The sequence below is a fragment of the Macrotis lagotis genome, chromosome 1 (assembly GCF_037893015.1).
Source record: "Macrotis lagotis isolate mMagLag1 chromosome 1, bilby.v1.9.chrom.fasta, whole genome shotgun sequence".
Taxonomy (NCBI): Eukaryota; Metazoa; Chordata; class Mammalia; order Peramelemorphia; family Peramelidae; genus Macrotis; species Macrotis lagotis.
The window spans coordinates 843728396-843799468 of NC_133658.1; the positions used below are offsets into that span (position 1 = coordinate 843728396).

Below are 71073 nucleotides of genomic sequence, written 5' to 3' on the forward strand. Positions count from 1 at the left end.
GTTATGGGCATAAATAACAAATTTAGCAAACCATTTGACAAAGTCTATAATAGTCTCTAAGTCTCTAAGACTTTGTCTCTAATATTCTTATGACAGTGATATTATATAGAATAAAGTACAGATAGGTAAATTCATAATAGGTTGCATGGTAGACATGCTATAATCATTACAGAATCAATAGGGAAGAATTGTGGAATATCACAGGAATTTGTCCATGTCCCAAGCTATTTAATATTGTAATCAATATATCAATAAAAATAATAATAGCTAGTTTTTGTATAGCACTTTGAGATTTGGAGAGTGATTTACAATTATCTCATTTTATCCTCACAACTACCCTGGGACATGGGTGCTATTAGTAGCTCCATTTAACAAATGAGGAAACTGAGGCAAACTGTAGTATAGCTAGCAAGAATCTGTGATCACATTTGAACTCGGGTCTTCCTGAGTTCAATGATTGGATGATGATGTTTGTCTTTGATCTCAAAGAAGACTATGAATGACATCAGGGTGATGCCATTATTTGAGTGAGGGAATGCTGTACTAAGTCACTAGCCTCACTTTCTCCTCCAGAACTATCTAGATCCAGTGACCAAATATGAATCAGGACAACTAGAGATGTCCTGGGGACAATTAGAGATGCCCTGGAGAAGAGGCAATTAGTGTTAAGTGACTTGCCCAAGGTCACTCAGCTAATAAGTATCAGTTGTCTGAGGTTAGAGTCAAACTCCCATCCTCCTGACTCCAAAGCCAGAGCTCCATCCATTGTGCCACCTAGCTGCCCTTAATGATTTGGATAAAAGTATAGATGGAATGATAATGGATTTTCAGATTACACAAAATTAAGAAGAATAGCTAATATGTTGGATGACAAATTCAGGATCTAAAAAGGTCCAAATAGGCTAAATTTGAACCAAATATGATAAGATTAAATTTAATAGGTATTAATGCTAAGATTTCAATACTATTCCCTGTATGGAGGCATTGTGAAGCTGAAGTTTAAATACTTTAGTCATATAAATGAGAAGATGGGACTCATTGGAAAAGCTCCAGATGCTGAGAAAGATAGAAGGAAAAAGGAGAAGAGGATGGCACAGTTTGAGAAGAAAACTAGTAACATGGAAGCAACAAACATGAGCTTAGATAGACTTTGGAGAAATTGGAGGATAGAAGGATCCATGGGGTCACAATGAGTTGGAAATGACTGAACACATGTAAGGTCATTTGATTCAAAAGTTCACGTTAACAAGTACATGATGGGAGAAGCATAGCTAAATGGTGATTCGCCTGAAAAAATATTTGGTTGAATTAACTTCAGATTCAACAAAAACACTGTAATAAAAAAGTCTACTAAAAAAGCTAATGTGATCTTGGGCTGCATTGAGAGGCAGAGAAAAAAACAAAACATTAAAAAAGAGAGAGACAGAGACTCCAGAAAGAGGATGGAGATAGATGCATTGTCCTTTGTCCTGATCAGACTACATCTGGAGATTACCTCCTTCCTTCCCTCACTTTAGCAATGACACTGATAAACCCACAGAGCATGCAGAGGGTAACCAAACTGGACATTGGTCTTAAAGTTATGCCATAAGGAGCCACTAGGTGGCGGAATCCACAAAGTGCCAGACTTGAAAACAAGAACTGAGTGCATCTTACCTCAAATACTGTGTGACCCTGCATCTTTAACTTCTCTGTGCCTATGTTTCCCCTTCTTTAAAATGGGGATTAATATGAGTTTCCATTTTTCAGAGTTTTGTGAAGATCAAATGAGATGATATAAGTAAAGTGCTTTGCAAACCTTGCTACCTGTTGGCTCTTAAAATCATCTGAAGGAACTTAGACTGGTTAGCCTGGAGAAGAGATTTAAGGGGGGGGGGGGGGGGCACGGTAGCTGTCTTCAAGTATTGGAAGAGCTAGAATATGGAAGAGATATTACACTTGTTCTGCTTGGATCTAGAAAGGAACATTAGAAACAATGGGTAGAAAGTGCAGAGAGATAGATTCAGGATCAACAGAAGTACCCAATGGGTAGGGCTCCCCAAAAGTGAAATGGGCCACTTCAGGAGGGAGTAGATTTCCCCACACCAAAGAGGTCTTCAAACCCAGACTAGAATACTCCTTCTAAAGCATTTTTGTAAGGGTATTTCTTGTTCAGGTACAAGTAGGCATCCAAGGTCCTTTCCAATTCTAAAATTCTAATAATCCATGATACTATGTGAAATGTCCTGTACTAGTCAAGGGGAATACAAAAACAATGAAGACATAGTACTTGCTATTGAAGAACTTAGAACGCCACCCAATTAAATAAGAATCATTAAGCACTTAATTGTGTGAAATGCTGGTTCCTAAGGAAGGTCCAAAGACTAAATATGCCAGTTTCTATTTGTCTTGAAATTTAGAGGTTAAAAGAGAGGTGGGAAACATACAAAAATGAAATATAAATACAAAAGACATCAAAGTATGTGTTTTAGAGAGATGCAAACCAAGTGAAACTTGAATACAAGAGTTGGACAATCAGGAAAGACCTCTTGGAGAAGGTGGCAATTAAACTGGACTTTAACAAAGGGATTGGGGGATTTGCAGAAGAGAGAGTACATTAAAGCCCAGAGAAGAATATGAACCAGGGCATAGATGTGAAAGAGTGGGAGACAACTGAGTAAGCATTACAGTTTGGATAGAATATAAAAAGGGACTAGTGCAAGTCTAGAAAATTAGATGGCAATATTAGATTTTGAAGAGCCTTAAATATCACACCAAGGATACAAAACTTTATATTCAAAAGGAAGAAATTTGGTTAGTATGTGGAGTGTGGAGAGAAGAGGAGAAAGGGTGGGGGTGAGAATACTATTTAGGATGTTATTAAAATAGTCCAGACAGGTGAAAATAAGTATTTAAAATGAGTAGAGACATCAAGAGGAGTACAGAAAAAAGAAAATTCCATGTAGGCTTGGGATCAACAGGACTTTGTTAACTAATTCAGGATAAGAAGAAAAAAGGGTCAAAGTGAACACCAGTATTTCTAAAATGGGAAACTGAATTGATAGTGACCCATAAAGAAATAATGAAATCAGATGTTGGGGGGAGGGGGAAAAATAAATAAAACATTGATTTAAGTTGACACCACCAGAGAAGTGTTTTATCTATGATAGCATTTGCCCTTTATTTCAAGGCAGTTACTCAGGGTGCTATATCTAGGTATGCCACCAGGTGGTGATTTAGGCAAAAGCTGCCCTAGCACTCACTAGACTCATCTGAACAAGTAGTTATCTAGTAAATTACCCTGTAGGACTAAAGCCCCTATGATACTATTTAGTTCCCACATCTTGAGCTATATAATCTCATTCTTGGAACCTGTGGGAAAACATCAGATTTCTAAAGGTATGAATAGATCCCTGAACAATAATTCATCACTTATTAAATGTCTCAGCCCTGATTTCATTGAGATACTAATCTTCCCAATTTTCCATGATTCAAAAGGATTAATAATCATTGATGTGTGAACTAAGCATACTTAGCAGGTAGAAAACAAAATTAATAATGTTGACTTTAAAAGTCCTGAGGAGCCTAGGGTGCCTAGAAACTGAAATCTCAGCTTGCCCAACTCAGTCTTCTATGTCCTGCTAGATATATTCAAGGACTGAATTAATAGACTTTTGTTCCTCAAGCATCTTGATCTCAGAGATAAAGGGTACAGAGCACTCTCTGTCTCAATTCACTGTGCCAAAATCTGTCTTGACTTGTAGCAACTGTCTCTGGAAGCCTTTCATGAGCTCATTGGTCTTTGATGTCACATCATCATGTTCTCTATACCATAAACTCACTACCGGGAAACTCATCTTCATGCTATTGCAGGTTTGGAACTCACACTTCATCTGTACCCTCAATTGCTTCTGCCCCTCTGATTGTAGGGCTGGAGGACTGAGCAAAAAACTCCTCCAAAAGTCTCCCTTTACGATGGGCTCATCTTTTTATTTGCTACCAGTTGCTCTGCTTCCTTTGTACTCCACCACCACCATTCCCTTCCCACTGGACCTGATCCCCAGCTCTGTTCTATTCCTTTCTTTTCACCTCTCAGTGCACTTTTATGTATGGTCTTCCTGCATTAAATTGCAAGGTCGTCAAGGGCAAGGACAAACTTTTTCTTATTTGTATCCTCAGTACTTAGCACAGTATCTGGAACATAATAGGTATTTATTAAATATTTATTGTGCTTGTATAGATAAACAGCTAGATATGATCTAGGCTAGTCAACAAAGGAAAGGAAATCAAAATGTTCCTTGTTGTTCTCCTCTGGTATTTTCTGGCATTTTATTTCTAAAGCATGGTTATAGTCTGTTTTTAAATGTTCCCACTGCAGTAGAAAAATAGACAACTTTAAACAACTGATTTCTCATTAAATGACTAGGCTAATAAAATACCCTTCCACAGGATTGAACTTATATTTAACAATCAACTCCCCCCACAGGAAAAAAAAGGCAGATGCACACTTTTAAGTTTAATATACACTGTTGACATTTTATTCATCACATAAGTCTGGATAATAAAATGAAATAAAAATAAGCCCTTCTTTATAACATTTCTAAAGTTTAAATGTTCATGATGAAAAGTGAAAAATCAATTGACATAAGCTAGTGTAAACTGACTCCAGCATGATCCTGTGACTCCATTTTTCCTTTGGTACCTAAATACCTCAGAAAAATGCAGAGGGGAAAAAAGCCTAATGGAGAGGGGGAGGTATTACATTCACTCAATAAATTTTGGACATTTTGAGATGTGATGGTAGAAGTAAATGTGAGAGTTAAATGTTGACTTGCAAAGTCAACATTAAAATCTTTCATTGCCCAAAAGAGACTATAGATATGCATCTGAAGGTTTGGGGGTCTCCAGCTATGTTCAGCTGCTGATTATACCTCTCTTCTAGGAAATAGAAACTGTTCATATCATGAATAGGAAAGGTGTTAGCAGGAGGAATTTAGTCTCTGAGTGTGATGAAGCAAAGAGCTTGGACTGAAAGGAAGCATTATAGTGAGTATTTGAATAGGAACAGGGAACACTAGCTTGAAGTTTAGATTATTTAATGAGTGTCAAGTGGTCTGAGCTTGGTGGTTTAATGGAATAGGAACAATGAGTCTGCAACCAGAAAAGGAGAGAGCAGATATCTGAATACACAATGAGATCATAAGAGAGAAAGTGAAAGAGAATAAATGGACTAAAAATGTCAAGAAAACTTAAAAACTGAAAAGTTATACTTTATATATTGAAATTAATTCATTTAAATGTAAATAGTTGAACAAGGACAGCTGTTTGCATTGATATTCAATATTAAATGGTTAATGAAATGTCTATTTTTTATCCTGTGTTTTTCAGTCCAGAGAACTCAATTGCGAGTGAAGTTTTATGACAGTAGATTGTTCTGCATTTTGTATTCTAATGAACCATCATAGAAGGCAAGATGGAAGGAACAGATACATTTATTAGCTATGTGACCCTGGGCAAGTCATTTAACTCCTATATTTCTGTACACCTCAATTCCTATTTCCTCATCTGTAAAAAATATAATAGCACTTACCCTCCAAGCTTTTTGTGCAGATCAAAATTAATAAAATTTGCCAAGAATTTTGCAAACTTGAAAGAACATCTTGAGAGAAATTAGAGAGCTTTGATGAAGCTCAGTCAGATTATCTATTTGAAGAACAAGCTTCTGGGCTCTCTAAAGCCTCCCTGAAGGGTCTTGGGAGACAAATATGGAAGGAGAATGGCCAGGTGGGGAAAAAAAAACACTGGCTCTGGAGTCAGAGGATGTACCTCTGATGCTAACTGGCTAAATAAACTAGGCTAAATCCCTTCTGTACCCTCATCTATAAAATGAGGGTTGAGAATTGGATTACAGGACCTCAGAACTCTTTCAGCTCACAATCTACAATCCTATGGACTAGTGTAAGGGTTGGAAGGTATTGAAACAAACTATCATTCCCCACCCCCACCAAGTCCTGATATCTTTAACTGGTGAGATCCTAGCTATCATTGTTTAATAACCTCTGATAAAGTCTACCAGGACTAATTGGGAGTGGGGTGATGGGATTGATCGACTCATTGTTCCCTACTCTTACATCAGAAACCTTGCTTGTCATAAACCAATACTATTAATACATTCTAGAGTTTTTCCAGGAATCTAAAGTAAGCTCACTGAAGACTTCATCCTCTTCTTCATTTTGAAAATTGGAATATAATTTGCAGCACCTAGAAAGATATTTAATGAATGTTTCTTGAATTTTAAGTGATTTGCCCACTTCTTTTCCTGCAGCAAATCACTTGTTCTCCATAATTTTTCAACAATCTGGTAGTTAGGGACATCATAGAGATGAGTCATAATGGGTGATGACCACAGCCAACATTCTCACCACCCTTAACATCCCTTTAACAATGATCATTAGACTCAAACACTCAAATAGATCTGCAGTCTCATCTATCTGAATGTGCCCTCCAAGAAAGTAGATCACAATCTATCCATGTCTACTCAGTCCTTCTTACCCATCTCTTCCCTTTGAGTTCACCAAGTCAGATTTAGAGAAACAAATGTCATAGGCCAAGCCAAAGGTTCCCTTTTCATATCAAAATGCTTAAAGAATGATTCCCTTATCAATCCAGTCTTTGGATGCTTTCCAGGTGCAAACTACTGGGAGACAAGATTCAGATATCACTAGGAAACTTGACTTCTGTTTCTGCAGAATGGGCTGTCTCACAGGGACTGGAGTACCGCAGAAAGGAGTAAGCAGCCTCTGAGCAGGGTATGGGAGGAAGCTAAAAATATCAAGATCAAGGTCAAACACTGTTGAGCCTGAGTGCAGAGTAGAGGGTCTCCAAAGGCAGAATCAACATTAAATATAGACAAGAAGCAGTATCTAGAAAGTGATCCAGAGAGCAAGCACAGGTCTCCTCTGTGTTCAGACCAAACCATGGAAACATCAAAGAGCACAAGAGCAGGTCAGGCCCAAAAATCCTAGGGCGTCTTTAAAGGCCAGATGGAAAAGTTTATCATTCCCAGGATGTGAAAGAGCTCAGACAGGAACTCATAGAGTGAAGGTAGCAATAAAATGGAAGCACAGACAAAGATCAGAATGGATAAGGGTCATACTCAGATACACAGAGGAAGACTTTGAAGGGGACTGAAGATGTCTCACACATAAGCACACACACACACACACACACACACACACACACACACACACACACACCATACTTCATTGCAGTGACAAACCCAACTTCCCCCAGACCAGGAACTAAAGAGCTTAAAAGGAATCAATATCAGGGATGTGTTGGTAAATGTTTAACATACATTTTTTTCCAAGAAAAAAATTGTACACATATACACTCTTAACATAGGTGGTAAAGTACATAGAATCTGAAAGCCTCATCTCTCTGAATTCAAATGCAATCAGACACTTAGCAACTGGGTGACCCTATAAAAGTCATTTAACTCTGTTTGCTTCAGTTTCCTCATCTGTAAGATGAACTAGAGAAGGAAATGACAAACTATTGTAGTTAGTGTCATTGCCAAGAAGACCACAAATGAGGTCACACAATCACTCACAACTGAAAACAGACTGAATGCACACACTATCACTTTCTTAAGTCTAGACAACAAATCAATAAATCAAGTGATGATTTGTAAAGTTTCCGATTTCCAAGATATAAATGCTTACACTGAAAATTGAACTGACTCTCCTGTACTGGCTTCAGTACACCCTGTTGGATATTCATATCTGTGTTAGCCCAGGAAGGGAAAGATGAAGAACAGGAAGAGAGGAAGATTCAAGTTAAACAAAATGAGATTGGACAGATTTCCATAATGCTCCAGTGAAAATATCTAAGAACCAATAGACCAGTCCCACCGACTGGGTTCTGTGAAAACTAGGTTACCTGCTCCTGAGGACTTCTAAAGTTCATGTTGTTTTGTGTCTCTTTCTCCTTTGTTTCCTATTTTTTTTATAATTCTTTTTTTATTCTGAACTTAACAAACACCAAATAAAAATCATGTTTCCACATGCATATAAGAGGGATTGTGCATGAAACTACAAATTCTTTTCTGTAGACCAATGGTGCCCAATGCAAATAGAATCAGGGGTCACTGAACCATATATTAACTTAGAAAACTATTAATATTTTCTGTATTCAAGTATATTTTTATTTATTTTGTTAAATATTTCCCCTTGCTGCCAAGTGCAATGGACCATGGTTTGATAGTTCTGATGTAGAACTTGTTTTTATTTTTAAGTAAAAATTCAACAGGTAACTTTCAAAGTTGTTCAACTTATCTGAGATTCCTTTTTTTGGTTGTGTTTGTCTATTGGTCACCCAATAGCTAGCCCCACTCTCCTATCTACTTCCACATTTTAAAGGGAAAAAAATAAAATGCTTATAACAACTTATTGTCTAACAAAACAAATTTCCACACTGGCTACCAAAAATATATATTTCATTCTGTATTTTGAATCCATTCCCAGTCAGAACATGGATAGCATACATCATCGTAAGTTGTTTAGTGTTGTGGCTGGTTACTGTACTGATCAAAGGTCTTAAGTCCTTTCAAGTAGGTTTATTTTATGCTGTTAACTTTATAAAAAGTTCTTCTGGCAGTATTCACTTTACTCTCAATCAGTTTATATAAGCCTTTCTAGGTTTATCTAAAACATCCTTTTTATCATTTATTATGGTGCAATAATATTCCATTACATTCATATGGGTTGTTCAACCAAGAACCAAATGAGATGCTTACTTTCTTGTCCTTTTCTTCTGTTAAAAAAATGAATTGCTCTATATTTTTCCTTTTCTCTTTTTTTCAGATATAGACCTTGTAGTGGCCTTTGCTAGAACAAACATGTTTTCCAGATGACTGGACCAATTCACAAACCCAGCAACATGTCTTCCCTAGCCCTTCCAATAATTGTCATTTTCCTATTTTGTTATGATTGGAAACTAATCATTGCTTTTTTATTTACATTTTGCTAATTATTGGTGATTTATTTTGAATTTCTTCCCTTAAAAATTTCCTGGATTTGGGGGAAGATTTCTTCTTCCTTAAATTTCTGCCTTTTTGACAGTTTGTCTATTGAAAAATGGCTCTTACTGTTAAATTTTTGAATCAGTTCCTTATATATCTTGGACATTAGATCTTTATCAGACAAATTTACTGCAAAGATTTTTTTCCCTGTTAACTGTTTCCTTTCTAGTTTTATCTTCATTGGTTTTATTTGTGCAAAAATATTTTAATTTTATGCAATTAAAATTGTTTCACTTTATCTTCTCTCTTTGGTTATAAATTCATCTTCTATCCTTAGTTGTAAAAATATTTGTTTTCTAGTTCCTCTAATTTATTTATTTTTTTACCTTTAAATTTAAGTAATATCTTCACTTAAGAATTTTAGAATATGATTTGAATCGGATATTACACTATATCTAATTTCTACCTGATTGTATCCTAATTATCAGCCATTTTTGTCAAAAGTTGAGAACTTTGTATTTATCCAACACTGTTTTTTCTGATTTTTCCATATGCAAATACTTGATCTGCTTCATTGTTTGACCACTATATATATTTTAATCATTGTCAAATTATTATGTTAACTTAAAAATCTATGTGTCTCTTATAATTACTTGCAAGAAATTTCATAGCAGGACCTTAAGAACATGAGATTATTTTAGGGTCTGTTAACAGAGACCAGGAGAGGACCTCAGAAAGGGGGCTAATCTGACCAAAGGATCTGGAAGAAAAGCATCATAGCCTGAAGGGATAAAAGGTCATTCATGGGATGAAGGACTCTGGGACATTTAAGCAGTATGCCACACAATCTTCCATATACTCAAAGTTAAGCTGATGGAAGGGTCTCCCCAGGCAATATTTGATTAGTGTCTGATTTAGAATCCAAATCCTAAAAGTGGCTTCAGAACCGCCAAGATCAACTTTCTTCCCCCTCCCCAGGCAATAACCCCTCTACTTCTAGCATTCTTGGCTGTGTACCTCCAGCCTCTATTTGAAGATCTGCAATAAGAAGCCCATCACTCTTCCTAACTTCCTTTTTTCCATCTAAGGCACCACCATCTTTCCAGTCACTTAGGCTCCTAATCATCCTCAATTTTATAGTCTCCCTCTTCTAATATATTATATCAGCTGCCAATTGTAGCTTCGTGACATGTCTGCCATATTTCTACTCAGTCACCTTTCTAGTTCAAAACAAAATCATCCTTCACCTAAGACTGTTGCAATTGCCTCCTAATGGGTCTTATTGCCACTAGTCTCCCTCCTCACCAATCCACTTTCCACACAGGTATCAAATTAATATCCCTGAACAAATCATTCCTCTAAGAAGCATCAACTATTCCCAATGGCTTCTAGCATAAAGAACAAATTCCTATGTTTGGCTTTTAAAGCCCTTCATAATCTTATTCAAACCCATCTTGGCAGATTCATTTCATATCACTCCCCCTCATACACTCTACTTTCAAGCCAACTTGGCCTGCTTACTGTTCTCCATACAAAACATTCCACTCCCACATATTTAACTTTTTAAAGACTGTCCCTCATGACTGGAATGTCGTCCCTCTCTTCAAGGCTCAGTTCATGTGCCACATCTTATGTGAACATACATCCTGAGTCTCCAAATTGTTGTACTTGCACCTATCTTCCCACATGTATTTAAATATAATGTAGATACGAAAAAAAAATATATATATATATACACTCACACAGATATACACATGAGGGTAAATATGTATGCATGAATATATAGGGATGCATAAATATGTTGTAAACATGTGTTCATACATGTATATGAGATTCCCATATGTGCTATCTTCCTTTATATGCAACTTAAAAGTCTTTGAAAATTTTCTGGGGCACCAAGAGATTAAATACTGTATCAAAAATATGTATCAAAGCCTGGGATCATCCAGGTTTTCAGGACTTGGAAATCTGCTCTCTACACCCACATTTCCTCTGCTTCCGGGAGTATAAATTTTTATTCTATTAGTGACTCCCATATCATAACTTTAGCAATATATCTAAATCTGTCCTGACCTAATTCTATTCTTTGTAACAAAAATTTTAAAAGACACAGAAAAAATAGTTCAGCAAAGAGATCAACATGTCATTTGTCTCCTACAAAAAATGTTCATCAACATATCCACCAGGTGCCGCTGTCTCTTCAGTTGCAAACAGTAGGGGAGGGGTTCTCAAAGAAAAGTTCTTTTTCCAAGTCTGATGGGGTTCATTAGAAGTCATTTTATCCATTCCCCACCCCCTGCATCATAGCGGATGGCCCCTCCCTAATGCCTTTTCCTCTCCTGGGATCCCACAAGAACAAAAACACCTTGACTTATCCTTCTCAAAAATCCAATTCAACACACATTAAATACTTGCCATATGATATGCAAGGACTGTTCTACAACAAAGATATAAGTAAAATAGCCCCTGTCCTCAATGAATTTATAACCTAGGAGATGGCTAGTTTACATTCTGTTCTTTTTTTCAATACAACCTTCTTGTTTCAAATTCTGTGGGAACCATCAAGCAACTCACAGTGTCCACAGCAAAAGAGGTGATAAAAGATTATATGCATTTCTGTGTGTCTCCTACCTATGACAATACAGACAAACCTGAGATAAGGTGAGCAATTATCATTATGATGATTGGTACCTGGTAGGTGTACTCATGCCATTTGGAAGCTATGAAATTTGCATCCCAGAACCGAAGATTAAAGGGAGCATGGGTGATCTAGGACTGAAGCCACCATCTGGACAACCAGCCTCTCATTGGGGATGAGAGGAGGATTCTTCATATACAACCAACCTTTTCCATTATTTCCTCTTTTAAAAACTCTCTGATGGCTGCTGAGGGCCCACAGAACAGTCACCGAATCAGTGACTCAGAATTCAATGAAACAGAGACTATCAAATCCAATCTGAATATGAATAAAATATCATTTATAATATACCTGGAAAATGGGCATCCAACTTTTTATTAAAGGACTTCAATAAAAGAAAGTTCTGTTGCTCCCAAGGGAACAGCTTCTAATTTTGAACTCTAGATATTAGGATTTTTCTTTCTAATATCAAACTAAAACTGCTCCTCAGTCACTTCTACCCATTGTTTCTATTTCTGCTCTCTGGAGTCAGCAGCAGCAGCATCAAGCATTTATTATTAATAATAATAATAATAATGATAGCTAAAAATCATTCCTTTCCTATTCCTGTAAAGGGCAACACAACACCCCATCTCTCAGACTCACAACCTAGAAGTCATTTAACACTCTCTCACACATCCTCCCCTTAATTCCAGTGCCTTCCATCTGTTGATTATTTCCTATTTATTCTATTGTAAATTATTTCATATATATTTGTTTGCATGTCCCCCCACCACCACCACTGGATTGTAAGCTCCTTCAGAGTGGGACTGTCCTTGGCCTCTTTTTGTATCCCCAGCATTTAGTACAGTGTCTCACATAATGTTTAATAAATGTTTAGTGATTGACTTTTGCTTTGCCACTTGATTTTGATGACTCTAGAAGAGACAGTGAAACTAAATGACTTTGTGAAACTCATTCACTATCCAGTTCACTCAGATATCACCTTGTGATGTCATTAGTCCTCTTTGAAACAAAAAAGGAGCAAAAGAAAAACATGATATGCTAGGCACTGTGCTAAATACTTAACAAAACTCATTTGATCATCAAAACAACTCCAGGAGGTAGGTGCTATTATTTTCCAGATTTTATAGATCAGTAAACTGAGGCAGCAGAGGTTAAGTGACTTTCTCAGGGACACCCCTCTAGTTGTTAAATCCTTTGTTTTCACAGAGGGCTAATGATATCCCTGGGTGGTGTTGGGATTTGATCATGAGTTGGATTTATATAAATGAGGCCAAGTTGTACAGTCATCACCTTCACTCTCTCCTTGAGTCATCAAAAGACCAGTGGGAGGAAAAAAATGAAGATAACTAGGATGCAATGGATGACCTTGGTGTATTATATAACTAGTTTTCATGGTTGGGTATTTTGGAAATAAAACAAAAATTGATTTAAAAAGTTTACAAGAGATAGGGGGAGAGAGAGAGAGAGAGAGAGAGAGAGAGAGAGAGAGAGAGAGAGAGAGAGAGAGAGAAAAGAACAGTCAAGCAGTATTGGCTGCGCCACAGGTCAGAGAAGACTATGGCCCTCACTGAGCTCTAGTCCAACCCAGGTTTTTATATCTTGCCTCTCATCTAGAAGGCAAAAGGTGAACTCCCTTTCCCTATACTGGACCCGGAATTAGGTAGAGGATAAAGCCTAAGGAGATCAGGATACAAATTTTACATTAAACAATGAATCCATGGTAATGGTGATCACACAATTTGAGATTACAAATTGTTTCTGTTACAATTATAATTCTCTACTTCTAGTCAATTTACATAACCACCCAATTTCTACATTCATAATTCTCTTCTTCCCCTGCATCATCCCCCCCCCTTCAAAATTATTCAGGACCAGATTCTTCTGGGCCTTTCAGAGTTCATTTGGAGATGAGGGCTTGCAGCGAGAGCTTCGGTGAGGCAGGGTCCAGGGAACGATTGACTGGCACAACTGATTGGCATCCTGCAGAAAATGGTCTTGGAGCTATACAGCTAAGAGAAACAAAACTCAAGGGAAAAAATGAGCAAGTAAAAACCAGAGCTATTATAACAGAGAAGGCTATTTAACAGAGGTCCAATTATACTTTATGATCCTAAGCCAGTATCAAAATCTTTTTATAAGAACATGGGTTCCAATACAACACAGATTTGTTGATGAATGCCACATAAGTTATAAACAAAAGGTCAAAAATAGTATAAACATACTGAAAAGGCATTTTAAAAATTGCACATGTCCAAAAATTTGCAACAAAATTTTCTCTTAGCTTTCATGTGGTTGAAACAAATTGGTTTCATCCACCCATTCTACCAGTCAAAGTCTATACATGCTTAGGTTCATATCCAGAACTCATTGATAGGTCTGAAGTCTGTCAGTCATCCTCAGTCTGGCTTAACCCATTTACCTAGAAAATTTTACCAGGGTGTGACTATTGCACATCCTATTACTTCTTGGGGTCACAGATAAAAGTTGGATGAATCAGGTGGAAATCAAAGAAGGATGAGCAGCCCTGAAAAGGGCTCCGAAGCCCTCACACTCCTTTTGTGCTAAGCACCAGAAATACAAAGTATAAATATATCCCTGTCCTCAAGGAGCTTATTTGATCATAAACAGATTAAATATAATCTCTTTTGCCTATAACAGACCTTCAAATGCATCAAGATAGCTAGTCCATCCTCCCTAATTCAAGGCTAAAATTTGTTCCAATTGGAGGCCTTCAACAAATCCACAAATGGCAGGATCTCATTGGAAAGTATAAAACTTCAGGTTTCCAAAGTTTTCCCTGAATACAGTACCCAGAACACAATATTCCAGATAAATTTAGTCTCACCAGAGCAAGGGACAACAAAATTGTTGTCTCCTTGATTCTTGGTATAATGGATGTCTTCTCAGTGTAGTTTATGATTGCATTATCTTTTGGGGGGCTGCCATGTGTCATTTTTGACTCATATCAAGGTGTTTCCTCTTCCCCCCCCAACCTTCTTCCTCAGCCCAGGACATAAAATTAGAACCCTGAGGATGAAGAAGCAGAATGGGAGTATCTCAAATTAGTGAGGGAGAAATTTGTACTCCTGAAGCCAGAAAGGCTTAGGGTCCCACACTTAAGACAAAAATCACACAGTCCCAGAGATAATATGGAGCAGGGGAGAGTAGGCCTCAACTTTTTTGACCTGGGAGGAATCTCTGGTACTTGGATTCTAGCATTCCACTTCCCCAAACTCACAAGCCTCTGTGAGAAAAGCATGAGTATCAATTCAACAGATCTAATTTCCCCACTCAACACTAGTGTCTTAACATTATTCTGTGCTGTCCATTTTAGGATTACAGAATATTGCAAATTTCAATTCCAGGTAAAAGTGATCACTCCCTCCTCAAATTTCTCTCCGCATTTTGCCTAGACTGCATATTTCTCACTTTGTATCAATAATTGTTTACACACTTGTCCTTTAGACTGAAAGCACTTTGAGAATAACAGTTCTTCCTCAGAGTTATCTTTGTATTCCTGGCAAGAGCACAAGTCTTGGAACATAACAGGAACAAATAAATATTCTGCTCTTAAATTATCATAAGCAAATATTATTTTGTGAGCTCCGTAAAGACAGCAGTGCTATCAACTTGACTTTGAATCTCCTCTAGGCTACAGAAGAGTGAACTAAATACCAGTGATACTTAAAAAACTTTTTTTGATTATTAAAATGTACAAAGCACTTTGACAAACAACAGCAAGAACAGGCTTCAGGGAGTTCTTCTCTCCTACCCCCACCCCACTGTCCCGTTCCCACCAGGCAGTGTATGATTGCCAAGAGAAATGACAGTAAATAAATAGTACAGAGGAAGGGAAAAAACCAGGACAGAATCATGTGGGGTACCCACAATTAATATATATGACCTATATGAAGATCCAGCAAAATAAACTGAGGACTGGTTGGAGAGGTAAGATATGAACTAAAAGATAGTGTCACAGAAAATTATTGAAGACAGAATTTCAAGGAGAAGATAATGATTGATAGCATCAAAGACAGGAGAGAGGTTAGGAAGGATGAAGATTGAAAAGGGGCCATTAGATTTGGCAATTAAGAGATCATTAGTAACTTTGGAAAGAGCAGTTTTAATTGAATGATATGGTTGGTAGCCAAATTATAGAGAGTTGAAAGAGGAAAGGAAACAGAAGCATCAATTGTAGAAGTTCAGCTTTTCAAGGAGTTTAAAATCAAGGACTTTAGCCTCAAAAGGGAAATGTGATGTAGTATAATAGCTAGCAGGGATTATGGATCAAATAGAATTTTTTTGAAGAGGAGATGAAGGGGCAGCTAGTTGGAACAGTGGATAGAGCACCAGCCCTAAAGTCAGGAGGACCTGAGTTCAAATTGAACTCAAGACACTTAATAATTGCCTAGCCATTAACCCTATTGCCTTAAACAAATAATTTTTTTAAAGAGGAGATATGGCATATTTTGAAGAGAAGGCAATAGGGAGGAAAGCAGTATATAGGAAGAGACTGAAAGTAGAAGACAGTGTGGATGATGGAAGGGACAATCTGCCAGAGAAAAAGGATGGAATGGGATCACTTGTCTATGAAGAGTTATTTGCCTTGAAAAAGATAAGGACTGTTTGACCATGTGAAAAGAATAATGGAAGAGATAGTGGGGGATAGAAACAGAACAATGTGAGGTAAAGAATAGGAGAAAAAGGGAGCCTCGTGCAAATGGCCTTAATTTTTTCAATGAAATATGAGGCAAAGTTCTCAGTTGAGGATGTAGGTGGAAAGAGATTATAGGAGATTTGAAGAGAAATGAAAAGGTTTAGAAAAATTTCTATGATGAGATAGTAAATCAATTAGGGAGATAAAAAACTACAGTCTAGCTAAAAGGAGGGGCCCAGTTGAGATCATGTAATATGATCTGTAGTAGATATATAGTCTCTCCTCTCTCCTCTCTCCTCTCTCTCTCTCTCTCCTCCAGTCTGTAATGAGTGGTCAGTTGATGAGTCCAGTGTTTTATGAAATGATGACTCTTTCCCTCCCCTGAAGCCTTCACAATATTCCTCTTAAGGAGGTGCGTTTATTATTTATTTTTCCTCTTTACAGATGGGGAAATTGGGGCTCAGATTGCCTAAGTCATTTGCCAAAGGTTAAGTGGAAGATGACAGAGGGGATGGCTTGTTAGACTTAAGAATTCGAAGACCTGCATTTAAATCTGGACATTTAACTCATGTCAGCCCCAGTTTCCTCATCTGTAAAATGGGAGTAGTAATGCCACTCAACACCGGGGATCGCTAAAAGAAGTTAATATATTTGTTGAAACTTTGTGCCACCTGGTCATACCTACAATTATTATTTTCTTGGGGGGAGGGGGTATTATGTTCACTCTTAAGAATATTTTAGTAATGTATAAAAAAATTTGTACAAAATAAGAACAAATAAAGTATTAAAAATAATAAGAATAAAACATTGCAAACTTTAAAGTAGTATACAAATGCCAGCTGTCACCATCACAGACCCACACGGTTAATAAGTCTAAGTGAGAGTTGAAGCCGGTTCTCCTTCCCTGAACCAGAGCCGCTTTTGCCGAATCTCAGTCCCAATAAGTGGGCAGTCACAGACATTTACCATCCATCCTGCTACAAGACCTCCGAAGGGAGAGAATCCCTTCCTCCGGGGTACAACCTGTTCTCCTACACTGGTCCCCGGGAGAATGTCAGGTCCTTGAGCGCAGGGCCTCCTCCTTTTTGTGTCTGTTCCTCCGCCTCTCCCCCACCCTCCACCCCTCCGCCTAGCCCTGACTCTGGCACGCCGCAGACGCTTGATAACGTCGGTGGAACTGCGGTGACCTGCGGGGCCTGGCACCACCCCACTCATTCCTCTCCCCTGGGAGGGAGGCAGGGCCCAAGGATGGCCGTGCGGGGCGCTTTGTGACCAGCTCACAGGCCCCTGGCTGCCTCATCCATCCTGGGGCTCCTCTTCTGCAGAGGGGCCCGGGAACCGGAGGGCGGGCTGGAGGAGCTCTCCCCCGCCGCAAGGATGTCTGGCAGCTCTGAGGCGGGCTCAGCAAAGCGTGGCTGAGGCCGGGCGGGGAGCGGGAGAGGGTCCAGGCAAGAGGCAAGGAGGGGGCAGCCAGGGCCGCCTCAAACTGCAGTTACCCTGCCAACAGTGGCGTGAGCCTGGCACACGTTCTCGGTTACCATGGACACGACACCCCCTTCTCCAGCCCCGCTTTGCTTTCCCGCCCCCGCCTCAGCTACACCCGGGGCCCTGCGGCTCTGGTTTCCATGGCAACCCAGGAGCCCAAGTCTGGGGCTTTCTATATATATGTCAAGCCAGGCACAGTGGGTCTCCTTCCCTCACTTCTCTCGCCGGATCCAGCATCTGTCTGGGTCCTCCAGGGCACTCTGGGGCCTGGGCAAAATTCCTTGCTCCCTCACTGGAACAGGACACGGGGTCCATCTTTTCCGAGTTGTCTGATACTGCCTGTGCCTCCCTCTCCTGAGCCAAGGGGATGAACAGGGCCACCCTCTACAGTCGGGTCCCAACTGCCTCTTCCTCCTGGAAGCATGTTGCCTCCACACCCCACCACCAGCTCCCTGAGCCTGTAATCTGGCTCATTATTGACATAATAGCATCATGAAGTAAACTGAGGTTGAGGGTGAGGAGAGGATCCAAGAGCCACTGGAGTTCCTCTACTGAGCCAAGAACCTAGGAGTCTTGCCTTCCAAGGAACTCCAAAATTAGACCCGAAGTCCAAGTAATTCTTCCCTCCCCCCAAGAGCTTCAAAACAGAAGTCCTCCCTCCAAGACCTGGTGCCTGGCAACAGCTCTATGACCTCAGGCCCAGGGCTTAGAGCAGAGACTTTCAGACCTAGCTCCCCTGCCCTCTGGGGGCTGCCCTCACTGACCATGGCAGCTGGTACCCCCCAGCTTTTGTCACTCTTTGAAGCTGACTCCACCTGGGCCCTCATCAAGGACAAGGTGGGGTAACTGAGCCTGTCAAACAAGCTGGATCTTGGGCAGCTTTGGGAGGGATAGGTCAAGGGATGATGCCCCCAGCTCTGACCCTTGCCCAACTGCTCCACAGGTCATCGAGGAGCGCTTTGGACCCAGTGTGGTGGCTGTTCCCTTCCTGGCAGATGCAGCATGCTATGATCTACTTGGAGTACTGGTGAAGCAAAAGTCAAAACCTCCTCCATGGCTCATCCGTGCCCGCCTAGGCCTACCCTTGCCCCTTGGGCTAGGCCTGCCACGCCGGAGTCGGCGGGCTCTGCTACCTGTGGGACCACTGCCAGACTTGCTGGAGTATACAGGACCTGAAGGTGCCTTTGCCCACTGTACTAGAGAGTACTCACCCAAGGGCAGGGCTGAGGTAGGCTATGAGGAAACAAGACTGGTAGATGGGCAGCCCTGCCGCATCAACCTGCAGCTGGGGGGCTTGCGCAAACGTGTGGCCTTTCTGCTACTCCCACCAGGTCAAGTGGCCCTCCAGCCAGCCCTGCCCTGGCTCCGTGGCACTCACAGCATTTATGTCATCTACCAGGTCTTCTCCTGCTCCTGGCTGCAGCTAGTCCTCACACCCACAGCCTGTGAGCCCCGTCAGCTACGCCTGCAGTACCCCTTGCCTGTGGCTTTCTCTTGCCTTAAGTTTGCACTTCAGCCCAAAGGCATGCTGGGTCCACAGAGGCCCCTGACTGGAGACAAACTGCCTCGGGAAGCCAGCTGGGCTCGACCAGGTCCTGAGTCCACAATGAACCCAGAGCTGACCTCATCCTTGCCCTCAACCCTGCCCAATACCCTCCTTGATACTGATGTCCCACCCGCCCAACAGCAACCTACACCACTTCGCCAGGGTCCCCCAAGAGGACAGACAACCAGGTTCTCCTATAAGGGTCGCAACCCCTTCCAAAGGGGCCCAAACATGCTGTCGGGTACCGGGAAAAAAAAAGGTAACTGAGGAGTCAGGTCACAAGGCCTCCAGAGCTAGGGCTGGGGCAAGGGATGGAGACTTGAGAATAGGACAGACCTTGGAGTCAAGGGCCAGAGATGCTAGGCCTATTAGGTAACCTTGAGGATTTGGAGACAGGACAGAGGTATAGAGGGCAGGGTGTGAGGGGAGCTGGTCTTTAAGGACAGTGCCTGGAGCCTTGAGCAGGGTGGGAAGGGAGAGAGCCTTAGGGGAACATGCAGTGGGGGGTGGGGTGAGGAGGGGAGAGGGGTGTCCAGAGGAGCACCAAGTCCACAATCTAAAGGAAGGACTGGGTTCAGGGTTCTTATGTGAAGTCCTGGGGGGGGGGGGGGGGGGATGAGGGAATGTGTTTTATTAACCAGCTACTGTGTACCAAGCATCTCACTCAAAAAGAATAGACAGGTTGGGCAAAAGAACCCAGTAGATGGGTCTTGAGGGATCACAGATCAGGTGAGCTATGACAGTATTTCCCCCCCATCCCCAACAGAGAACTGGCTCTTCAGCCCCCGAAACCCTTCACCAGGGAACCAGGGCGGGGGCCCAGGGGACCCGGACCGGCACTCCATGTCCCTGCCTCTGCTGCAGGGCCTATCAGCGGAATTCGACAGTGATGACTAAGGGGGAGGGAGAGGCAGGAGAAGGGGGCTCAACCCCAAGCTTTGGGCAAGGAGCCTAGTCCCCAATAAATACCAGCTGCTACTCCCCAAAACCACCCCAGACCAACACTGCCTCTTCCTTCTGGGTACTGGGTGGGTGGGTCAGAGCCCCAGGAAGCCCAGGTTCTAGTTCTAATTAGCCTGAAATCTCAGGCAAGGGGGAAGGGAGAAGTGAGGTTGTCCATACCAAAGCAAGCCACTCTCACCAACCCATTCATGAGCCTTGGAAAGCACAAAGGAGGCATCAGAGCTGCTTAGACATTTCCCTTTTATACATATTGCAACAAGTTCTCCATAAAACATTCATCTCAAATAAATTAAAAAGTTATCTTTCTGCCTCCTTGGCATCTAAAAACGGAGCCCACCTCATATCCATCCCCCCTTCCTGGGCTCCTGATTGTCCAGTGGGCAAGGGGGATGAAAAAGGAAGGACTAGGGTTCAGGGCTGGGTCTGGCAGGGGTCCTGGGCCCTTCTTCAAAGGCCTCCAGCAGAAAGGGTGAGGTGACTGCATGGGCCTGGGAAATGGCTGCCAGCTCCTTGAGGAACTCAGGGAAGACCACTGCACAATAGACAGCATTCTTGATGCGCAAAGCCTCCCCCTGTCGCTCAGCAGGGCTGCTCCGGAGGAGCAAGGGCGAGGGGCCCAGAGTTGATTGGGAGCCCCAACCCCCACCAAGACCCAGGGCTGGGCCAGGGCCTTCACGGCCCAGTGGTGGAACTCCTTGTGCTGCTTGCCGGGATCGTGTTGGACTGTGTGCATGACGAAGGAGCAGCTCTCCCAAGGATGGCTTCCGGGCCTTCACTGGGAAGGAGAAATGAGAGAGTTATGGGGGGCCAGGGCTGCACTGGAGGCTATAGTCCCACATTCACTCAGGGAAAGTTAAATTTAAGACACAATCAGAAGCTAGGTTCCATCTATTTCCTAAGAATATACCCAAACCTGGAGGGGGGATAGAAATATGGGGAAAGCAGACAAAAGTAAAAGTGCCCACTTTCCACCTTTATTAGCACAATTCCACCTCCCATTCCTCAACCCAATCTTTCACAAGTACTGTTGCCCTCAAGACCAAGAACAAGGGAAAGAGATGGCTCTTTGCTGTCCATTGAACCCTCCAGTACAATCCTACCATAAGCACTAAATTTTTCTGCAAGTCATACTTACTAAGCCAATATCAACTGCTGTCCTCTGAATAAAATCTGACATCTCCTCTCTCTAATCAATACATGGTCACTGATGTGAGATCCCTCAGTGTTTCTCCATAATGTCTCAACACCTCCTCCAGGACACAGATCCCTCAAAAACCACCATCTACTAGTCACACTTAAAGTCTACAGACATCTTTGAATTCTAGTGCTACTGAGTCCTGCCACTTATCCCCATCTCCCTCCAGCATGGTGTAGCATAAAGACTACTTGGTTTGGTGTCAGATGTCTCAAATCCTAACTCTGATACAACCTATGTATCCATAGCCAAATTACTTAATCTCTCTGGTCTCATTTCCTCATTTATTAAAAAAAAAAGGGGGGGGAGGGGACTGGACCACCTCTAACAGTCCTTTCCAATTCTATATCCTTGCTTTTATGCTTCCCTTTCATTTCTATAACTCCAGTACAAGGTCTCATTATCTCCCCTTGAAATATGCCTGCAGCCTCTTAGCTCATCTACCCACCTGCCATTTCTCCCCCTCCAATTCAATAGCCAACAGAGATTAGTCTTTCCCAAACACAAGCACATCCATCACCAGTCTGTTTCTCAAAACTTTTCAATGGCCCCCCATAAAATACAGGATGAAGTCTCAGCTATTCACTCACACACAGACACACAGACACACAGACACACACAGACACAGACACACAGACACACACACACACACACACACACACACACACACACACACACACACACACTTATTCCTGGCCACTAACTACTATTTTATAGAAATTCTCTGCCCCAAAACTTTCCAGTCTTGTTTCCATTTTCCCAAATTCTCCATTTCAATCCAATTGGTATCTTTCTGGTTCTAAACTTCTGCTGAAGTTGTTTCCCATTCCTAGAATGCCCTACCTTTCCATATCTCCATATTCTACCCCAACCTTCAAGGTCCAGCTCTAACCTCATCTCTTCCCTAAAGCCTTCCCTGTCCATCTGAGCCAAGATCATAAAGTCTGATTTTTTTTTGTCTGTGTGAATATTAGCTCCGTGAAACTAGTAGCTACATTTTCTAATTCTATGTATCCTCAGGGCATAACACAGAACTTTATTTTCAGCAGACCTTAACAAATAATGACTGATGTGACACCAGGCTCATTTACTGTAACTCTGTTCTTTCAGTGTCCTCTTCTATAAAAAGAGGGAAATAACATCTATATCCCCTCCAAGTATTCTATCAGATGAGCTCTTCATAAAGCACTTCACACAGTGTCTGACATGTAGGAGGCACTATAGAAAGTTATTTTCATTATTCTCCTCTAGAAGTAATCCTGACAAAAAAGGAACACGATCAATGTTGAAGAGGTTGTAGGAGTATTGGGACATTAATGCATTGCTGGTGAAGTTGTGAACCGATCCAACTATTCTGGCGAGCAATATGGAACTATGTCCAAAGAATAATAAGACTTTTCATACCCTTTGACCCAGCAATTCCAATTCTAGGCCTATATCCAGAAGAAGTCATAAAAATGGGAAAAGTCCTACATGTTCCAAAATATTCATAGCAGCTCTCTTTGTAGTGGCAAAGAATTGGAAAATGAGGGGATTCCCATCAATTGGAGAATGGCTGAACAAGTTAATGGTATATAAAGTTATGGAGTACTATTCAATAAGAAACCATGAATGGTCATTCTCTAGAGAAGCATGGAATTACTTACAGGAACTGAAGCTGAGCGAAGGGAGCAGAACCAAGAGAACATTATACACATTAACAACAACATTGTGAGTTGATCAACTTTGATGGATGCAGATGCCCTCAGCAGTTCAGAGAGCTAGAACAATCCTAGGGGACAAACTATGGACAATGCAATCCCCATCCAGAGGAAGAAAAACAAAACAAAAACCTACAGAATTTGGATGAACTACGATCACTTTTTAAAAATTTCTCATATATTTCCTAACTCATAGTTTTCGTTCTTTCCCTTTAATACTAATTCCTCATACCTAAAATGACTAATCTGTAAACCATATTAAACACAAATATGTATAAACAATATTCACCTGACTGTTCACCACCAAGGGGAGGGAGGGCTGGGAAGGGAGGGTGGAAGGAAATTATGTAACAAAAAATGCATGTTGAAAAACTTTCATAACATGTAATTGAAAAAATAAAATATCAATTGAAAAAAATTGTAATCCTCAAAAAGAGAGGTAAAGGTTTTGGCAGATGGAGAACTAACCCATTCACTAGGATTTGAAATTCTAGGACTTCACTGAGAGACTCAAGAAAGGCTCAGAAGAATGAAGACTACCAAAGGGCCAGGACCTGGATGCACCACCTAGGAGATGTGGACAAGGTCTATGGGGAAGGGAAGAAGGAGGTGGAAGCCTCCCAAAAGGGCTCAGAGGATTTATTAAGGAGGGTAAGGGCCTCACCCAGGGTATCTGGGCGTCGTGGGGCAGATCCAGTCCCAGGCCCTTCAGTCCAGTCCAGCTTGCCCCGGGCAATGAGGTACTTCTTGGCTTTGGAGAGTAATGCTGGAAAGTCCTCCTGGGAGGCTGCAAAGCTCTCAATCTTATTCTTCACTGAGCCCAGGACCTGTGGAACAGAACTTAATGATAACTTTTGCAAAGACCCCCAAAGACCAGGCTCCTGCTCCATGCCCTACAAATGGCACATGTTCCTAACTCTGGGTTCTTTGAATGACCTCAGGCTCCTAACCTCACCCCCCATTTTTCCTCTCTAGAAACAGACCATATGACTATTTATCTGCTGTACACAAACAGATCTTTCCTAAACTACTCATTCCACCCACCCAGGATTTCTCTCTCACATGCACATTGATAAGGAAACTCAATTTCAATAAAGTTAAGTGCTCAACAGCACATCGTCAGTTAAATGGCAGAACTGAGACTTGAATGTGGGTTTCCTGATTCTTAAATGACTCTCCTCTTACCTGAAGTAGAGACTTGACACTGGGCTGAAAGACCATGTTGGTGTTGAGCAGAAAGGAACGGAGCAAGGGCTGGGGATAACAGGCCAACTGAGCCACCAGCCCCGTCAGCAAGAAGTTGACATAAAGTGAGTTCTGCAGCATGTTCTCCAGTTTGGCAAAAAGCACAGCCATGAAGGGGCCTGGGAACATGTACACAGGGCTTGCACACATCTCTCAAAATGATATGACTCAAATTTCTAACATGAGACAAAGCATACACAGGGCTCAGATTTTACATGCCATGTCTTTCTCTATTTTTTTTAAGGATTTTTTTTTTTGCAAGGCAATGGGGTCAAGTGGATTACCCAAGGCCACACAGCTAGGTAATTATTAAGTGTCTGAGGCCGGATTTGAATTCAGGTACTCCTGACTCCAGGGCCGGTACTCTATCCATGAGCCACCTAGCCGCTCCCATATCTTTCTCTTAAAGATATCTATGTCCTCTTATGTGTAACTTTAATAGGACTGCATATTTCTGTGAGGAACAACTGGTTTACAGTATACTGCAGGGGAGGGAAATAACCCTACTTTTAGTGAAATATGTTTATACATATTTACACAAAATACATATAATAACATAAGTATGCAAAATTATATACATATATATATATATATGTATATATATACATATATATATATATATATATGTATATGGAAGTAAACTTGTTCTGTCTGGCTCCTCAGGGTAAAACTAGGGGTAATAGGGAGAAGCTATGTGGCAAATTCCACTCAACATAAAGAAAATCTCCTGAACAATTAAAGTTGCCCAGAAGTAAAATGGCCAGCCTTGTAAATGTGCAGGGAAATCTGAGAAACCAAACACACACACATACACACAGACTCTCTCTCTCTCTCTCTCTCTCTCTCTCTCTCTCCCTCCCTCCCTCCCTCCCTCCCTCCCTCTCCCTCATCAGGGACACTAATGAAAGGATTCCTGTACATGAGTGTGCAACTTGAAATCATTCCAGTATGTGGAAATGGCATATTTGTTGTCTTAAGAACCTGGGTGAGAATTCTAGCTCTGCTTCTTTATCACTTGAGTGATTTTGGTCAAAGAGTTTAAATTGTATCTTCAAAAAAAAAAAAGAGGTAGTTGGACTGTACCATAAGTCTTTGAGAACAGGAATTGCTTCACTCATGCTATTTGTATCCTCATTGCATAGCAGAGTCTGGCAAACTCTAAACTCTATGATCCCTTCCAACTTTTTCCTGTGATATGGATGATCAGAGAATTAGAACTGGATCTTAGAGGTCATCTAGTCCTTTTCCTTTTTATAGATGAGGAAATTGTGCCAGGAGATGTCAAATGATTTTTCCAAGATCACACCATAAAGTGGCAAAACTGAACACAGACTCAAATCTTTTGACTCCCAACTAAGTCATTTTTCCATGCACCAAGCAGGGACATTGGCCACAAGAAACTGTAATTGCCTCTATAACTAGATTGAGGACATCTTGAGATAAGAGTCCAAGTCAGAAATTCTGAGTCCTATAAGTTCTACTATAAGTTCTGCATTCTTTCCTGAAGTGCTAACAAAAAATTATTTTGAGAAACCATGCCTCTAAGTATGGGAGAAAAGCAGGCATCCAAACCAAGATGAGGTCAATACAAAGGAACTGGAAATTCTAACAACCTGAGCATCCAAGCAGCAGAAGTAGAGGGGAAAGGTAACTTCCAAGTTACCATGGAAAGCTAGCTTTTAAAGGTTGAATGAGATAGTAAGTAAAGTGGGGGAGAATCTGACTAGCCAGTCTTCTCTTGTCTCAGTTTCCAAATCTTTATTATTTAACTTCAGATGTGTCAGATTCCCAATGAAGAGTCAGAAGATCCAGAAGGGCAAAGTTAAGTTCTTAATTCAACTCAAGGTGTTAATCAGGGTATAGAATAGAAAACAAAGAGAGCTAACATAAGAAAGTCAAAGACAGTCAAGGAACCAAATAAAGAGAACTCTTGGTTTCAGAACACAAAGAAAAAAGGAAAGGAAATATTTCCTTTAGGAAAGGACTTAAGGACTCAAGAAACCCAGATTAAAATTCTGGCTCTGTCACATAACTAGATCTGTGGTCTTGGGCACTGGCCTCACTAAATATCAAGTAAATTTCCTTATTTGTAAAAATGAAGGGAGTAGGAAAGAAAAGTCAAAGAATAAGAATCAGAAAAGACTTGAAATGTCATACCAACAATCAGGATCATTGAACAAAATAAGAGATATATAAGATCATTTTTAAGTGCCCTTTCAGTCCAAGCAAAGTCCAAGCAAGACTTGCCACCAAATGGGTGGCAGAAAAAGAGAACAGGATGCTATCTAAACTCTAGACAGTATGGCCACCTAGGAAACTGAACCAAGATGCCAATACAACTTGTTACACAAGACAAGTGAGTTACACTAGTAGTGAGAATGGACTACTAAATGTGATTGCACCAGACCCATGAGGATAGGATGTGCTAAGGAACCTAAAAAGATCTAACCTGAGGCCAAGGAGATATAAAAGAGAATAGTATTTCCTATGGCCAAGAATAAGAAAACTTTGCAGCTCAAGGAGAAGACTACAAAGTAAGTTAAGGGTAGATTAAAGTCAAGAGAAGTGTTCAAGGTCATGGACAGAAAAGTAACCTTTGTTCATTCTCCTGAGGACTCCCAAGAAGGCATAGTGAAAGCTACAGAATAAATTAGCAATCTGAAGCCAAAGGAAAATAAATGTCTGATTCACATAAAACAAGGAAGAAGTAAGGAAATGCTGGCTTGAACCACTTCTGTCCAGAACTAAAAATCAAGACCAAACATAATTCAAACAATGAGGAAAACAATGCATAGTGCAGTGAAAACCGGAATTGTAAAAAAAAAAAAAAAAAAAAAAAAAAAAAAAAAAAAAAGCAGGAAAGCAGAGAAGAGAGAGAACACCCACAATAGGTCATTTCCCAATTCTACACTAATATATCCAGAATTGACAATAGGTTAATCCCCAATTTTAGATTAGCTAAAGTAGCCTTTTCCAGTAAATATTTTTTGGTGTTTCCTCCATATTATTCAGTTCAGTTGCAGGAAATACTTAGAAAATCTTAGACTGGGGGGAGGTAATCATTAATTTGTTGATAGCTATGAAAGCATACAGTGGCTGGGGTGCCCCCTGGTGGAACTTCCTGAAGGTGGCAACTAAAGAGAAGGGCAGAGTGACTGGTTCTAGGGAAAAGATAGAGTTGAAGGACCAAGGGGCTGCTGGAGCACAGAAATATAGGGTTTCAGTTCTAATCTAGGATATATCACATACATGTCTCCCACATATATATCTGAATGCATGAGTGCACATACACATACATACACACACACACACACACACACACACACACGCCTCCCTCACAAGACATGGCACCTATAGGTAATAGGACATAAATATGCCTTACATAAATGAAACAGCCTCTATATGCCTTCCAAATAGAACAAGATCACAGTACAGTAAAAGACCATCAGTAAACCTGAAAAACTGCAGATTCTCTAGGACTAGAGACATAAGTTCTGAGGGGAGGTCAGATAGAGGAGGGTATAGATCACAAAATGCCAGAATAGATCTTTGCAAGGAGAAACTCAAGACCAGAGAGTGGACCTTGGAAAACATGTGACATGGCATGTCCTAGCATGAATGCAAAACATGGGTCAAGAAGACTTAACTCGGCACAGAAAACATGAGAACTAAGCAAGGGCAAACCACCCATGAAATGACACACACACAGAAACAACAAGGGTCAGAATGAATACAGCTCTGGAAGAGGAATCAGGAAGACTGTAGTCTGAATACCACCTTCAAACCCTTACTATCTGTGTAACCCCAGGCAGCAAATCCCTGAACTTCTTGGAGTCTCAGTTCCAATAAAGTGGAGCTAAGAAGAGCCACTACTTTCTTGGGTTATTATAAGGAACAACTGGGAAAATGCACGTAAAGTACTTGGTCAACTTTAAATGTTTTATGAAAACTATGGTGCAGTCACAGATGAGACATGGGCCAACAAGTCTCATCCAACCCAAGGTGCATGGGGGATCAAGGAACCCCCTCCATACAGGATAGAAATGGGAGAAATGGGCAACAGGAGTAGGAGCCCACAGGGGACAAGGCCCAGAGAATGTGAGGAAAAACACCAAGTACTCACCTGTGAAGGGTTGACTGGGCAGCTGACTGGGAATCCGAAGGGGGCTGCTGAGGAAGGGGCCGAAGGGATCTGGTGGGCAGCTGAAGCTCTCGTAGGCCACCTCCTCCTCTTCGGGAGGCAATGGGGATTCATGCCGGGAATCTGGTCCAGTACCCCCATTACTCAGTGCTACCTCTAACTCTCTTAACTCCCTCCCAAAGCCCTCCAGCCCAACTAAACCTCCAATCCCCCCTTTCTGCTCCCCTACTCCTTCACCTGGCCCCCGACGCACTTTCTTGGCCCCCTCAGGCCAAGGACCTAGAGCTCCATTGACTTGAAGGGAGGTCAGCAAACCAGAGCCCTCTCCCTCCCCTGGGAACAACATCCGTGCCCCAACATGGCCACCACCTCCTAGATCTTCTTCCTCCCCCTCACCCCCATCCTCCCCATCCTCTTCCTCTGGCTGCAGGCTCCGTTTTTTAGTCCGAGGGCCAATGGGGCCAAAGCTGGGGTCCACAGGGCTAGGGTCAGCAGGGGGCTGCTCCCCATCATAGGGGGCAGACCAGGAACGGCAGGCATGAACACAATGGTCCACACAGCGCCGAGCCTCCCTAAGATACTCTAGGTAGTTGTCTTCTAGCTCGCCTGGCTCCTCCATGGGGCCAGGCCGGTGACCAGGGCTGGAGGCTGGTGATGGGACCAGGCTGGGAGATCGAGGGGAGGGGCTGGGGGGCTCAGTGCCACCCAGGCTCTGCTGCCGAAGGAAAAGAGCAAGGCGAGATGGTGTGGAGGGCCGGGTCACTGTAACCACTGATGAGGAATCTAAATTGGGGCTGCCAGGACCTGTGGACACAAATGAGGAAAATAAGAGTCATCACAGGAATTACTGTGGAATGAGGAAAATCCAGTCACAGGAGAGGTTCAGGCAAAGCAGGGGAGGAAGAGTCAGGACAAGGGAATATAGGAGACATATGGAGATATCAGAATACATCAGCATAAGTGAATCTTCTCCCCCTTCCCTTCAACTTTCAAATCATCATCCCAGCTTCACTCTTCCATTTCCTGGGCTCCAAACAGAAAAAAGGATAGGGCAGATGATGGAAGGATACAGGCCAAAAATAATGAGAAGGCTGGGAAGGGACAGGAGGAAGAGCTAAAATGGGATTAGGAACTGGGGAGAACTATTCAGAGACATAGTTTGGACCAAATCCTTTCCACCCTAGATTTTCTTTGTGGGATTGGAGATACACCATTACAAGCTTGCTCCAGGATGTTAACCCATATTTGCCAGTGGCTATCCCCACCTCGAGCCCAGGAAGCCTGCTCCAAGTGGGGTGGACTTGGGGCACGATGCCGGCAGCAGCGAGGGATCAAGGACAGGAACTTATCAGCTGCCCGCCCATATAGGTCCAGGTCACGTACAGCTCGCTTCTGGCTCAACATGACATGGTTACATGGAACCAGATACCTGAATGAAAAGGAAAAGTAGAAACTTGGAGTCAGATCACAGAGGGACAAGGGATCTGGAGACAAAGAGACTAAGGCTCGGGGAGCTTGTGGGGTTAGGGCCCAAGGAACAAAAAATACAGCCATGGATAGGGGAATGCTGGTAGTAGGTATGTAGTAGATATCAGGAAGAGGACTATGTTGGAACCCTCTCATAACCCTATCACATATAGCTAAGGAAAATGCACAGCTGAACCCACTGAGATCTCCCAAACACTGCCCTCCCTTCACCAAGTCCTCTTGGGGGTACACTGAGGGCACTCCCAAGGAAATTAGCTATGCACCCACTCACAGTACCTAAGCACCAGCTGCAGCACCACATCCTCACAGTTGAGGTTCAGAAGAGTCCTGAAGAGGCTCAGGGAGACCATGCAGAGCTGAAGGAGAAGGAAGGGGGTCACTTATCTGAGGATCCCTGCCTTCCACCAGTCCCCATACTCAGGGCAATAATAGAGAACTAGGAGGAAAGGATCATCTATATATAATATTCTCATTCCCTTCTGCTCTCTACCACCCTTCAGGCAGAGACCATGTTGATACAGGGAAAGGCACAATCACCTACAACTTTACCTCCTATCAGCTAAAAATAACAATGTACATTTTTACAGCACCTTAGGATTTACAAATGTTTTCCCCTTCAAGAGCCCCAAGTCCCTGTTAAGCACTGCCATCCTTAACCTACAGATGAAGATGAAGTTAAGTAACTACCCAAGGTCATACAGCTTGCAAATAAATGCTGGAGCCAAAAACTGAACCCAGGTAGTCTGACTATAAAAGTTTAGTAATCTTTCAAAGAGTAATTTGCATGGAGTCTCATACCAACAGGGAACAAGTAGACAGTCCATGCAGATCTGGGAAGAGAAAGGCAAGAGGAACCACAGGACCAATGGTGAAAGACCCATTCTTTCCTTCCAAGGGGTGAGCTGCTTATCAGTTTGAATTTTTGTCTCAGCTGTGATGTAACAAATTGGATGTCTATAAAAAAAATGCTCTCTAGTCTATCTAGTTCCACTCTCAGCCCAATACAGGCCTTCATTATCATTCTTCTGGACTCCTGGAATAGCAGTTTAACAGGTCTTCCCACAGCAATATCTTTCACAAACTGTCAGAGTAATCTATCTGTTCAGTCCTTTCACTAGTGGCCCCCTACTGCCTAGGAAGCAAAGTTGAACTGACTCTCTCTCCTGCTGGCATTCAAAGCTCTTCACAATTTTGCACCCCATACCATCTTTCTGAGCTATTCCCATCCATAGTCCCCTGCATACATTCTGAATTTCAACATAAAATGGGCCATTCTTTAGCATCCTATGAGTATCTTTGTTTTGTTTCCTATACCTAGAATCTTCTTTATTCCCTTCTCTTATTCCGGTGAGTTCCAATGAATCCTTTAAAAATCAATTTAAATGTCCCCTCCTCCACAAAGCCCCCTCACCCCAAGGTGGTAAACCTTCCCTCTCAGATCTCACTCTACAGCATTCACTTGGTAAGACTGGATATTCTAGTAATCTGATAGTGTCTCAGGCTCCTACTACTAAACGACAAGTTCTGGTGAGGAAGGAGACAGTGGAGCATGGCAGAAAGAATGAGGAGCTTAGAGTTAGTTGTGGGACCCAAGTTCGAATACTGATTTTTTCTATTTACTACCTGAGTGACTATGAAGAAATCATTAACTTCTCTGGGCCTCAGCTTCCTTATCTGTGAGAAAGCTGGGTTAGATGACCTCTAAGTTTCCTTCCAGATATAGCTCTTGATTCTAACCTAAATATGAAGATGCATGGTGTCCAACACAGGGCTGTGCACATGGCTTGTCTATAGAATGCTGAACTGTCCCTGAATATCTACAGACTATTCTAAAACATTGTAACTAAATGTGTCAAACTACTCAGAGACAATGTAGCTGAAAATCTGTCTATGGAGAGATTAGGTAACCAGGAAGGTTTGCCCTAGGAAGTAGGAGGAGCTTCAGACAAGGAGATTCTGAGTCATCCTGCTTGCTCTACAGCTTGGCTGTTTAATGTTTTGTGTCTTGGTCCTTTTGACAATCCCCTAAAGTCAATGGACCCTTCCTCACTATAACTGCATTTTTAATTCAAAATTGAAAGAAATGCTAAATTTCCATTCGAGGTTAGTGAAAATCAAGATGTAATTTTTTTTTTCCTTTCCAAGTTCATGAATGCTTTAACATCTATTTACTGTCCTCCGTGGTAGAGGTAAGGGGGTAGGATCTATGGACCACAGGTTAAGAACCCCCTTTCTAGAGGTATCAATCGGGGAAAATACAAAAGGAGGAGACAGGAAACGGAGGCTAGGAACAGAAACTGGGAATCCCTGGGGGTTTGAGTGAGTAGAGGTTTGGAAGGAGGATGGGGAGGGAGGAAAGGAAATGGGAAGAGCACACAGGAATGGAAAGTCTGGGCCATGAAGAATAATTATGAGTGCAGGTGTCCTTAAGAAGCACTGCCCCAGGGGTAGAGGGAATCACAGTTCCTACAGACATACAAGGTTCAGCCTGTGCTTTCCTCCTAAAGAAAGCCCTCTCCCAAGGCAAGAGAGGATCTGAGGCTATGGTGACCAATTTCTTTTTGGCTTCTGAGGTTCGTCAATTCCCCTACATTCTCTCTGCCAAGGTAAGGGCACAGAATCTATGAATTGCATGATACCTCTGAGGTCAGCTAATCTAATAGGATTAGAATGGAAATCCCCTCTGTGAAAGACCCTACAAGTAGTCAGTCAACCTTCATTGAAGACCTCTTGACAAGGGAGGTCATTCCACTTAAGGAAAATTTTAATTGCTTGGTGTGAGGCAAAACTTTCCAAATGAAACCTCCCTTTATAACTTCCCCTCATTGTTCTTGCAAGGAGAAGTCCAATCTCCCTTCCATATGAGAGCCTAGCACATACATGAGGAAAGGTATCATGCATTTTTAAATCTTTGCTTCTCCAGGCAATCGCCAAGCCCTTACATTTTGACATTTAACTGAGGATCCTTCACCTTCCTCTTTACCTTCTTCTAGACATTCTCCAATTGCAATACCCTTTCTAAAATATAGTGCCTGGAACTGAACTCTAACTGGTGTCCTTCCCCTTAGCTCAACAGCAAATGAAAAGCAATGAAAGATCATTAGCTTTGAGGTCAGATGACCTAGGCTCAAATCTCGGCTTTGGGAGTCATTCACTAGTTCTGGACCTAAAGCAAACCATTTGACCAGTCTGGGTCCAGGTTTCTTTATTTGTAAAAAATAAGACAATTGAATTAGAAGAACTCTATGATTACTCAAGCTATAAAGAAAAGAAGGTAAAGAAGAAAAACTGAGAAAACATACTGTCAAGTAACAGATTTGAGAGAGAGAGAGAGAGAGAGAGAGAGAGAGAGAAAGAAACACCTAATATACTCTTGAAGAGACCAGCTTCTAAAGCCAACTAGTCTAGGAAGAACATTGGACTTTGAGAACAGAAAGTCAAGGCCTGATTCTACCACTTCCCAGCAGCATCAAAGTGATAAACACTTTTGAACCTCAGTTTGCTTATTTAGGAGGAATTCAACAATAAAATCTCAGAGTTGTGAGGTTCACATGAAAGCTGGTAAAGTTAGTAAAGCTCTTTGTAAACCTAACAAGGGCTACACAAATATCAACTATTTTTAAAAACAAACAGCAGCTATTAGTGGCCATCTGACTATGAGAAAAGTTAAGCTCAGGTTATCATATGTTTTCCAGTGTATTCTGAGGAAAGCATTTTATAAGTGATCAAGGACCATGGAAAGTAAGTCACTGTAGCAGGATCTAGTGAGAAGCCCTACATCATTGAGACTAGAAGCAACCTAACAAAATTTAAAAAGGCTCATCACCAGGTAGGCCAAAGTATGATGGAAGGTTTTGGCCATAATTAGTAAAAGTTGTCTATTGAAATAAGAAAGCTTGTGATCTGTGATTATAGAAGGAGTACCCAACACAGACAAAATCATAGATGAAGCAAATTGATATTTTTTAAAAACCATCAGATCTCCCTTTAAGGAAGGAAGTAAAGTGGTAGTAGGCTTGCTCTTGAGATGCCTCCTCCACAGGAGCCCTGTTATATGCTTGTCCTCAACATCTAAAATGGTATCTCAGGTGATCTAAGAGGAAGAAGTACTTGTGTCCATAACCACACAAACAGTGTAAAGGTTTCTCTGGACCCCAGAAGTTAAGTATAGACTGTTCGCAACAAGAGAGGCAGAGTTCAACCTTACCCCCATCAGTTATGTGGCATGGTTCATTAGAGAAAAGAAATGATTAGTCCTAGGGTCTGACTATGAGTGTTAGCTTCTCCTTCCTAATGTCATTGATTTACAATTCTATCTCCCCTCTTATGTTATAACTCCTATAAGAGCAGGATCAAGTATTAACTTGATTAACTTCATATCCTGCACAAAGCCTACTAACACAGTAGATGTTCAGTAGGTATTTGTTAATGAACATGGAAAACTAAAAGTAGACTGATAGCTCTCCCTGGTACCAAAAGGAGACCGGGCCTGAATGAATTATCAGCTTATAACAAAATGAAAGAAAACCTGAATTCACCTAAGTCATTGACATTAGGAGTGGCAATTAAGCATGCAAAAGACAAATGAGGACAGAAGACCCAGTAGATACCTTGGGGACTACAGGGTTGTATGAGGGAGGAGGAAAAAAGTGGAGAAAATAATTATCTCCTGAGGGCAGTAACCAGCAGAGGCATTTGGAAAATCAGTGCAGGCATGAAGCCATAGTGGAAAATCTAAGGCCCAAGGAGGATATGAGATAGTGCAGGGTGGGTCAAAAGAAAGCAGTAAGGATATGAGAGCAGACAAAAATTAGAAGCACCCTGACCTAGGGGCAGTAGCCATGACCAAGGACAGGAGTTGTACCCGTGAGTTACTGCTGATTCGTGAGACGAGGGTGTCAAGGATGGTGTGAGCATCATGCCGGTGGAGCAGCAGGAAGCGCAGGAAGGTTCGGAGAAGGGCAGGTTCGGATACGCTGCGAAGGAATAGCTCCAGGTACGCTGTGCTGGCAATCATCTCCTCCACAGAGCTCTGGGGGTGGGGTGGGGGAGGGGAGGGGATGGGAATCAGGACCCCCCCCTACACACACACATATCCCAAGTTGACAATTATTCCCCAAAATGAGCATTAGGGGAAGGATGGGAGGAGAGTGTGTGTATTGGGGGAGGGAGGAGAAAAAGGAGGAGGAAAGAGGATAATCTTCTACCACCACCACCACCACCATCCCCAGGACCAAGGGAGTCAGGATAAGACTTAAAGACATATCCAACCCCACTCCCAACCAGTCCCCACTTCCTGTCCTGCTCCACACCTTGTGCAAGGCAGGGCCCATAACGGGCACCAGGAACCCATTGTGAATGTAATCGACCAGCTGCTTCTGAACCATTGGGTGAGCCACCTGCAGGGGATTCATGGTGAGGAAGGAGGCTGAAACCAGACCCCCCAGATCTTGGACTTATAGGGACCTCCACAGATATCATGTGTATACACACGTACACACACACACACACACACACACACACACACACAAACTGCAGAACTCCTAGGAAGCATTTCAACCCCTCCCATCCATCCTAGAGTACACATTCACACATGAAGGTCCCTAATAAATCCCTTTCCATTTGGATAACTGAAATACAGAATTTCATACAAGTTTCCCACTCTGCCCCAAACCCCTCCTACTTTCTAACTCCTCTTACCTGAATGACAGCATTGCAGAACTCCAGGGAGCTCATAAAGAGTGCAAGGGCTGGAACACCCAGCCAGTCTTCCCTCCTCAGGCAGTGCCAGTCATCCCCCCGAACCTCTATCTTTCGGGGTAAAGATGAGTACAGAGCACTCAGTCCTGTAGCCAGCACCTGGGACCATAGAAAACGGAGGGGGACAACCTGGTTACCAGATGGTTCACACATACCCACCAAAGACTTCCCCTGACCTAGTGGTTAGCTCCTTGGGAGATATCTATGGTGCAGGATAAAGGAAGAACAGAACCCAGGGTACTCCCTTGCCTTTTCTTCTACCCCCAGGGCTGGGTCATCACATATTAAGTCCCCTCCCCAGTCCACTGTAGGGGAAGAGGGGTCTGACCGGGCAGAAGTAGGAGTGGTCAGCGATGTATTGGCCCACAGTAGGGCTGCCAGCCGACAGTGCCATGAGCAGCAGCAGAGCATCTCGGGCTTGCTGACCCAGAGTGCCTTCACGGTGCACAAAAGGGACGAGACGGGAGAAGAGAAGCAGGCGAGGTGCAGCGCCAGGCTCAGGAGGAGGCTGTAAGAAGAGCTCAAGTAGTGCAGGCTCCCGAGCCACACACACACACAGCTGGCTGAGCAGGAGCACAAGGCCAGCATCAAGTGCAGGACTAGTGGGAGGACCACAAGCTTCCAGCAAGGTCAGCAAGGCCTCTCGAACTGGTCGGTGATGAAGTAGTGGCTGCCGGGCCTCACTCACCAGCATTTCAAACAGCTTCAGCTGCTCAGCCCGCCTTTCCTCAGCCCCTACCCCATCCCCAGGCCCATCCCACTGCAGCTGCCAGGCCAGCACCCTTGCTAGAAGGTCCTCATGAAGGGCAAACTCCAGAAGGGGGCCTGGGGCTGTAGGAGCTGAAGGAATTGCACGGTCTTCCACCAACAGTGTCAACATCTGGTACATGTGATTGTGCACAGCACTGAGGTCATCTGACCCTCCAGGGGCTGCTTGTGGGGCCCTCCGCTCCAGAATCCTGACTACCTGAAAATCAGAGAGGAGCAAATTGTAGAACTTTAGGTTCCTAGGACCTTATCAGGAACTCATCCTGCAGGCTCAGGATACCCTCTTCACCTATATAAGAACAAAGGCACAATCTGGGAAACCAAAACCAGCTTCCCTTTTTCTTACCACAGATACACACTCATGTCTTCTTTGGCTCCCTAACTCCACTTTTAGGGAGAACTCACTAAGGAAGGACACAAAATACAGGCAGAAAGAGTGGGTCAAGGAAAAGTGATATAGGGTGCTTACTGAGAAAGGTCAAGACTGGAATGGGATCACTGAGCAGGATCAGGTCCAAAGGACTTTGCACAGAGGCAGGTGAGCAAGTGAGGTCCTACCTGAGACCAGTGGTTCTTAAACACCATGAGGCAAGTCTCTGGATCAGCAGTAACAGGAGTCTGTAGGTTGGTGGTTCGGGGAGCACGGTGTCCAGGGCCCCGGGGGGCCAGTTTGCTCAGCCAACTCATCTTCTCCATGTGGTGTAAGGGTGGGCTGGCTGGGTTCCCAGGGACTACACTCCTGGGGTTTGCCAACTGAGGGCTCCCTCCACTTGTGACTCCCACTCGCTTCATCCAGTTTGGAGAGATCCACAATCCTCCATGTTGGCAGGGACATACATCAGACTGTAGGAACAAAACGGAAGTAAAAGCTGAGCCAAGTATAGCATAGGCCCAGTCAGAGTTAAGAACTAGAGGCAAAATTTAGAGAAAATCTGGCATTTCAGGGCAGCTAGGTGGTACAGTAGATAGAGCACCAGCCTTGGAGTCAGGAGTACCTGGGTTCAAATCTGACCTCAGACACTTAATAATTACTTAGCCATGTGGCCTTGGGCAAGCCACTTAACCCCATTGCCTTGCAAAATCTAAAAAAAAAAAAGGAAAATCTGGCATTTCTATTAAAGGAGGGTACCTTAACAAAATGGCACAGGGATCAGCATCAATACTCCAAGTCTTCTGAGAACTAACTCTCTCAACACCTCCCTCCCTCCCCATCCCAGTACTGTTGAATATAGAAAGAATATTTGTCCTACTGATTTTCTTATGTCTGCTGCCTGAACAGAAGCTAATACCTTCACTCTGCCTCATAAACACGCTAACACATTCAGAAGAGGTAACAGGAATAAGATAAGAGGCAATAGGATAGCTAATAGGAATAAGGGGAAATGTGCACCCCTCTTCCCACCAAAAGTTGAAAAGAAGTCATATTAAGGAAATAAAAGTGACCCTAGGTTTCTAAGTGCTCACGCACACACACATACACACACACACACACACATATACATATACACAGATGCACACTCACACACGTCAGTCATTTGAAAGCCACCATTAGTAATGCACATAGAATAGAATTATACTAAAGAGGAATGGGGGACATGCATAGGCCTGGATCAGTGGCAAGAGCAACTCAGGGAAGGGCCTGCCATCCTGGCAAAGCTAGGCCTCTCCTGTAAGCCTCCATTAACACCACCCCCAATTCTCCTCCCTGGGGAACTCCACAGCAACCAGGAGCTAGGAGTAAGCTCCACAAAGTCCACTTGGTAAACAACCCTCTCCTGCTCTTCCCAGAGAAGAAGAAAAACCCTTAAAGTTCTCTTTACCTAAGTTAGTCTAGGTCCAGCTAAAACATTCTATGGATATTCAAAACTCACTGTCTGCTGCTCACCAGATATCCTAATGTCCAATTAATCTGTAGAGAGTGGGCTGGGAGGAAGCAGACAGTACCTGGACTAAAGTGGAGCAAGGCCCGAAAAACCTAATCTCCCCTCTCCCCAACTACTGTCCAAACACAAGTTAGTAGCGTCCCCTCCCACATATACTAGTCTAGCTCAATGACAAAGAAGAATCAGGTAGAAACATACCCTCTGAGAAAGATCTTAGGGGTAGAAGAAAGATCCCAGTATCATGGAGCCCTGGGCCCAAAGAGCCAGAAGGGATAAGAGATGACCACTGACCTGAAACCGGACACACAACCAGGAAAGGTCAACAAAAGTCACATGGGCATCCAGTGACCAAGATGCCAACCTGCCCACTGAGTTCTACCCCTTAGCACTGAGGCAGGAGGGAGTGGCCCAGTCTCAACTATCAACCTTTGCTCTGGGTGTGGACCTCACCCCACCTAGATGGAAGGTCTTCAGCAGCATTCCTCCCAGAGCATTTATTAAGGAAGTTCATGTACCTACAATTGCCTCCCTCCCCATCACAACACCAAAGACCCCATGGCAAACATGAGATGAAGCCTCCTCTACAGAGAAGAGCAAGGACAGAAATCCATTCACCTAGCTCCAGGATAGCCCTGGAATGGTGTCACCTAGAGACATTCACACACAGTCATACAACAATTCACACACCATAGCCCATACCCTATTATGTACGTTAGTGACCAAATACAACTCTCCCCACATGAGCTCCACCATTCCTATCCCAGGCATCTCCTCCCCATCACCTGGTACTCCTTATCCAAATATTAGTTGTCAGGTTATATCACAACATCAAGGAATCTCCAAGTTAGAAGGACCTCAGAGATCATCTATTACAATTCACACTGGAATCCATAAGACTCTAAGGTAATTTTAAAAATCAGAGAATCTACAATTGGAAGAGATTCCAAAAGTTATCTTAAAGACCACCCAGTATAGAACCCTGTTTAGAACATTCCAAACATAGGGTCATATGGTTAGGTGGCACAGTGAATACAGCACTGGACTCAGAGTCTGGAAGAGTGAAATTCAAATCTGACCTCAGGAGCTGTGTGATCCTGGACAAGTCAATTCCTATCTGCCTCAGCCTCCTCAATTACAAAATTGGGATAATAGCCCCTCACTGAGGGTCACATTATATAATAATCACAATACCTGGTACTTTGTAGGTATTCAATGAATCCTTTTTCCCTTCCTTACCCCTCTACTATAAGACTTCACTTAAACTACTACCTAGAATCCTGACTCCCAAGTATTTTCACTGTTTGTCCCTTAGGCCTGGAATGCTCTCCCTCCTCATCTTTACCTCCTAGTCTCCTTTCCTGGCTTCTTTCAGGTCCCGGTTAAATTTCTTCCTACATAGCACCCCCTGACTTACATTCAACTCACATGCATTTCGAGTCATCACCTTCCTAATGGCAGGATCTTCTTCAAGAAGAAAAGAACAAACAACCACAACAAATTCTCATTTTCCAAGAAGACAGGGACTGACTATCTTTTACTTTTCTCTTCAACCCCAGCACTATTGGCACATTTTAGGTGATTAATAATGCTTATTGACTGACTCCCCATCCTATACTTCTGCAGAAATTTTTCAATCTAAATGCAGAAATTGATGTTTTTCCATATAAACTTAATCTTATCTAATTTAGGTAACTGTTTTAATAAGAGCAGTCCAAAAACTGGATAAAAATGAGAGGAAGAGTCAAAGATGATTCTGAGGTTTTGAGATCAAATGTCTAAGAGAAAGGTAGTACTACTTTAAGAAGGGGTTCAGTCTGAGATATAACAAACTGTGGCTAGAAAGGGATTATTCATTTCAATGATCCAGTGGACACACACAAACAAAATCTCAAATGAGCCTGTGTAAGATCTTCCTTTACCACACAAAAATTAAAATTGATCAGTCTTCTGAATCTCAACTATCTCACTCTGCAATTCCTTTTTATCCTATTTGTTCTATTCTTTCCTGGATAAATTATAAACTCCATAACCAGACATCCAAAGCTTTCCATAATCTGACTGCATCTCAGGCATTCAATCTTATTTCCTATTACATCCTTACCATACAATCTTTGTTCTAGTCTCATTTTTCCTCACTTACCCACATAAACACTTTGGCTCTTTCTTCTTTAGTATTTCTATTTGCTCCATTCACTCCAGCCTTTAGCACTGTTCTTCTTCCTCTTACACTCTGGGCAAAGACCAAGATCAGAGCAGAAAAGATATCTGCCAGAGACAGCAACATCAGGAGTCCCCAGGTAGCCTATAAAGTCCCATGGCAAGGGCAACTAAACGGCATAATGAATAGAGCACTGGTCAATCTGGAGGATGGGAGTTCAAATCCAGCCTTTAACACTAGTTTGTGTGACTTTAGGCAAGTCACTTAACTCTGATTGCCTCTCATCCAGGGCCACTTCCAGACATCCTGATTCAAATCTGGCCACTGGACCCAGATGGCTCTGGAGAAGAAAGTGAGTCTAGTGACTTAGCACAGCACCCCACCCCCACTCAGATCCAATTCATGTGTTTGCCATGGCATCACCTCCCTGATGTCATGGTCTTCTTCAAAAATGAAGGACAAATATTCTCTTTCTCTTAATTTCCCTAAATCCCAACTTAATTTCTACCTTACCTATTCAGTCCAACTCTTACTGATCTCTCACTCTTTGAACCACTATAGTCCTACAGTCTATCCCATTCATTTAGTAGATATGTACTGCTTAATATTGTTAATTATATTTGTGTAGATGTACAGTTGCCCCAGTTAGGCTATATGTTCCCTTAGGAGTCCACTGTGGATCAAAGAGAATAAGACTAATTTATTTTCCACAAGAAGTCTCAAATACTTGAAAAGAGCAGTGATTCCATCATTCACACTGTCTGGGATCTACTTTGGTTCTAGTTTTCCCCCCTTAATATCCTATCTCAACAAACTCCCTTCTGATCCTCCTCTCTGACAATCCACTTGAGAGACAATTCCCTCAAAATTCACTTTTCTCATGGACTCATGGACTCTCAGGCAAAAGACTTCAAGAGGTAGTCCAAACTCTCCTTAAAACAGTAATCTCTATGACACTCAGAAAGATGAACTTTCAGCAGTCACATGAGGGGTACCTTCCATGGTACCATCTTCAAGGCATTTTCTCTGAATGTCACTAAAATAATTATCTAATACATTCATTCCTTATATTTAGAATATTTTATGTGGCTTCTCCATATATTGTTTACTAATTCTCTTGCCTCTATAAGATGGAGGAGGGGGAGAGTGTTTGAACTAGATGATACTTCAAGATCCCTCCTAATTCTTGAGTTCTTTGAATGTCTTTTCTCTAAGGTAGATCATTACTGGAACCTGTAACAATAAAGATTACTGAAATAACAAAAATTTAACCAAGCTGCAATCGATGACCAATAGACCATACTGCCATATTGCCTCAGGCAGAATTCTTTCCTATACTTTCCTCTAAGAAATGCCTTTATTAATATCTAACACATACTTTTACATCTGACATTTTCTCAGAGAATGGGGAAATACCAGAACTGAAGCAATAAAGCAATTCAGGTGGAGTCAACTTAGTGTGGAAAACTGCTGGCAGGTGATGATCATTCATTCATACTTGTCTTAATGACCACCCAACCCCTCCCCAAGCTCAAGGAATAATTTATGGCTCCAAATAAAAGTTCCTGGGAGCAAGGTGGAATGAGAATAAGAGAACAATTCTGAAGAAGAAAACCCAGGAGCTGGGTTCTAGGTAAACGTGGAGAAAGGCCAACGGGGTTTGTTCCAGTGATGGATGGCAACTGGCCACATGTGAAGTCCAATCCTAGAGAGAAGCAAGGAGATGTACTGAGCGCCTTCTATGGCCAGAATGGAGATATCTTAGGAGGAACTTTACATGCTCTGTTTAAGGTGACAAATTTGAGGCCGGAGGTTGCTTTGTGATCTTATGCTATTTTCCTGAGCAGTAAGATCTTTTAAAATTCTGATCTTAGCTTAGTCTAGAACCAAGGGAAAGGAAAAAAACTGTATGTGCCACAGAGATTTCACGGGACACATGGCCCGCCTGGTGTTGGGGTCTCGGGGTAATGGTCTCATATGAGGCAGTTGCATAACCCGAGAGTACGGCAGGAAGGCAGGGCCATCCCCCCTTTCCAGGTGACAGGAGTCCGGTCCACATTTTTCTCCCGTTTCTTCATATTCCCATTCCCATTCCCAAGTCACCGCCCGTCGGTCCTCCGGGTCCAGTCACGCCTCGTCTACGTCGGGTCCGGTCCGTTCTCACCTGTCACGGCTGTCTCCGCGCTCCCCCCACCTGTCATGCGTTCCCAGGCCCCAAATAGTCCCCCGTCACGTGCTCCTCACAACTGTCTCACCGGGATGCAGGTGTGCTTGCATGCCGAAGCTCCTCTCCGGGCCTGACACACACAGCCCCCCCCCCCCCGCATCGGGCACCCTCAGCCCCCTCCCCGCGAGGGCTTGACCCCCTCGGGCCTCCTCCCGGGCCCTCCCCCTCCCACGGCGTCAGCAGGTGCCCCATCCCACGGGCCGAACCTCACGGCTCCGCTCTCGCGCTGCCCCTGACCCCGTGCGGACTCCGTAGCAGCCGCCGCCGCCGCCGCCACCGCCGCCCGCCTTCTCAGGCCGCCGCCATAGCTGCCCGGTGGCCTCCGCCCGCGCCCCGCCCCTCGGGGCGGAGGGAGGCCCGCCCCTCGACGTCAGCTCGCTCAGGCACCGCCCGGCGTCGCACGCTCCTGACGTCATCGCGAGCAGCTCGCCTTCCCATTGGCCGGACCCCGAGCTCCGGCGAGCGTCCCGGGAGACGTCGGTCATCCCCTGGCAACGGCCGGCGCGTGGGGGCGGGATGTGCTTGGGCGGCGGCGGCGGAGCTGAGCGGGGGGAGGGGGGGAAGGAACCGAGTCCGGACCAGAGACGTCTCAGCCCCATTTCCGGCCCAGCCCTCCGCGCGGAGGAGAGAGGCGGGGCCTAAGAGAGGGGGCCCGCTTGGGGGCGGGGCCTTTACTCCACAACTCGAAGGGGGCGGAGCCTCTGACGGGGAAAAGCGATCGAGGGCGGAAAGCAAGCGGGTGGGGCCTGTGAGGGGCGGGGCTAACGTGGCCTGGCCGGGGATTGGGCGAGGGGCGGGGCCCGGGGCGGGGCCCGGGGCGGGGCTGTGAGCTGAGCCCCGGATCACAGGTGAGGGAGAGGCGGGACCAGAGTGGCATCCTCGCTGCCGGGGAGATGCAGGTGCCAACGCGAGGCGCCCCCTGGGGCTTCACCTCTAGGGCCCAGGCTCGGCTCGAGCTCCGGCTCCAGCGTCTCTGTAGCTAAGAGGGAGAGAGACGCCGGAGTCAGAGACACGGAGCACCTGAAGAGCCGCGCCCAGTGAGAGCCGGGGGGCCTCCCCTCCCCTCCCCCATAGCTAGGAGCCAGAGAACCCACCCCGACCCACGCATCATACCCCCAACAGACTCCCTGAACCTCACATCCAGCACACTAGCCGGCATCTTTACTCCTCCCGGGGTCGTTCCCCTTCCCCCTCCCGCTGAAATCCCAGAATCTTCCATCCCTCCCAGCCCCCACCTTCCTCTCTCCTCTCAGCATCTTCTCCCTCCCCAGAAATCCCAGAGCCTTCCATCCCTCCCAGTCCCCACCTTCCTCTCTCCTCTCAGCATCTTCTCCCTCCCCAGAAATCCCAGAGCCTTCCATCCTTCCCAGTCCCCACCTTCCTCTCTCCTCTCAGCATCTTCTCCCTCCCCAGAAATCCCAGAACCTTCCATCCCTCCCAGTCCCCACCTTCCTCTCTCCTCTCAGCATCTTCTCCCCCCCCAGAGATCCCAGAATCTCCCATCCCTCCCAGTCCCCACCTTCCTCTCTCCTCTCAGCATCTTCTCCCCGCCCAGAGATCCCAGAATCTCCCATCCCTCCCAGTCCCCACCTTCCACTCTCCTCTCAGCATCTTCTACCCCCAGAGATCCCAGAACCTTCCATCCCTCCCAGTCCCCACCTTCCTCTCTCCTCTCAGCATCTTCTCCCTCCCCAGAAATCCCAGAACCTTCCATCCCTCCCAGTCCCCACCTTCCTCTCTCCTCTCAGCATCTTCTCCCCCCCCAGAAATCCCAGAACCTTCCATCCCTCCCAGTCCCCGCCTTCCTCTCTCCTCTGAGCATCTTCTCCCCCCCAGAAATCCCAGAGCCTTCCATCCTTCCCAGCCCCCACCTTCCTCTCTCCTCTGAGCATCTTCTCCCCCCCCAGAAATCCCAGAATCTTCCATCCCTCCAAGTCCCCACCTTCCTCTCTCCTCTCAGCATCTTCTCCCCCCCCAGAGATCCCAGAATCTCCCATCCCTCCCAGTCCCCACCTTCCTCTCTCCTCTCAGCATCTTCTCCCCGCCCAGAGATCCCAGAATCTCCCATCCCTCCCAGTCCCCACCTTCCTCTCTCCTCTCAGCATCTTCTACCCCCAGAGATCCCAGAACCTTCCATCCCTCCCAGTCCCCACCTTCCTCTCTCCTCTCAGCATCTTCTCCCTCCCCAGAAATCCCAGAACCTTCCATCCCTCCCAGTCCCCACCTTCCTCTCTCCTCTCAGCATCTTCTCCCCCCCCAGAAATCCCAGAACCTTCCATCCCTCCCAGTCCCCGCCTTCCTCTCTCCTCTGAGCATCTTCTCCCCCCCAGAAATCCCAGAGCCTTCCATCCTTCCCAGCCCCCACCTTCCTCTCTCCTCTGAGCATCTTCTCCCCCCCCAGAAATCCCAGAATCTTCCATCCCTCCAAGTCCCCACCTTCCTCTCTCCTCTCAGCATCTTCTCCCCCCCAGAAATCCCAGAACCTTCCATCCCTCCCAGTCCCCACCTTCCTCTCTCCTCTCAGCGTCTCCTTTCCCTGCCTCCAGAAACCCCAGCCTCTTTCTTGCTTCCCTTTCCCTGCCTTCCTCTCTCCTTCCAGTATCTTTTCCCCACTCCAGAAGTCCCAGAATCTTCCATCCTTTGCAATCCCTAAACCTCTCCTCCCCCACCAAATCTCAACATCTTTCCCAAGAAATTTACAGAACCTCTCTGTTCTTGATTCTCCTCCCCTCTCCTTCTCCCCCTCCTTGATCCACAAAAATCTTCCCTCCATAGATCCTGCACCCTAACATGTTCTTTCCCCCACAAATCTCCCCTTCACAAAGCTAGCATCCACATCTTCCTTTCTTCTCCCCATCCCCCAGAATCCTATTTTCCCAAGAACCACCTAGAATATTCCCTTATCCACAGAATTCCCTAGACTTCTTCCCCCTTCTCAGTCTCCTATCCAAAAACTCCATCTTTCCCTGCATAAAATTTTCTTCTGCATAGAACCCCCCAGAATCAATTCAACAAGCATTGTATGTTATGGACCAGAGATATAGACTCAATCAAAGGAAAGAAATAAGCATTTTTTTAAGTTCCTACTATGTGTTAGGTACTCTGCTAAACGTTATTTTGTTTGACCTTCATAACAATCCTGGGAGGTAGGAGCTATTATTATTTTCATTTTACAGTTGAGGAAACTGATATAGGACAGAAATTAAGCATCTCACCTAGGGTCACACAGCTGGAGTATCTTAATCCTGAACTAGAACACAGGTCTTCCAGGCCCTCTCTCCACCTATGCCACCCAACTGTCCCTGCCTTTAAAGAACTAACATTCTACTGGGAGTATTTTTCTTTGTTATACCAATTATCTTTTTGAACTTCACAACAAATACAATGTGATGCAGGTGCTCCACCATTTACACATACAGAAACTGAGCCTAAGGGACTTAACTTTAATACTCTATCTGCCATACTTCTATGCCTATCAGTTGGGGTAAACTTCCTCTTCCCCAGACCTTTCCCTTCCAAAAATTCTCATCTTCCAACTAGTCTTCCCTCTTCTTTCTCATAAACCCCACTAGGATTTTCTTTCCCTTCCCTGCACCTAAACCCTCAAATTTCTCCCTACCCCATTCCTCTCAAAAGCAATCCTCTTAAATTATAAGATCACAGAATTTAGAACTGAAAGGGACTTTAGCCATTTAGCCCAATAACATCAAATAGAAACAGTCTCCACAGGTGACATAATAACTTAGAAATTCACAAATTAACATGATCTATATTATTATTTTTATTTATTTTGTTAAACATTTCCAATTACATTTTAATCTGATTCAGGTTGTACTCAGGAGTTTTGCTGACTATGACTTTGACATCTCTGATCTAATCCAAAGCCTTCATTTTACAGAGGAGGAAAGTGAGGATCAGAAAGACTAAGAGGTTTGTCCAAGTTCATACAGGTAGTAAATAACAGAGCTGGTATTTAATCCAGGTTTCTCTGATCTAAATCTATGTTCTTTCTGCTATTCCATGCCTTCTAGATCCCACATCTTCTCTCAGATCTCCCAGACTTCAGAATCTTCCCCTTCCTTCCCAGATCCATCCCAGAATCCTAACACACAACACTCCCTGAATCTTTCTTCCCTTCATATGTCTCCAGTCTTCTTTTCCCCCTTCTTTTGCCTCTCCCAACAATCTTCTTCCTATAAAACCTATTCAGAATTTTCTACCCTTCATAGATCCTACTCCAGGATCAACTTCTTCCCTCATACAACCGCCATAAACTGCCTAGAATTCTTCCCCTTGTAGAAACCCCCAAATTATCCTTCTAGGTCCTCTCTGATCTGGCCATCCATCCTGGGAATCTTCATTTACCACCAGAACAACCTACAGGATATTGTTTTCCTCCCTCCTCCCCTAGAATCCTGTGCAGGTACTCACAAATACAGACACACACACACACACAGATTTTTTCCTTTCCCCCAAGCCCCCCAGAATCTACCTTCTCCTCATCCATCGTATCATAACCTCCATAAATTGCCTAGAATCTTCTTTTTTCCCACAGGCCCTCCACTACTAAGAATTATTTTCTCTACTGATGCCTCAAAATCCTTCCTCCCACACTGTTTCCCTCGAATCCCTACTTTCACTGATTTCCCCCATTTTTCCTTCCTAGCCTACAATATTTCCTCCTTTTACTGACTTTTAGTATTTTCCTCTTCCCCTCAGAGATTCACTCCCCCCTCCTTCATATAAGTCTTCCAACATGAGCAGTCCCTCCTCTTAAAAAAGGTTCCTCAAAATGTTCCTCCTTCATAAATCCTTCAGAATGCTTCCTCCCTCCCCATCAACTCTTCTCATATCCTTTCTCTCACTGATTTCCTCATGGACTCTCCTCTTCTACTAATTCTGCAGAAGCCTCCCCTACCAAATGGACTTCCCCCAGAATTTTCCATCCCATGGATCCCCTCCCCCAGTAGCTTTAGCCTACTTATCCCCTCAGAATATCTAATTCCACTGACCCTCCTCAACCACTATCCTGCAAAATCATTCTCTTCCCATAGACCTGGAAGAATTTTTCTCATTTCAAAATCATTCATTCTCCTGCAGATACCTGTAGCCAGGCCTAGACTCCAGCATCATGAGTCAAGAGTCCAAAGTGAACACCAAGGAGTCATCTCCTCAGGCACCTTCCAAACCCAAGTGAGAAGGGAGGGGACCCTAAGATATTTGTGAGTTGGGGAGGTGAGTGGGAAAAACTGATAGTACTGAGGAATTAAGAGTGTAATGGAAAGGAGGATGCTCAAAGCTTAAACACTTGGAGGATGACAGAAAGAGGATTTGTTTCTATTAAGAACACTGAGTCCTCAGTCCCATAACTTTCTCTTCTTGGGGCCTTCTTCAGTGGACATACTCTAAAACTCCCCTTCTACCACCTCCAGGAAGTCAGTGCCTGTCCTGGACCCATCAGGGGATCGGTATTATTGGTGGCTCAACACCATGGTGTTCCCAGTCATGTACAATCTCATTATCCTTGTCTGCAGGTAAGAAGAGGGAAGAAGGACAGAAAGGCACTTGGTATGGTCTAAGGGTATGGAGGAAGGAGAAAGAGGACTTTCTTATGCTACTTTTGGGAGGCCCTGGGAGGAATAAAGGGGTTTTCATTACTAGGACCCTGGAATAGAAGTAGCTGCATCCAGGTCCCTCTCAAAATATTCCCTCCTCTATCCCCAGGGCCTGCTTCCCAGATCTCCAGCATGGCTACTTGGTGGCTTGGTTTGTCCTGGACTACCTAAGTGACTTTCTCTATTTAGTGGACATTGTCGTACGCTTCCACACTGGTCAGTGATATCGCAACCCAGGTTCCCCAAATGCCTTACAATCCTTCCTGTTTCCTGTCCCGCCATAACTCTTTGGTTCCTACTGATCCATTCCACCAACCCTACTCTACTCCCAAGATTCAGTTCAACAAACTTTTATCAGGTACCTGTTATAGGTAAGGCGTCATTTTAGTTGTCAGGGATACAAAACCAGACCCAGATTTCAAAGAATATACATTCTATTGGGAGGAAGAAACAGGGAGGGGAGTTAAGCGGGCAATGAAAACTTGTGCCCAGATAATTAAAGTAAATAGAAGACCATTGAAGTAGGGAGAGAGAGCACTAACAATTAAGTGAGTTACAAAAGGCTTCAGGGAGGAGGCAGCACCTCAGTAGATCTATGGGAAGGTAGGGATGTGATGAGGCAGAGCTACAGAGGGAGTACATTCAAGGAATGGGAGATAGTCCTGCAAAGGCATGGGAATGGGATCAAATGTTAAATACTGTGAAAGGCTGAAAATACCTTGATAATTTCCCCATTAACCCCCCCTGAAGCCTACTGACCCCTCTGTCGACCTTGAAAATGTGTCCAGGCCCCGTTCTGGCTTTTTTGGAGCCAACCCTGTTACTCCTTTCTAACCTCAGGCTTCCTGGACCAGGGCATCTTGGTGCTGGACAAGGGTCAGATCTCTCGGCGCTACATGCGGACATCATATTTCTTGTTGGATATATTGTCCCTGGTGCCCACAGACTTGGCATACTTGCGCTTGGGTCCACATATACCTACACTGAGGCTCAATCGTTTTCTTCGAGTTCCACGCCTTTTTGAGGCCTTTGACCGAACAGAGACACGTACAGCATATCCCAATGCCTTCCGAATTGCCAAACTAATGCTATATATCTTTGTTGTCATCCACTGGAATAGCTGTCTATATTTTGCATTGTCCCGATACTTGGGCTTTGGACGTGACGCCTGGGTCTACCCTGACCCAGCACAGCCTGGCTTTGAACACCTTCGTCGCCAGTACCTCTACAGTTTCTACTTCTCTACACTCATCCTCACCACTGTAGGAGATACACCACTGCCAGCCCGTGAGGAAGAATATCTTTTTATGGTGGGCGACTTCTTGCTGGCTGTCATGGGCTTTGCCACCATAATGGGGAGCATGAGCTCAGTCATCTACAATATGAACACAGCTGATGCAGCCTTCTACCCTGACCACGCACTTGTCAAGAAATACATGAAGCTGCAGCATGTCAATCGCCGACTGGAGCGTCGAGTCATTGACTGGTGAGGGTCTAGCTGCTCAGAGAATGGGAGGTTTGGGGGCAAGGGGAAGAGCTTGGCCATGAGTACTCAATGACTGTTGTCTTACGGGGAGTACTTGGATGTTGGGACATGTTAATTGGGAAGGAGGAAGGCTTTGCAAGATATGAAGTATCTTACTGGCAAACATTCAGCCATAGAAAGAGAAGCTGGAGGGCATCAGTGACAAGGAGGTGTGGCTCAGGGATAGGGAACCAAGAGTATGTTACTAATTATTGGAAACTTGGTGGCAGGAGTGTGGAAGTGCAAGGGAAGAAATGGGAGAGAATAGGAAGGCATTTGAAGAGGAGACAGAAGAAAGAAGATAGGCAGTGCCACACAGAGGAAACATCACTGGATTTGGAATTAGAAGTGTCTGGCTTTGAATTTGAACCCTGCTAGTTACTTCTAAGTCCTTAGAAATAAGAGTAAACTGGAATAATGAAATGAATTATTTGAATCTCAATTTCCCCAACTGTATAACCAAGTTGGACTCAAGTCCATTCTGACTCTAAATCCTAAAATGCTATGATGTTAATGAAGAGATTTTTATTTAGAGATGGTCTAGACTAGATAACCCTTCTAGCTTTGAGATTTGGGGATTCTGTGAGTCAATTTGTCTGCAAGCAATTATGAAACATGTATTAAGTATTAAGATACAATCCTTATCCCTAGAGAACTCACATTCTAATAGAGAAAACAGCATGAATTGATAAAGGGAGACATTAGTGACTGGGAGGACTGGGAAAGATTCCCTGCAGAAGGTCTCATTTGAATTTTGAAGGAAGCCAGGGTAACTAAGAACCAGAGATGAGGAGGCAGATTCTTCCAGAGATAGGTGGCAAGTCTGGTATACCCATGGTGATGGGAGTTTCTTTTTCAAGGAGCTACAGGTAGGACAATGTGAGTAGAGGGTAAAGATTATAGAAAGAAGGGAGGTGAAAGGACTAGAAAGGTTGGGAGGTCCTGAGGTGATTTTTCTAAAACTTACATCTAATTATTTCCCCTGCCCCTACTGCCCTGCTCAAGAAACTCTTTTGACTCCCTATTACCTTCAGGATCTCTATTACATAAAGAATCTTACAATCAATAACTGGAAAGATAAATCATGTTTATCTCATTACCACTTGAGCACCCTAAGGACCAGAATGTTTTTCACTTTTTATTTGTATTCACAGTGATTAGCACATTGTCTAGTATAGAGTAAATGTTTAATGATTACTGCATTTTGTAAATGAAGATACTGTGGCCCAAGAAGAACAGTAAACTACCCTCAGATAAGTTAACAGGGCCAAATTCAGTTCTCCTACCACCACACTGAACTTGTCCTTCTGGGACTGTTAGATTCCCAGACTTTTGCATGTGATAGATCACACATGTCAACTCCACTTCACCTAAACTGAGAGCTTCCTGATTTAAAGATTTAACTTTGTTTAAAGACATCAGAAGAACCTCTGTATGGAGTAATAATAATTACTACTAATAATAATAATAATAGCTGGTAGAGTTCCCTAAAGTTTTCAAAGTGATCTGCATAAATTTATCTCACTGGGTTGCAGAAAATTGATTACTTGTTGATAGGCACTAATAGTAAAGTCTCAGGGAAGAGAGGTATCATTTGAAGGAACTGGGGGTTTTTTAACTAAAGAGAAGATTTAAGGGACACATGATCAGGATCTTTAAGGATCTGAAGAGAAGCTATACTATAGAAGAAACATCAGACTTGTTCTGCTTGGCAGACTTAGAAGCAATGAATAGAAGTTGCAAAGAGGCAGATTTCAGTCCCAGTAAGAAAAAAACTTTCTGAAAGGTAGAACTGACCCAAAGGGAAATTGGTTCCTTGGGAGGTATAAGTTCCTATTGCTGGAGGACTTCCAGGGGAAGTTTTACTCATATGTGGAAGAGATATGGGTTAGACTGGATTAGATCAAATAGCCTCACTGGTCAGAGATTCTGTGATTATTGAAAAGCTAGGATCTGTAGTGGATAATGTGGAGCCAGGCAGAGGCAGCAAGGTGTGGGTCATAGGGTAGGGAGAAGAGCCTATCTGTCCACAGCCCACCACCACCTCTGTTACCATTCTAGGTACCAACACCTGCAGATTAATAAGAAAATGACAAATGAAGTGGCAATTCTGCAGCATCTACCTGAGCGCCTGCGTGCTGAGGTTGCTGTATCTGTGCACCTGCCCACCCTAAGCCGTGTGCAGATCTTCCAGAACTGTGAGGCCAGTCTCTTGGAGGAGCTTGTATTAAAACTGCAGCCCCAGACCTATTCACCAGGAGAATATGTGTGCCGTAAGGGCGATATTGGCCGTGAAATGTACATCATCCGGGAGGGCCAGTTGGCTGTGGTAGCTGATGATGGTGTTACCCAATATGCAGTGTTGGGTGCTGGGCTTTACTTCGGGGAGATCAGCATCATAAATATCAAAGGTAGGAGAATGGGGGTGGCTCAAATGGCAGGCAAGGAAATGAGCTCCTGGTTCTATCTGAGGGAAAAGATGCTCTATATCCTGAGTCTAGAAGGACCCCTGGGAAAGAGATTCATGACTCAGAGGCCTAGAGATTATTGGGTGGATCCTAAGGAAGGGACTCTCGATTCAGTATCTGGAAAGAGGAGGGACCCAGAGATGGTTTTTATATGGAAGACCTAAGAGAAGGGTCTATCCTCCAGGTATTGTGTTCAATAAAACAACATGTTGAAGAGTCTTTCCTTGGGAACAGGACCAGAAAAAAATCTTTTATTGAGGGGTGCAGGGATGAATCCTGAGGGAGGGACCAGAGAAACTGGGAGTCTCAGTTGTGAGGAAAGGACATTACCTCCTATATACTCACAGCTCATTCCTTGGGTCATTCTATACAGGGAATATGTCTGGTAATCGTAGGACTGCAAACATCAAGAGTCTGGGCTACTCAGACCTCTTCTGCCTGAGTAAGGAAGATCTTCGAGAGGTACTGAGTGAGTACCCACAAGCCCAGGCTGTCATGGAGGAGAAGGGTAGAGAGATCCTGCTCAAAATGAACAAACTGGATGTGAATGCAGAGGCAGCTGAGATAGCCCTGCAGGAGGCTGTGGACAACCGCCTGCGTGGCCTTGATCAGCAGCTAGATGAGTTGCAAACCAAGTTTGCCCGCCTCCTGGCTGAACTGGAGTCTAGTGCCCTCAAGATAGCCTATCGCATTGAGCGACTAGAGTGGCAGACCCGTGAGTGGCCAGCACCTGAGATGACTGGAGAAGCCGCTGATGATGAAGGGGAGGGGGCAGAGGAAAAGATCTCTTAGACTCCAGGTCACACACACACACACACACACACACACACACACACACACACACACCCTTGACTTCAGCTTTAGGATGATCTTTACCTTCAGATGGCAAACCTCAGAGAAGTCCCAGAGATACAGGAAAATTTATAATCAATATGTCCCAGCTAGAGGTAGAGTGGAAACCTAGTTACTCCCCTTTGCCCAAAAAGGGGAGAGGTGAAAAAATACTTGCTCAAACGTCATTGATGGGCTACATGTTAGCACCCAATGAAACACTGACAATTCTGATTGAAGTGTTAGGAGAACCCATGGTTATACATTGATGTTCTCACACATCCATGCCAGGCTTCTCAGCCTCTGGCAGAGATAATCACATTCATATGCCCCCATGAACATATGTGTAGTCATATTACATGTGAAACCATTTTTTCCCACAAATAGCAAAATATTTAGAGCAGAATAACAAATAACAATGGAAAGACAAATAGTGAATCATTCTTGGCCTCCCCATATATGAAGACATACAGTCCTCCATAGAGAGGAGAAAAAACTTCTGTGAAAAAGCCATGTGTCCCCTTCTAAGTCTCCCACATGTTTTTTCTCAGTCAGACAATCCAAGCTCATTCTAAGATCATAGTTAGACTTGCCTTCTAGGAAACCCCAGGCTCCTCTAAAGGTTACAGAAATGGCACTGAATGAACAATGACTATGTTGCATCCCAATAAAGTATTTGAAACTTTTCAAGTGTCTTTGATGGCTCTAGGCCAAAAAAGGGCTTGGGGGGAGGTGGGGAGAGGAGGTAAGAGAAGAGGGAAGGTTGGAGAATATGCCTAGAGAAGAATTTCTCCCATTCTATCTCAGAAAAGCTGGAAAAGCTTGGAAACCAGAGGGTATAAAAATTTCTATAGGCAATCTATTCCAAGAGGTAGAGATAGCACAGAATGCAACAGCACAATAAAAGCTTGTAGATGACATATTGGTGTGAAATTTAGCTGTCCCAACTGTATCCCTTCACTTCTGACCTTTTACCTTTTACTTCTGGTCTTGAAGTCTCCTAGCTCAATGCCAGTGCAAAGACCTGCCACTTCTCTCAGTCTTATCTCTGAGACTACTGCTGAATATTCAGAAGTTTAAGTTTTTAGAACAAATTCTTATTAGAGTTTAGAACAAATAGAGTGTTGTATAGAGTTAGGCCCCAAAGCATCAGAGTGTTTTTTAAGGCCAATGAACTATTGTAGTTCTCATAGTTTCTTTTCCAGAAAATCATGTCTTAGAATAGTATTCTGACTTTAAATATTCTTGTATCCTAACCTCCCATTTGACCCCCACCCTATGTTAGCTCCATTCCCTGTCTTATCTCTGGTAGAGGTTCTCTCCTTTTGGGGCCTCATCTTTTACCTTCTACTCATACATTCTATACTTGTTCTATCAATGTGCTCTTTGAGGATTTTTTCCCCCTGGCTTCTAGCACCTTTAGGAGAAAAGTATTCTCTCTAATCCCTGAGATCATATCCTAACTGTAGGTTGGCCATAATGACCTTGAAAACTTCTTTGATCTTTACTGAATTTCTTTCAAGTTCCTTATCTTGGAAAAATATCCTGCTCCTTTTCTCCTTGCCCTGAGAATAGTCTCTAAACTTTTAGAATAATAAGTATGTAATTTATAAGGAATCTTAGAAATCATTTGATTAAGTCCCCTCCTAGGTAAGGAAATTATAGAAGCAGAGTCATTTCCCCAAGGTCATAAATACAACAGTGGCAGAGCCCCAGGGCTCCAAAGTCATTAACCTCCAATCTCAGTGATTTTCACCATGTTAATTCATAGGATTTTTTCAGATTTGGCAGGGAATGCATCTTATACAACCCGTAACAGACCAACAACATGAAAATCAAATTCATTTATCAATATTTAGTGTGAGTAGAGCACTTCACTAAGGGACTTGGAGAGAAACAAAACTCCCATCTCTAGGAACTAACTGTCAAGCAAGGGAAATTGAGACCAAAATAGAATAATTAATTATTATATATAAGAGAAATGCATTTTAGACCAAATTTATGGTTTTCCTATTTCTACCAATATAGAGCAGTCATTTGTTCTGCAATTTATAGTTTTAGAGTTGTCTGGAGCACTGAGGGTAAGGGATTTGGCTCTGGATCTCACAATCTGCACCAGTCAGAAACTTGACATAAATTATACATCTTCCTGACTCCAGTTCTCATTCTCTAAGCCACACTCTCCAAAATTAAGTCCAGTGGATGAAAGCATGAGTTATGTCCATTAGAGATTTACAAAATAAAATGGTATTGGAAGTCTATTAGAGTAAAAAGTTTGTTGAATTGAATTGTTGAATGTCATTATCAACTGAGGGGAAAAGGAGAAGGCTTCTTGGAGGTGCTAGCATTTATGTTGGTCTTTAAAGGATGGGCTCAACAGGCAAAGATGGAGAAGGAGAATATTCCAGTTACAGAAAACAACTTCTGTAAAGGCATGGAAGTATGAGAAGTTGATGCATGTAGCTAGAAATTCAGTGTGACAACAGACTGGAGGTGATCTTTATCCAAGCAGGGTTCCAGAACTAAAATACTAAGTTTACATGGGTCAGATTAAATCTGAGAAACTTTTCATAATTCTCCATTTTGGCTTCTAACCCCACTCTGGGTTTCCTTTATGAATATTAGGATTTATCTCATTTCTAGATCTCTATGAAAAAAGAAAAAATCCCTCAGTTACCAAATACTTAGTCTAATCAGGCCTCAGACATTTAATAATTGCCTAGCTTTGTGATCTAGGGCAAATCACTTAACCCCATTGCCTTAAATAAATAAATTTTAAAAATTTAAAAATAAAAATTTAGTCTAAGAAGACATGAAATATAGGCCAGGTTTTATTTAACCTCATTTTTAAAATTTAAAGGACTCATACCTTGGTCTATAAATAATCAAAACAATCCTCTTTCTATCTCCAATAAATCTCTGTTCCCCCTCAGGGACCTATACAGTCTTCTAAATTTCACCTTGCACCTGGGTGCAACACTTCCCTCCAAAACAAAAAATAACAAAAAAGTGAAGGAAACCATTTGCATTCACTAGAGTTGATCCATGGACTTCCAAAGTCTACATAGATCATGACAAAATACTTTTTCCATAGTAAGACTCTGTCCCTTGATGCTTCTTGACTCCATACCCTGCTCATACCAAGAAATCCTTCCAAAAATTCATGCAATTTGTTCCTTCCTCTAATTCCTGGATCCCACCAGTTCCCAACAGTTCTTGGCATCCTGGTGGAACCACTAGTAGTACAGATTTACTTCCAGTTAACGGAGTCCATATATGTTCATCTTCTGCCTTCAACTTTGATTTTCCTCTCTTCCAAGCTTTCCAACCTGCCTCTTAAAATGCCAGTTATGTGAACTGACTGTGAACCATTCAGTCATGCTCAGCATGGTATTAATGGGACAATTCAGGAGAAAACAAGAAATCCATACCTTATCAAAGAAACTTAATTGTCAAGGAAATTTAAAATCTTATTAAGGAGGCTTCATTAATACCAATAGGACAAAAGAGAACTTTTACAGCTTACAATGGAAATTTCACACACACCTGAACTCAGGATAATGCTGAGAGCATAACCTTTATTCAAGAGGTAATAAGTACTCAAAGATTTTTGAGTAGACTAGATCTATACATTATTTTGGCAATAAGATAATGAATTAGAGGGGATAGAAAGTACAAGATTAGAAAACCTGTAGTGAACTATTGTAATAGTTCAGATGGGTGATAATGAGGGCCTAAACATGTGTCTACAAAGGAAATAGAGAGGTATTTTTAAGATGGATTACATAGGACCTGTTAATTTGATTGATTGGATATGAATAGTGAAGAAATGGAAAGAGTCAAAGACAGCTGCAAAATTATGAACATAGCAGATCTGGTGAAGTCATTGAAAAAAAGCAGATTTAGAAAGAAAGATGAGTTCTGTTTAGGACATGTTATTTTGAAGTAGGAGGGAGATATCTAGTGAGGTGGAGCTATCTTATGGCTAGTTCATAAGAGAGATCAGAAGCAAAGCTGTAGATTTGGGAAATTATCTGCAGAGGAATGACATAATCAGAAGCATGGAGATGAAAGAAATTGTCAAGGGAGAAAGGTAAAGAGAGAAGGGAATGCTAAGGACAGATCTTTGTGCAATGCTCATGTTAAGGGGTAGAAAAAAGGATTATGTAAAGGATAGAAGCTCTAGAAAAGAGACATCCCTCTAAATCTAAAGTCACCTCTTGAGAGGATTGCCAAAATCTAGAGAAAAAGGCAGAGTATTAGTAACTGGGGGGAGGGGGAGGGCTACAGGGAGAGGAGAAGTTACCAGATTTGGCAAACTGGATGTTTTTGGTGACTTTAGAGAAAGGAGTTTCAGTAGCATTTCCTTCAGAGAAGGAAGTCTGACTGTGGAAGGTTAAGGAGAAAGTGGGTAGTCAGAAAGTAGAAATATTTCAGATGCAGACAACTTTTTCAAGAAGTTTAGCAGTGAAGGGAAAGAGACAGATGGCAGAGTAGCTGGATGAACTGGAAATATCAATAGAATGGTTAAAAAATACTGTTAGCATTGGTTATATCTATTCTTTGTAAGCAGAGAAGGAAAAGTCAAGAACTATAGGAGAAAATAATCAAGTATGAGAAAGTGGGAATGACTTCTGAAGCAAGGTCCTAGAAGATAAGGAAAGGTCACAGGCTCAAGTACAACAGTTAGCTTTAATGAGTAGGAGAGAGATCACCAGAGGATGGGGGAAAAGATTGAACCAGAGTTTCTATTGATAAAGGGAAGTCCTGGGGCGGCTAGGTGGCACAGTGGATAAAGCACTGGTCCTGGAGTCTGGAGGACCTAAGTTCAAATTGGACCTCAGACACTTAATAATTATCTAGCTGTGTGACCTTGGGCAAGTCACTTAACCCCATTGCCTTGCCCCACAAAAAAATATACAGGGAAGTCCTCTAACAATGCAAATGAACACTTGCTTTGCAGCACAGAGTAGCAGAGCTTTGTCAGGGACAAGAAGGAGTTAAATGGTTGCTTTGGGCCACATAGTCAATATGAATCAGATCTTTCTAATTACAAGGCCAGCTCTTTACCTGACCTTCAATATGGTCTTTTACATACCACTACTACTTCTATTGCTGCTGCTGCTAATGCGCACACACACACACACACAAACACACACGTGTTGTGTTGATTCAATCATGGTCACTGGACTCAGATGACTCTGGAGGAGAAGATGAGGCTGATGACTTAGCATAGCAACCCTCACTCAAATCTAATTCATATGCTTGTTATGGCAACACCTCCCTGATGTCAAGGATAAACATCATCATTATTATCATCATCACCACTACCATTGCTACTGTTGCTACTACTACTACAATTACTGCTATTACTACCACTATTGCTATAGCTGCTGCTACTACTACTACTGCTACAGCTACTGCTATTGCAATTGCTACTACTACTGCTACTATTACTATTGCTAATGCTAAGGCTACTACTACTGAATTTCTATTATTGCTACTACTACTGTTACTACTACAGCTACTGCTATTCCTACTACTGAGGCTGCTGCCACTATTGCTACTACTATCACTACAACTGCTACTTATTACCATCACCAACACTATTACTACCACTACTACTGTCACTACCAAAACTACCATCTACTACTACTACTACTACTACTACTACTACTACTACTACTACTACTACTACTACTACTACTACTACTATTACTACTACTACTCTATGCTTCTATCATTACTAGAGGTACAACTTAATAGGTGCTAGGGATTGTATTTTGCCTGTTTTTGAATCACCAGTGCTTAGTACAGGGCATGGCACATAACAGACATTTAATAAATATTTATTGATTGATTACTACTACTACTACTACTACTACTACTACTACTACTACCACTACAACTTATTATTATTACTATTATTTTTATGGACAACTGATATTTATGTATGTTGCTTCCAGAATTGCAAAGCACTTTAGATATGCTCACAATAATTCTGTTAGATGAGTACCACATGGATTATTATCATCATTTACATATGCGACTTATCCAAGTTCACATAACTAGTGAGTGTCAAAAGTAAGGCTCAAACCCAGATCTGTCTGACTACAAGTCAGTGTTCTTCCCATAGCTAGGCAGTTTGAAGAACAAAGGAGGAAAGACTAGAAAAATTCTAAGTATATGGTCTCAATCATCTCCATGAAGTATGAGTCTTGTTCTCACTTAATTGGAGGGGGTGGTCTGATAGGATTGTCAGTGAGAAGAGAGTGAATGACAGACAAATAGACATGTGGTTTGAAGAACAGACAGACAGAAGGAGAGAACCTTTGTTAAGCACATAAAGTATACTAGGCATTGCACTAAGCACTAGGGATACAAATATAAGCAAACCAATAGGGACCTGCCTTCAAGAAGCTTACATTCTAATGGGAAAGATAAGATATGAAGGGAAAACAGCCTTAGAACAGTATGGGGGCGCAGCTTGGTGGCACAGTGGATAGAGCACTGGTCTTGGAGTTAGGAGTACCTGAGTTCAAAACCAGCCTCAAACATTTAATAATTTCTGTGTGACCTTGGGCAAGTCACTTAACCTGACCACCTTGCCAAAAAAACAAAAAAAGATTCAGAACAGTATGGAGGTAGCTTGAGAGGTGGCAGCAGGGCCTGGCTCCTGACAGAAGTTCACCTATCAGATTCCTGCATCTAGGTTTGTGCTGGAGTCAGCTCCAACTTCTCTCAGTGAATTTTCAATGTGAACTAGAAATCCACAAACACTACAAATCAGGGCTTGATTTATTGTTTTGTTGATTGTCTAGACTTAAGAATGCGATAGAAAAAATGTTACTAATGCAGCCAGCTAAGAAGTACATCCTGAATCAATTTTTTTTAGGTTTTTGCAAGGCAAATGGGGTTAAGTGGCTTGCCCAAGGCCACACAGCTAAGTAATTATTAAGTGTCTGAGGCTGGATTTGAACTCAGGTACTCCAGACTCCAAGGCCAGTGCTCTATCCACTGCACCACCTAGCCACCCCCTGAATACATTTTTCTTCCTGAAAGTTGATTGTTCAATATTTACCACTGTTTCTATCCCAGGAAGAAGAAGAATTCAAAATACCAGTAAGAGAAAAATGAGAATGGTGATCAGGGTGAAGAGGGTATGATATAAAGATGGACCAAGAGGAAAAATGTTTAGAAATGTTGCCCTGAGAAATTATGTAAGCAAAGGAAGTATAGTATATACTCAAACAGCAGTAAGGGTCCATCTGAGATTATATGCCTTGAATTCATAGGTAATGAAATCATCTTGATTTTGTCCAAATATGCTCAGCAGTCTTAAAACAGGACTGGAGAAAGCAGATGGTGGAACTTACCAAGGGGTAAGGATTTGAAAGGCAAGAGGGAGAAAGGAAGGGATAGAAGGGGGAGGGAAGAAGTACTTATTAATTCTATACATATATTTTACAAATTTACAATTTTACAACTAAAGCAGACAAGATTTTTAAAAGATTCTGGAGTGGTTGAAATTGACAAGTCATGGGTCAAAACTGAGAATGAAGGCAAGTAAAGCCAGAGGAAAAAAGGGAGGTCAGAAAAATAGAGGTGATATGACAAAGGTCACAAAAAATAGTGAAGTGTTAGTTTAGTGGGAATAACTGCACAGAAAAGGGAAGAGAAGATGAGAGGTCAAAGATTAGAATTTCAAAGTTCTGAACCCTAAAGTTGGGCTGTGAAACTCCAAACTAAGTGGATTTCCTGAAACACCTCCAGAAGTAGAGAAACTTTCAAGGCAACCTATTCCCCTTTTATTATAATTTAATTGCTCAAAAGTCTTTCCTTATATTAAATCAAAAACTACCACCTTGTAACTGCTATTCATTGTTTTTAAGCACAAGTTGTAATATACAATCTTGACTTCACAAAACATGCCCAGGACACTACAAAAATTACCCTTGTATCAATTTTTATGATCAGTTAAAATGAGAGGGCCCAGGAGAGAAAGGTGACATAGTTACTCTGTTTATATTGTATGGGCTCAAGTTCACAGTTCCTCCTACTTGTATTCACTCTAGGGTCCCCTGGGAAACTTAACATCATCTTATTAGCTGTTGCAGGAAGACTTAGTTTCATTTTTTTGTTTTTGTAGCCTCAGCTCTGAGAGGCAAGAGGCAGAGAGCCCTGGCCTCATGGTCCTGGGCAAGTCATTTAACATCTCAGCTTTTTAGGGTCAAGAGTCTAAAGTCTAAGACTATAAATTAAAGACACCAACTTGAATTTATTAGAGGGAATTCCAACTCCACTTCCCCAGGAGTACCTTATACCAATGAAATCTTAGGTCTGGTTCTTCTTTAGGTGACAACTGAGAGATGACTAGATAGGGTAATAGATGGAATACTAGGCTTAGTGTCAGAAAGATCTGAGTTCATATACCTCCTTAGATACTTAGTAGTTTTGTAACCCTGGGCAAATCACTCAACCTCAATTTCCTCAACTGTAAAACAGGGCTATTAATGGGAAATTTGTAATGTAAAACCTATAAGATATATTAATAACTCCAACCCAAAGCCTGAGAGGGTCATTTAACATAGTCTATCTGTTCTAGTGATCATAAGGAACAAGAGAAGCCTAAGAGGCAGGTGAATAATTCTATGATCTTTCATGGGTCACACAGTAGGACATGTCATGATTCTAACCAATAGAATTTAGGACTCAGAAAGACCAAATCTGATTCCAATCTACTATTCCAGCTGTATTTCATATTTCCTGCCTCCTTTCCAACAGTATTTCATTTTACTACCCTTAATAATCTCTGTTCCTGTCATTTTCTAAATTATTTTTAAAATGCTTAGTTATTTCTAAAATGCTTAATAGAGTGTCTGGTACATAGTAGGCAATTAATAAATGCTTGTTCTTTTCCCCAAACTAGGTTGCTAGCTGTACTTCAATCTCGGCATTCTATGCGAAGGCTCAAAGGCTTAGGAGTCTTCTTTCTGGATAAACACATCATTGAAATAGAAGACAATTGCCTCATCATAATACTGTTCTATGTACAATTTCTGTTTTTGCCTTTTCCTCCTCATTTCCCCTTCCATTTGCATGGGAAACCTAAAAGACCTTGTGTGGTTGGAGAAATTACAGTGCCTGAGAGTTACCTTGCTCTTGTGAAATGTCTAGGCAAGTTTCTCCTACCCAAAAATAGACTTTGAAGGAACAGTATCTCCAGAAGGAGTTGAGCAGGAATTACAAAGAATTTCTAACTCATCAGATAGTTTCCTTGGTCAATGGACCACAATTCAGCTCCAGATACTGAATTTTAAACATTCAATATACCTATAGGTATAACTTAATTGTTTGGCTGTTCTGTGTTCCAAGAGAACTTGGGTTCTAAAAATAAAGACTTGCCTTCAGCAGAGAAAAGCTATGTACAACTCAGACTCCCAGATTTTATGGATCCTTTTGGATAAGAGGTGTCTGAGAGAATTTTTCCACTAATCTATATCAGTTGTCTGAGGGGTCTTGATGCCCTCACTTAAATGGAAGTGGATAGAGCACCAGTTCTGAAGTCAAGAGGATCTGAGTTCAAATGTGACTTCAGATACTTGAAACTTACTAGCTGTGTGACCTTGAGCAAGTCACTTAACCCGGATTGCCTCACATGTAGTGCCATCTCCAGTCATCCCGATCCATATCTGACCATTGGATCCAGATAGCTCCAGATGAGAAAGTGAGGCTGGTGACTTAACAGCACCCCCCACTCAAATCTAATTCACTTGCATGTCACAGTATCACCTTCCCAATGTCATAGTCTTCTTTGAGAATGAAGAACAAAACAGCTAAAAAGAAGTTTAATCATCTGGGCTGTAAGCTAAACAACATAGGGTCTACTTTCCCTCCTAAGGGATAGAAATAGTACAACAGTATCTCATGGTAATCACATGTCCAATGGGGTATCACAGAACAGAAGAGAGACCTATAAGATCAATTTGGAAAATAGGCTCAACAGAAGCACCTTGATGACAATCACATTGGCAGTATTAAAACATTAGAAGAATTGCCTTTCCATAAGTGGACCCTGTCTATACAAGTGTCCAAGGTATGTCCACTCTTCCCACCAAAAGTACACATTTGGATAGGCTCTAGGTTATGGGGAAATTGTTCTATTACCATTTATCTTCCTATGCTATTTAATTAAATGTCTTTGCTTTGAATTAAGTGCTTCCTCTGGTTGACTGGAAAAAAGAAATACATTATTAAGGGGCTCATTAACTATGGTTTTTTGTGTAAATTTAGAATTACTTAACTTAAAGTATCTTGTATGGAATAGTAACCAACATACAAGCAAAGGTTGCCTGGAGGGGTTCTAATTCTGTCATCTGTATCTGTTCCTGTTTGTACTTCATTTTTTAACAGGACTAATGACATCACAAGGTGACATCCTGACTTGTGCAAGTATTGGATTTAAGTGAGATTGAGACAGAATTATAAAAGTGAGACATAATTATAAAAAAGTATCAGCTCCATTCCCTCTTCCAGAGTCAAAGAAGTCCAGTGGCAAGATAAAAGTTAAGACAATTGGTGTTGGCCCAGGATGCAATGGATGATCTTGGCACCTTTCATGTCTGATCAAGCTTTAAGCTCTCCCCAGCACCTGCTTCAACTACCTTCACAGTCAATGGAATAAATTGTTCTCATCTGGGAAAGTCTTGACGTGCTTACCGACAGGTCTGAGGCCTGTTAGTTATCCTCCAAACCTGATTTAACCTGTCTGCTGAGACAGTTTTACCAGGGTGTGGCCCCAACACATGCGACAGCTTCTTGGAACCACAGGTGAGAGTTGAAGTGCCAGGTGGACAAGCAGCCCTGAAAAGGGCTCAAAAGGCCCTCAGATCAGAGATGCTAATCCTCCTTAAATACCATATGCACGCCATCTAATCTGTACATCATTATAGGCTGTACCTGATACTCAGAATGCCCTCCTATCTCACCTAGATCTTTAAGGTACCTTATCCTTTTTTCCAAGATTCAGTTTAGGTGCTTCTTTCTTAGTGAAGTATTTTTTTAATCTGGCTCAATCATTCCTCACATTACATTACATATACCTACCTATATACATACCAGATCTCCCTCTTAGAATGTAAGCTCCTTAAGATGAGAGACTTGTGAGCGTTATGGAATTTTTAGTAGCTATGGCACTCTGTTTTGTGCAGAGTTCACATCAAATTGTTGGATTGAATTGGATTGACTTTTGTGTTATGCTATGATTTAGGGGGCCCATCATTTCTGTCCCTAAACTCTAAATTTCTAATTCTTGTTATCTCTCTCTCCATCTCTCTCTTCTCAGTCTTCATTCCCCATCTCTGTCTCATTCTCTCCCTATCCCACTCTCCTCATTTCTGGTCCTTCCTACTCCCTTGAGCTCTCTCCCATATTTCCAGGTCCCTCAATCTGTCTTTCTCTGATTTCATTCACCCCTCCCCCTTCACAGTGAGAAAATACTGACTGGTTGTCAGTGTTTCCACCTGGGATTCCTTAGCTAGAGCAAATAGGGCTGCAGTCCCTCGGATCTGAGAGTCGGCAGAGCTGAGTTAGGAAGCAGTGTCAGAAGACTGTCTAGGACAGTGGGGGTGAGGTGGGCACCCTTCCCACATAACAAGTGCCCTCTCAGTCACACCACAGTTCTCTCTTCACTTCCTGTTCTTCCCTGCTGCAATATACTTGGATCACAAGTTGCCTTCTCCTGAATTGGAATTCTCAAAATTGCTTCCATCCTCCCATCCCTGCCTTTCCTCCCTCCTGCCCTGCCCATCCCTTCAGTTCCATCAGTCTTCAACCATTGGGGGCTATCAATCATGGGGGTGGGCCTCTAATGGGCTTTCTTCCCTGGGAGATGGGGGAGGGGGTTGGGAGGACACAGTATCCCTGGAGCCTAGGAGATGATAGATGAGACTGAGGGGGAGGGGTAGATGCCCTTACAGGTAGGGCTGGAGGCCAAGGACCTGACAACTTTCATCCCTTTGGCATCCCCTCCTATTTTCCTCATCAGCACAGCGCCTCTCCTCTCTCAGTCCTTAGGATCTGTTGTCTCTCTTTCAAGATAGGTCACTCATTCCTACCTTTGAGGAGCCTGTACAAATGGGGGGGGGGGTCTTGTGCTGCTGGAGGAGGTGAGATGTGTGCTGGGGGTCACCATGCTCTATTCACATCATTCCTTACTTCCACCCCAAACCACTTTGACCTCATCTTTATCCTTCCATCCTCTGCCCTTACCCTCCTCCCCGTGGGAAGCCTAAGCTAGTTATCTACATCTCCACCTGCTCCCCAAGAGCAAACAGAGGGAGTAGAGAGGTGCTGGCGATACCAGGTGCCAAAGGGAGCTGGGGGGGGGGCTCCTCTTTTACTGGTACTCTGCTCCTGGGAAACTCCCATCAGTCTGAGTCCTTCCTAAGGTCAGAGTCCTTACTACATCTCAGTCTGTCCCCTGATGAAGAGTATTTGAGAGTTACAAAGACTATTGGAATTGGAGTGTCATTGTAACCTGGTCTGCCATTGGGGCCTGGCCCGTGACTGTGACTGTAGTATTACGGGGACCAGATATATGACTGGTCATGACATTGGGGCCAAGATGGTGGGGACACTGAGTGCAGAGCTTTTCACTGAGGGTTGTTATTGAGTCAGATGTCTTTGGAGCCAAGCTGTTATTGGGACTTGGGATGTCACTGTGTCCCTAGGCGCACTACTGGGAACAGTCAGGAGTTAGTTATAGGAGGGGTGTGCTGGAACAGAAAACTCAAAGTGAGAGGTTGTGAGCCTCCCCTGCCCCCAGTCCACACCTCACACTTGCCCCCAAATGGATGTCCCACTCTACATTTTGGTGTCCCAGAGGTCAATGGTGGCAGCATAGCTAAAGTAATGTTTGTTCTTTATCTTTTTTGCAAGGCAAATGCGGTTAAGTGGCTTGCCCAAGGCCACACAGCTAGGTAATTATTAAATGTCTGAGACCGGATTTGAACCCAGGTACTCCTGACTCCCGGGCCTGTGCTTTATCCACTGCGCCACCTAGCCGCCCCCTGTCCTTTATCTTTGACGAAGACCACAACATCAGAGAGATGATGCCATGACAAGTACATGAACTGGAGTTGAGTGAGGGGATGTCGTGCTATGTCACCATCCTCACTTTCTCCTCCTGAGTCATCTAGGTTCAGTGGCTAGGTATGAATCAGGACGACTGGAGATGGTCCTGGATGTGAGGCAATCAGGGTTAAGTGACTTGCCCAAGGTCACACAGCTAGTAAATAGCAAGTGTCTGAGGCTGGATTCGAACTCCCGTCGTCGTCCTGACTCCGAAGCCAGTGCTCTAACGCACTGTACAATTAAGAAGTCGGATCTCGTCTCCTATCACCCCCATGGTTCCCTCTAGTCCTCCGCCCCCCCCCCCCACCCCGCCCTCCATCCACAGTAGCAGCCGCAGTCCAGTCTGACTCCCTCCAGAAACTGGGGCTCGAGCCGCAGAAATAAACACCCCCTTGATCCCCCTATTCCCACCCCCAGGACCAGGGGCCGAGCTGCAGAGAGGGGGGCGGGACCCCAGCTCGGCTTAGCGGGGAGGAGAGGGGCGGGGCTCTCCCCGCCACCCCAGCCCCAGCAGCAGCAGATCCCACTGCGGGGTGAACGAAGCTGGGAGTCCCCTGGAAAGGGGGAGGGAGGTTTTTAGGGGTTTGGGGGAGCGGAGGCGGAAAGCCGCAGGGAACTGGGAGAAAGCCGAGGGAAAAGATTCGCGGGGAGTCAAGGAGAGACTCAAGGCTAGAGAAACGGGAGGAGAGGCACGCGCCGAGGCAGGGACGGGGAGAGCGGGGACGGGGAGCACGGAGGGAGGGAGAGGGCGAGATCCGCGTGGGAGCGAGCACAAGGTGCCGGCCGGAGGCAGAGGGCGGAGCGGTCACACAGCGGAGGGGCCAGTTCTGGGGCACCGGGGCGGCAGAGGCGGGAGCAGGTGGAACCGGTGGCAAGCGGCCCCCGGGGCGCCCGGGCAGCAGGGGGCTCGACCCAGGCCCGCCTCTACCCTGGGGCCATGGAGCTAAACAGGAGCGCGCCCGAGCCGCCGTCCCACTGCGGTCCGGGTGCCCTGTTCCCCAACAGCAGTGCTAACAGTAGTGCCAATAGTAGCTGCGAATCTCCCCGAGGAGGCTCTGGAGCCGGCAGGTCACCCCGAGGTGAGTACTCCCCGTCTGGCTACCCCTTGCCCCACCTCTCTCCCTGTCTTCTCCATCGGGGACTCTCTGATTCCCAAAGCCCATTCCCCCCCACCCCCCGTTCCAGCTTCTTCTGCCTTTTCCTTCCTCCGGTGTCTCAGGGACCAAAACCCAAGACCATGGGGTTGGGGGTGACGAGAAGAGCAAGGGTAAGGTGCCAAGACGGGCAGCATTAGGGGACTGTGGACATAACGGGGAGCTTGCTCTGATGACTGGGGGGCAAACCCCCTTAAAGAAAACTGTTGAGTTGTAAAGACTTAGAATGCTTCTGTGAATAGGGCCCAAATGGAGCATATATTAAATCTGGTGTTGAGTCTAAGAAGCTGCCGGAGCTGAGAAGGCACTCGGGGCCGAGAAGATGGAATAGCTCCGTTTACTGAACTCCATATTTCCTAATCCCTTCAATTTGGGATCCTTTTCCTTAGGGTTTACTCGAAGCATTTCTCTTGCTGGAGTCTCCCTGAATTTATTCTACCGCCTGTCCCATGGCCTGCTCCCTCCCTCCCTCAGCATTCTGTCCCCACAAAAGCATGTCTATTGCCCATCCCATCCCATTCCAAGACTGCTGGTTCCTCTCACCTACTGTTACTCTGAGCTCACTTCCTTCAAATCCCTCTTTCCAAAATCTCTTCCTCCTCCTCATCTCCCCTGGCTTCCCGACCTCCCTTGTCACTACCATTCTCTCCATCTCCCCACAGAACAGTGGCATCCCTGCCACACCCCTTCATCCACCTCTGGATGCTAGTCTTTCTTCCACCAACTGATCATCTTTTGTGCTCTTGGCTCTTCTGCCCCTGCCCCCTGGAACCCCCTTTCTCCTTCCACAGGCCTGGTCCTTTGCTACCCCGTGTGCCTTTCAATCATCATCCTTCATTTCCTAGAATACCTGAGTCACCTTTTCCAAGGTGCCTTCCCAATTTGACTCTACTTCATTCCTATCCTTCATCTGGGAATCCTTCAGGGCAAATAGAAATTGAGCAATTAATTTGTATTTGTTTTTTGTTTTCTTATCTCTCTATCCAGAATGTATGCTTTCCCAGGACAAGTCTACCTCTCAGTGAATGGATGTTTGAATGAATGAATAGTAAAAACTTTGAAAATTATAAAGTGTTGCATGTATCATATAATATGAATTAAAAAATTAGAGAGATGAAGATAGAGAAAAGATTCAGAGATAAATAGAGGCAGACTAGAAGCTTTCAGTCTCTTTTTAGATCCAACAATCACTTTGGCCAGAGCTCCCTAGAAGACTTGCCCTTGCTCCCCTGGCATGTCTCTGTTAACCCCCAACCAGTATAATAGGGTGAATTTGGAATTAGAGAAACCCTGATTGGAATCTTGCCTGTGACACCATCAAATAAGTGATCTTTGGCCAGTGATTTAGCCACTCTGGGCTTCAATTTCCTCATCTACATAATGAGGAACAAGGTGCCCTCAAAGGTCCCTTCTAGGTCTGAATCAATGACTAATCCAAAATGAGGAAAACAATTCCTGGTGCCCACCTCATAGAACTGTTATGCAAGTTAAATAAAACTTTGTATTACAACAGTTTGCCAATCTTAAGTGTTTCCAAAGATAAATGCTAGCTTGGGCAGGTAGATAGCAGGTCAGCCTTAGATCCAAAAAAAACCTAATTTGAAATCCTGCTTCTGACAAAGGCTGGCTGTGTGACCAGGGGCAAGTAAGTCACTTGACTTCTTAGCAGTGAAGGCGATTTTCACAATTATGTGTTATAAATCAGGGTGTTTCTATAAATAGGAATTCCTCAGATTAAATGAAAAATAATCCCTGGAGAAGAGAAGCAATGCTTATAAGGTCTTTTGAGAGGATGTCTTATTTTTATGCAATATCAGAGGTATATTAGTAATTCCCTCTTGAAATCACAGTATTGATAGGACCACTTATGAAATAATATAGAAAGGAATTTGACATGAGAGAGATATGACTGTGTGAGAATGCTGTTTGTGTTTGTGTGTGCTTGTGTGTGTGTGTGTGAGTGTGTTTGTGAGAGAGATTGAGAGAGAGAATGGAGTATGTTTATCCATAAGAAAAAGACAGAGGCTGTGTGTGTTTGAGAGAGAGAACTGAGAAGTATGTATAAAGAAAAGGAAGAGAGGACTGAGTGGGAGGGTATGTGTGTATGAGAAAATATAGGAGAATTTCTGAAATGGAGTATGTGTGAGAGTGTGTGAGAAAGAGAAAAAGAAGACTAAACCATGGGAATGTGAATAATTGTGTATGAGAAGAAAGGGAGGGAGGGGAGTTTCTAAGTGATGGAGGGTTTAGGGTGGAAGGAGTCTGGGAGATGGAGTGGAATTAGGACAGGAGAGTGAGGGAGTGAGGTGGGTGACCGGAAAAGAGACAGACTTAGTAACTGGACTCAGCTAATGAAAAAAAGGGGCGGTTCCCTGCTCTGTGTTCATACTGAGTTTAACCTTATATTTAAACTTGCTTTGGCCACCATCTCAAATGAAGAGAATTGGAACTGAGAAGGAACAGAGGAGACTTCTCCCTTACTAGGTTGAGCTCTGTCCTGGCGTCTCGAAGGTCACCAACTGTAGCTGATGCTTTGCCTGAGCTCCTTCCTTTCAGTTCCATCTACTTTCCTCTGGCCTCATCTTTCTATTTTTTTCCTTTTCTCCATCTGCTCTTATTGGAAAGCTCATTCCAGCTTGGTCCCCCTTTTTCCACCTATATGACTCTGGAGAGCACTGCAGTGACATTGCAGCAGCAACTTTTACTGCAAAGATCTTAGCATCAGATTCAAATTTGTGGAGGACCTCAGAGGTCACCTACTCTGCTTCCAGTCCCCATTTTATGGATAGGAAAATTGAGGTCTAGGAAGGGAAAATGATTTGCTCAAGGTCATCCAGGAAGCAAGCCCTTAGAGGAAGGATTTAAATCCCTTTACAGATGTACTGTCATTAGCTTGCTCTTTGACCTTGGGCAAGTCACTTTATCTTCTGGGCTTTCATTTTCTCATTTGTACAATGAGATGAGTTCCAAAGAGAGGGCAGTATTTTAAAAGAAATGGAATTGGGGCCGCTAGGTGGCACAGTGGATAAAGCACTGGCCCTGGAGTCAGGAGTACCTGGGTTCAAATCTGGTCTCAAACACTTAATAATTACCTAGCTGTGTGGCCTTGGGCAAGCCACTTAACCCCATTTTCCTTGCAAAAACCTAAAAAAAAAAAAGGAATTGGACTCTTGGGTTTGAAATATATCATTACAAAAATTATAATCAGCATTTCTACAGTTTTTAAGAATTATGAAGCATTTTCATTTTAACAAGTCTGCAAAGGGGCAAGTATGATATTGCCAAAAAAATGGGTAGGACAGATGACAATAGAAAATAAACTCCCTGAAAACAAGAATTGTTTCATTCATATGTGTAATGAATTAATGGATGAGAAAACTAAGGCTCAGAGGAACTAAAGGATTCTAAACAAGCAACATTAAGAGAAAAACTTCAAACCAAGGTCCTTTTTTTACCCAAGTCCAGTGGTTTGTCCTCTAAGGCAC

At 43.4% G+C, this 71073-nt stretch overlaps 4 protein-coding genes across 8 annotated transcripts in view; 3 read left to right on the forward strand and 1 right to left on the reverse strand.

Annotated features, from left to right (window-relative positions):
- The first annotated feature begins 17958 nt into the window (after positions 1-17958).
- Positions 17959-20590, forward strand: C1H11orf42 (chromosome 1 C11orf42 homolog). Its single transcript, XM_074217441.1, has 3 exons — positions 17959-18624; positions 18731-19592; positions 20100-20590. Exons 1-3 carry the CDS (start codon positions 18475-18477, stop codon positions 20228-20230), a joined length of 1143 nt encoding a protein of 380 aa, XP_074073542.1. The 5' UTR covers positions 17959-18474; the 3' UTR covers positions 20231-20590.
- Positions 19931-43272, reverse strand: FHIP1B (FHF complex subunit HOOK interacting protein 1B). 4 transcript variants are annotated; one of them, XM_074217436.1, is made up of 13 exons: positions 43068-43135; positions 40617-41867; positions 37152-37436; positions 36154-36792; positions 35766-35924; positions 35378-35464; positions 34930-35097; positions 30342-30421; positions 29843-30006; positions 28560-29381; positions 24377-24555; positions 23856-24018; positions 19934-21071 (listed from the first exon to the last, which is right to left on the reverse strand). In XM_074217436.1, exons 2-13 carry the CDS (start codon positions 40758-40760, stop codon positions 20701-20703), a joined length of 3261 nt encoding a protein of 1086 aa, XP_074073537.1. In that variant the 5' UTR covers positions 40761-41867; positions 43068-43135; the 3' UTR covers positions 19934-20700. The 4 variants fall into 4 exon arrangements, with proteins under 4 accessions (XP_074073538.1, XP_074073537.1, XP_074073535.1 ...); XM_074217434.1 differs by lacking the exon at positions 40617-41867 and having other exon boundaries at positions 43068-43271; XM_074217435.1 differs by lacking the exon at positions 43068-43135 and having other exon boundaries at positions 40617-42861.
- Positions 43273-43486: 214 nt separating this feature from the next.
- On the forward strand, positions 43487-53959 carry CNGA4 (cyclic nucleotide gated channel subunit alpha 4). 2 transcript variants are annotated; one of them, XM_074217438.1, is made up of 8 exons: positions 43487-43600; positions 46690-46791; positions 47962-48054; positions 48294-48395; positions 48586-48692; positions 49317-49962; positions 52063-52412; positions 52843-53959. In XM_074217438.1, the coding sequence occupies exons 3-8, from the start codon at positions 47993-47995 to the stop codon at positions 53259-53261; spliced, it is 1686 nt and encodes a 561-aa protein (XP_074073539.1). In that variant the 5' UTR covers positions 43487-43600; positions 46690-46791; positions 47962-47992; the 3' UTR covers positions 53262-53959. The 2 variants fall into 2 exon arrangements, with proteins under 2 accessions (XP_074073539.1, XP_074073540.1); XM_074217439.1 differs by lacking the exons at positions 43487-43600; positions 46690-46791 and adding an exon at positions 43728-43898.
- Positions 53960-67371: 13412 nt separating this feature from the next.
- CCKBR (cholecystokinin B receptor) overlaps positions 67372-71073 on the forward strand; it is a 15445-nt gene continuing 11743 nt past the window's right edge. Inside the window, exon 1 of the mRNA XM_074190917.1 lies at positions 67372-67513. Within this exon, the coding sequence (XP_074047018.1) occupies positions 67372-67513 (142 nt within the window). The remainder of the gene's footprint in view (positions 67514-71073) is intronic.

Excerpts from the sequence above, each read along its gene's own strand:
- C1H11orf42 (XM_074217441.1), top strand. The coding sequence starts at position 18,475 with ATGACCTCAGGCCCAGGGCTTAGAGCAGAGACTTTCAGACCTAGCTCC. Across the intron at positions 18,625-18,730 it reads GGGCCCTCATCAAGGACAAG|GTCATCGAGGAGCGCTTTGG; the intron begins GTGGGGTAACTG and ends ACTGCTCCACAG. Across the intron at positions 19,593-20,099 it reads GGGTACCGGGAAAAAAAAAG|AGAACTGGCTCTTCAGCCCC; the intron begins GTAACTGAGGAG and ends CATCCCCAACAG.
- FHIP1B (XM_074217436.1), bottom strand. The coding sequence starts at position 40,760 with ATGTTGCTGTCTCTGGCAGATATCTTTTCTGCTCTGATCTTGGTCTTT. Across the intron at positions 30,007-30,341 it reads GTGCTGCAGCTGGTGCTTAG|GTATCTGGTTCCATGTAACC; the intron begins GTACTGTGAGTG and ends CTTTTCATTCAG. Across the intron at positions 24,019-24,376 it reads GTGTCAAGTCTCTACTTCAG|GTCCTGGGCTCAGTGAAGAA; the intron begins GTAAGAGGAGAG and ends TCTGTTCCACAG.
- CNGA4 (XM_074217438.1), top strand. The coding sequence starts at position 47,993 with ATGAGTCAAGAGTCCAAAGTGAACACCAAGGAGTCATCTCCTCAGGCA. Across the intron at positions 48,396-48,585 it reads CTCATTATCCTTGTCTGCAG|GGCCTGCTTCCCAGATCTCC; the intron begins GTAAGAAGAGGG and ends CTCTATCCCCAG. Across the intron at positions 48,693-49,316 it reads TGTCGTACGCTTCCACACTG|GCTTCCTGGACCAGGGCATC; the intron begins GTCAGTGATATC and ends TTCTAACCTCAG.